Source organism: Phodopus roborovskii, unplaced genomic scaffold (assembly GCF_943737965.1).
Source record: "Phodopus roborovskii unplaced genomic scaffold, PHOROB, whole genome shotgun sequence".
In the NCBI taxonomy this organism is placed as follows: domain Eukaryota; kingdom Metazoa; phylum Chordata; class Mammalia; order Rodentia; family Cricetidae; genus Phodopus; species Phodopus roborovskii.
The window spans coordinates 36,151,196-36,222,372 of NW_026126517.1; the positions used below are offsets into that span (position 1 = coordinate 36,151,196).

Below are 71,177 nucleotides of genomic sequence, written 5' to 3' on the forward strand. Positions count from 1 at the left end.
AGCATTTGCAACAATGTTCCATCCTGGGCACAACTGCCAATTCTGGATATGCATTTTTCCGGAAATGACTTTAGAAAATGTCATGGGGATGGAAATTAAAAGTTGTGGTCTAAGGCTCACAAAAAATTCTCTGGATCTGGGAAGATATCTCAGTGGATAGAAGTGCTTGCAGTACAAACATGAGGACCTGAGTTTGAATACCCAGCACTCATGTTTGTTTTAACAGCTAGTCATGATTATGCACCTGGATATAACCCTAGTACTGTTGAGAAAGTAGAGACAAGGGAATCACTGGACTTGCCTGCTAGCAGTGTAGGGTAAGAATCAATGAGAAACTTGTCTCAAAGTAGTAAGGATAGAGCAAGACAAATGACACTTCCATTGGCCTCTACATGCATATACAGGGGTGTACATGCCTGCATACACATGAGTGCACACACCACATACACACACACACACTCCTAAAAGACTCTCTACTCAGAAGTCCCAACCAAAGAGTGAGTTGGAAATTGCTCTGGTGTCTACAGCTCAGCTTTGAGTCATCTTAATCACTAAAATTAGTTTGATTATCTCAAACTGATAGAGACTCTGGATGCCTTCCAGAAACAAATTTAAGTTCATTCTGGAGAAGAAAATATTAACCTCCCCCAACCTCCAATTATTTCTAAAAATATTTTTCCAACACAATGCCTATCACATAATCAGAGGCATCCAGGCACATAAAGAGAATATTAATGAGGTAATAATGATAAAGAATTTCCCAAAATTAGTGACAGACAACAAATTGAAGATTCAGAAATCTCAACAAGGGCCCAACAGCACAAACCCTAGAACCCTTATCTAAGCATGTCATAGTCAAACTTCGGAAAATTAAAAACATGGAGAGTTGGGGTCAGGAGACAAGCCAGAGGAAATATCCCATCCACCTACAGAGGAACAAGGACTAGAATTGTGTGGCATATTTAAGAAAGAAAAAAAAATATACCCACCACTCTTGAATGAAGAAATGAAAAAAGAAGCAAATAAATGGAGATTTTTCATGTTTGTAAATAGAAAGAATATTGTTATAATAACATTTTTAAGCATTTAGTGTGTGTGTGTGTGTGTGTGTGTGTGTGTGTGTGTGTGTGTGTGACTGTGTATCTGTGTAGATGCTCAGGCAAGTGTGTGTACATGCACATTGCATGTATGTGGAGGACAGAGGGAGGACAACTGTGGGAGTTGGTTCTCTCCCTCCATCTTGTGGGTTCTGGGAACTAAATTCAGTCAGCCTTTATCCCCTAAGCTATCTCCTCTAAAGACCACAATATCAGTTTTGTTTCATTTTTTTTTTCCCTCCCAATGTGGTTGGTCTATATCAATGTAAACCCAGTCAGAGTTCCAGGAAGCTATTTTATGGGTTTAGTGATTGTTAACACAAACTAGAGTCACTTGGGAAGAGGTAACCTCACTTGAATTTCTGCCATCAGATTGGTCTCTGGCCATTTCTGTGAAGTGGGAGGGTCCAGCCCATTGTAAGAGGTATCTTCTTCCCTTGGAAGGTGTGGGATGCGTAAAAAGCTTGCTAAGCATGCCAGGCAGTGGTGGCCCCAGCCTTTAATGCCAGCACTTAAGAGGCAGAGGTAAGGGGATCTCTGTGAGTTGGAAACCAGCCTGATCTACAGAGCTAGCCCCATGACAGCCAGGCCTGTCACACAGAGAAATCCTGTGGGGGTGGGGGAAGCTTGCTAATTAAGTAGCTGGGAGCAAGCCAGTAAATAGAATTCTCCCAGGGTTCCTGCTCTTACTTCCTTCAGTGACGGATGGATTGTGACTTAGGAAATATAAGTTGAAATAAACCCTTTTCTTCTGAAGTTGTTTTGGATCATGGTGTTCATCTTGGCAACAGAAAGCAAACTAGCACAATGAGTATAGACAAGCTGACTCTTAAGTTTATATAGAAAGGGGGAAGTGTAGATAGCATGATATCAAAAGAGAACTATGTGGAGCATTGGCAATATTTAATTTTCAGTATGTCACAGAACAAATAGAACATTTTAAAACTAAAAGACCCAATTAATGCATTTTTAAACTTACCTGCTTTAAATGTAGCTATGGTATGGGGAGGTACACCTCAGTGGATGGGGTCTTGCCGCTCACAAGGATCAGGTCCGGCCTGGGCATGGTAGTATATGCCTGCACTCCCAGCACTGGGAAGAATGCAGCAGGAGAGAACCACGAGTTTGAGGCTAGCCTGGACTACACAACAAGATCCTGTCAAAAAAGAAAAATAACTGCTCCATCAAGAAGAAAACACATTTTGAAAAGCAGGTGTACCCCCAAACTACTAAACAGGTGATTTGTAAACTAATATATCTTAAGCCCAGCATGAGAGTGAATGTCTGTGACCTCAGTTCAAGGTCCTAATCCACTTGACAATGAATTAGTGGCCAGCCTGGACGACATGAGACTGGCTCAAAAAGCAATAACATGGAGCTGGGAAGATGACTCAGCCATTAAGAGTACTGGCTGCTCTAGCAAAGAACCCGGGTTCCATTTCCAGCACCCACAGATAGGTTTATACGAGTCCATAACTCCAGTTCCAGGGAATCTGACACCCTCTGGCCTCAATAGGCACCAGGCACACACATGCTGCACATTCATAAATGCATGCTGCCAAAACTCTCGTACACATAATAAAATGTTTACAAATTCTCTCCTCTCTCTCTCTCTCTCTCTCTCTCTCTCTCTCTCTCTCTCTCTCTCTCTCTCTGTGTGTGTGTGTGTGTGTGTGTGTGTGTAGGAGAACAAACGTGTGGTGGCATGCTTGTTGAAATCAAAGGACAACTTTAAGTAATGGGTTCTCTCATTTCATGTTGTTGAGGATCTCTCTTGTTTCTATCCCTCTGCTACCTGGCGCTCGTGATTCTAGTTTTCGCCTCCCATCTTGCCACAAAAGTGCTGGGATTACAGATGTGAGGCTCTGTGTCTGATTTTTTCATGTAGGTTCTGGGTATCCAACCAACTCGGGTTATCCATTAAGAGCCTTTACATGCTTGTTGTTCATTAAGAGCCTTTACATGCTGGATTATCTCGCTGTCCCTTCGTCTTTATGAATGTGCGCTTGTGAGAAAGGAAATAAACACTTTAGCATTGTGATTTGACAGATAGCTTTTAGATACTAACACACACGATGTATCAATTTCCGTTTCTTCTTTTGCCCTCGGCTCTGCAAATGCTAGGTGCACCTACGCCCTAACTTGTTTGATCCATAGCATCCTTTTCAGGAAAAGGAGAAAACACTCCTGAGTGACAGAATAGGGAGGAACCAGGCACGAGCGCTGAGTAAATATGGCTACATAAGTTCTTTCGCTCTCCTGAGGAAAAAAATCAGTGCTTGGGGGCATGTATTAGGATGCAAGAGACGAGAGTGTGAGACTCAGGAGCAAGGAAGTGGTGGAAGATACGAAAGAGGTGTGTGGTAGAGCCCGGGTAGGATGGGTTCCGCGGGACTGGCTTCGGTAATAGTGATGGAAAGGTGGAAGCCTCATCTGCCCCACAGAAAATAGTCTCTCAGTTGGAGGTGTGCTGGAAGGGATCGGCTCTGACTCTCGCAGACATCGCCACGCATGACGAAGCTACTTCCCATCCATCCACTGCCACGCCCGCACACCCTCCACACACAGGGCAGCTGAGGGTCCGGTTGCCATGGAGAGCTGGAGCGCGTGAGCCCAGCCGCTCCCCCCTCCCTCCGCCCCAGCTCAGTCAACTCCCGCTCTGATTGGCCACCGCTATCTTATTATGCAAATCACTTGCGTAGACTGGCCCGGCTAGCTATCTGACGTCACTAAGCTGGGGGGGGGCTGGGGCTCAGGGCTGGGCTTGGCGCGCTAGGGAGGGAGCCCAAAGAGCTCCGAGGGGTACTCTAGCTGCACCCAGGCGCCCCGCCCTCGACCACGCCCCTTTCCAGCCCGCCCCGCCCCTCGCTCTCTGCCGGGCCCCGCCCCCTGGGTAGCCCCCCGCCCTCGCAGCCGGCCCCGCCCCCTCCCCCAGGCCCTCGCCAGCAGTCCAGGGAAGGGACGGCGGGACGGACAAGCGGGACGCGAGGGAGGGCGGACGGGGCGGGGACATGGCCGCGGCGCCCGGAGGGTCTGCGCCGCCCGCCGGCCCCGGCCCGCGCCTGGCTTTCAGCACCGCGGACAGCGGCGTCGGCATGAGCGGGCTGAACCCAGGTCCCGCTGTGCCCATGAAGGACCACGACGCCATCAAGCTCTTCGTGGGGCAGATCCCGCGGGGCTTGGACGAGCAGGACCTCAAGCCGCTGTTCGAGGAGTTCGGCCGCATCTACGAGCTGACGGTGCTGAAGGACCGGCTCACCGGCCTCCACAAAGGTGCGCGGGGTCAGCCCAGCCCAGCCCAGCCCCAATCCAATTAGAATGCAGCCCAACCCAACCCCGGCCCCAAAAGCAGGCCCAACCCAGCCCTACCTAGAGGCAACCCGACTCCAGTTCAGTACCTACCCCACCTCAGCTCTGTCTCCTCCCCAGGTCACAGACCCCCAGACCCAGAATTTTCTCTGTGACATCCTCCTTCTGAGCATCACTTCCCTAACAGGTTCTTCACTCTAACCTCCAAATCCCCTGTCACTTCTCACATCCCAACCACCCCATCTCCCAGCTGGACCTCACCACCATCCCTCCCATCAGACACCCCAAACCCTGGAATTTGGAAACTTATTCTACCTTCTAGCTCTGGAGTATGCGATCTCCTGACCCCTGAACCCACTGTTTCCAGAGTCGTCTGGTGCCACCCTACTCAGGCCTAACCACTCACACACTTCTTGGATTTGCACCCCTCTTTCTGGCCTCCAACCCTAGCCAACCCTCGACGCTTCCATTAACTCTTGTGTCTGACAGCTTTAAACATGGCTTGTGCCCAAATTTTCTTTTCCTTCAGAGTTCAAACCTGTCTAATGTACACAGCCAAATTCACCTCCCAGGAGACTCTCAGAGACAAATGCCCTCTCACATTTGATATTGCATACATTTTCCAGAATCCAACATTCTTTGCCTCTTCTGATCTGAATCCAGAATCCCAACCTCAGCTGGGAACATCCACCTGCCCCCTTCATCTTGGGCTTTCCCTTACATGAATACACTTTTTCTTCCCTCATCCCCCACTGCTATGCTTCTCTGCTCCTCTCAATCCTCCTGATGGCCTCCTGTTTCCCTTTCTTTGCTGACTGGTCCCAGACCAGAGCACTCTTTGGGTGGGGTCAAACTAGTGAGGAAGATGGAGATGGGGACCCTTCTCACTGCCCTTCTTAGGGCAACAGAGGCACCATGGTCCTGTCCAGCCACACCCCTTTCTTCCTGTAGAGAAGGGAGGAGACTTGTTTACATGCAGAAAAGTCTGTCCAGGCTGAGCTGGAATAACAGAGTCAGAATCATATAATAATTTGAGAAGCAACATCCTTATTTCCCCACTGTGAAATAATGTGGCTTCAGGATTTTGGTGGGGGAAGGGTCACCAACTATCCTCCATAGTTTACCTATAAGAAAAATTACAGGTCTTGCAGGGCAGGCTCATTCTGAAGGCTAGTGAGCTAGGATCAGACTACTACCTCTTTCCAACCAGAGATCCTAGAGCATTCCTTGGCATGCTAAGATAGGGGGCTTTGATAAAACACCCATGAAAGACCTGGGTTATTTGAGTAGGAGTACATTTTCCACCCTTGGGTGAGGTTATTTTAAAGTGCAACAAGAACAAGTTCACATCATCCAGACTCCTTATAATGCAGTCCAATTGCCTATCTATCTTCCTTCCCATTACTTATAGCACCTTTTTCTAGACATTGTATTCAGTGGGTAAGCACAAAACTAATCTTTTTGGTGATCTGTAGAATAAAGAAAGTGTGTGGAATAGCTGCAATTCTCATTTAAACACTCAAATGCTCAAGCTCTCTGAACTGTTCCTCATTCTCTGTTCCTCCCCATACTCATCTGTCCTTTATGTCATGCTTCTCTGTATTTACATCCTTCCATTCTTCCACCTTCTAACCCAAGCAATTTACATGGTTCTTTGTGGTAGCACCTGGGCTCCTAAGCCTTTCATTAAGTCCCTTCCAGTCTGAGGTCTGATGTTACTGGCAGGACCAGTAAGTGTGAGACCAAGGGTTAAGTGATTTAGTTCCCCCAAACAGTCTACACCTTTCCAAGGAAAGGTGACCTTATGAGATATAGAGGCAACTTGGAGGGTCTCTAAATCAACAACCCAACTCTCTTCCCAGCAACCATGATGTCTAAATGCTAGAATGACTCATTTCCATTTTGATGGCTGAGTATTGAGGGAGACAGTTACCATGCTTTGAAAACAATCATAGCATGGGAATTCAAAGATCCCAAACCCTGGCCTGTGACTGACACAAACTCTAGCGTCAGTTACTTTACTGATATGAGAAGACTGTATCTAAGAGTTCCCATTAAACAGTAGGCAATCCATCCATCTTAAGGAGGCATCTCCATAAAAGATGCCACAAAAAAAGGAAGGAAGGAAAGGAGGAAGGAAGGAAGAAAACATTTCCCTTTGCTTTTCTAGTCATCCCTTTGAGTGGAGACCTAAAGCCAGCTCCTAATGGGCTTCCCATATGCATGTTCCCTTCCTTTGGTCCTTCTCCTTCCTCTGCTCAAAAGGCTTGTTTTGAAAATCTAGTGAAAATCCTTTAGTGGCTCTCCAATGCTCTTAGGAAAGAATAAAAATTTACTGAGGTCTCTAAGGCTATATGTAACCCAATCCCTGCATACCTCATTAGTCACTCTGCTTGAACTCCCATACATACTAGCTTTCTGTCCATTTCTCCAACACACCACATTTTGGCTCAGTTTTTTTTCTCCCACCTGAAATATCACACCCTTCTTATCACCTGGTTCTAAAGGACTCACTATTTCTGTTCTTGAAAACTCAATGTCTTCTATTTTATCGTCATTGCTATATGCTGGGGTTTGAACCTAAAGTCTCATATATGCTAGACAAGAACTCTGCCACTGAGTTACATCCCTGCCCTCAGTGTCTTCTTGGAGACAGTCCTCAACCCTTGGAGACAGACTCAGGTGCTCCTCATGACATCCAATCTCCAAGAACTCCTCTCCATCTCTAACCCATCATAATGCCCATCCAAATAAGTAAGTATTGGATATTTTCTGGCTGAATGAGTTTTCAGTGAATATTAGAAAAGAAGATACTTACTTTAGTGTTTTCTAGAAGAGCAGATTTTGAATCTGAACACAGTTGGATAGTAGGCCATGTTGTTTAGCTCACCTAGATTCATTCCTTGCCCCAGTAACTAGGCTTCTTTTAGAGGAGTCCAAGTTGACTTACAAATAACCCTTTAAGGGCCCTGTGTTGACAGACAAAGGTCTGTGGATAGGATTAGGGAGTTTCTGGAATCTCCTACTTACAGAAAGCCCTTAACCTGAACCAAGCCTCAAATCAAATCCATTACCCAACTTCAGACTTAGGAAGGGAAATGTTGGGAAGTAGTTGGCCTTCAACCCTTAATCTTCCTCTTTTTCTTTCTGCCACTTGGAACTGGATTGGGAAGGAATTGAGGCCGACCTTTGGAGAACATGAGTCTATGTCTAAAACAGATGTGTGTTATGGGGGGCAGAGTACTGCATTGAAGAAGGCAAAGCCACTTAGGGAGGTTTAACCCTGACGGGACTTATGGATGGACTGGGGAGGGAAGCTGTGGAATTGGATGAGCACTTGACTGGATGTATGGGTACAGATGTTTCTTGGATAGAAGATCCTGGAGAAAATGAGAGGAAACCAGAGATTGGGATATAGGTCTCAAGCATGTGAAGCCTCTCCCATCACAGAACACTTCCCAGGGCAGTATTCATGTTTACAGAATAGTGAGCCTGAGCTTGTTGACTTATTTGGATCTTACCAAGAAGAATATTAAGGGGTTTCAGAAAACTCCCTGAGCCCAGCTCTTCCTCCTCAGGCTGTGCCTTCCTCACCTACTGCGCCCGGGACTCTGCCCTCAAGGCCCAGAGTGCATTGCATGAGCAGAAGACCCTGCCAGGGGTAAGTCAACCAAGGTTGAGGGCGGGTTGGGTGGGAATCATCTCAAGCTTGAGACAATGCTCTACATGCCTGCCTAAGCAGCAGGGTCATCTACCCTGGAAAGGGTTTATGTGTTCCTTGAACAACAATAAATTCCATGGTACACTCAGTCTTTTGGCCAAGTGTTCCAACCTATTTTTTAGAAGAGACATCAGTGATGTGAGATAAGTAGACTTTTTCCACTTTGACTAAAATCATGGTTACAGGTGTTACTTGTCACTACATGTGAGCATATATGTAGTAATATAGGGAAGAGGCTGTGCTGAGTCAGTATCCTGTCTTCAATCTTGTGGTCCTAGATGGTGCTTTCCTGTAGTTGTCTTCCTGTAATACGTTTTAGGTACCTTGACTCACCAAAATTCATCTTCTTTCCATGTTACAAAACATAGCTGAAGTTAAAAGAGACTTCTTGGTTTTATAGATTCCCAGGATTAAATGATCTGGTCTTAACTAATGATGGCCACAAGCAAAAGAAAATTGGAACCTACCATCCGTGTGATAGTGACAATTAAGATCTAACATGGGTTGCCAAGAGGAAAACATACTTCCAGGCTTCATTTTCTCCTATCTGAAGAGTGTTGTGTCTTGTTCAAATATCATGGGTAGGCAAAGTCTGGTACAATGTCCATTTTATAATTAAGAAGGTCGTTGACCTACCAGAAAGAGACCAGGATAGAATAAAGGCACATGACACTAAATATGTCATGAGATATGTTCAAAGGATTTGCATATATATGTATGTGTGTGTGTGTGTGTGGAGAGAGAGAGAACAGAGACAGAGAAAGAGAATATATATGGAGATATATATATGTGTGTGTGTGTGTGTGTGTGGAGAGAGAGAGAACAGAGACAGAGAAAGAGAATATATATGGAGATATATATGTGTGTGTGTGTGTGTGTGTGTGTGGAGAGAGAGAGAACAGAGACAGAGAAAGAGAATATATATGGAGACATATATATGTATATATAATATGTGTGTGTGTGTATGTGGAGAGAGAGAGAGAACAGAGAAAGAGAATATATATGGAGACATATATATATTTATATATAGAGAGAGAAAGAGAGAGAAAAGAATTTAATGGGATTTTAGTATGAACACATCATAACATGATAATTAAAAATACTTTGTTTCACATCTTTCAGACTTAGATTTGAGTCTCACCTTTGTCACTTACCAGTTCTGTTTTCTTCCATTCAAGCTTTAGTTGTCTCATCTGCAGGGCATGGGTTGCACTAACAATGTAGCTCCTTGGTCTGTAGAAAGGAAGTCTCAGTAAATATGACTGTTGCCTTAAGATCCCGGCAAAGGACTAGATTATCTGTAGATGGTCCCAGATGATAAGAGCAAGATCAATGAGAGTAAGAAACAGGTACCTATTTCAGCTTTGTTCTATGAATTGGAGCTGTCCAGTCACTCACCTATTTTGTGACCCTGGGTAGGTTAAAACCTGAGTTATTCTGAGCATATTTTCAATCCCAAAACTTCAAAGGCAGAGGCAGGCAGAGCTCTGATTTAAGACATATATATCGAGTTCCAGGACATCCAGGGCTATATAGTGAGACCCTTTCTCAAAAAATATGATAAAACCTGAGTTTCTTCATCTATAAGACTAAATTCAAGCCGGGCAGTGGTGGTGCATGCCTTTAGTCCCAGCACTCAGGAGGCAGAGATAGACAGATCTCCGTGAGTTCAAAGCCAGCTTGGACTACAGAGTGAGTGCCAGGACACAGAGCTACACAGAGAGACCCTATCTCAAACAAACAAACAAAAAAAACAAGCAAACAAAACAAAAAACTGAATTCGTGGGCAAATGGGCTAGGTCACGTGAGGTACAGAGCATGGCAGAAAGTAAGCCTGCAGCCTGGCTTAGCTGATGGTAGTAGTAATAGCAGCAATTGAAACAGTAACATTGGTAGAAGCAGTTGTAGAAAGCTTCATTCATCCAACCGTGGGAGCAAACCATTCCTGCTGCTAGCACAGGCACCAGCACAGGCACGGAGACAAGCTGGAACACCCATGCAGGGAACTGTGGTAAAAAAAAAAAAAAAGAAAAGAAAAGAAAAGAAAGAAACAGGTGGGTGTGAATCGGATGGGCCCATGGGAGGGGGGCAGAGGGGTGGGGGCTGGGCAAGAGAGTCTGGGCCAGTCTAAGGGCAGGATCCTACAGAGGGCTGCAGTTGAAGGGGAAATAAGTGGGAGATTTGGACTTTAGCTGGAAAGCCCTGGGAAAATTAAGATGGGCTTGGGAGAAAAAGCTTCTGAAGAAGTGATGAACAGTACCTGTGGGGTTTGATAAGAATGGGTACTCCTTGGAAAAGGACAGTGAAGACCTAGACCTGGAAGGATTCTAAGGGAGAAAAGCAAAATAGTAATAACCACCGACAGTTATCAACACCAATATTCATGGCATTTTATGTGTCCCAAGTCATTTAATCCTTCTTGTGAAGAAGGTATTGTTATTGGGTCCCCTTTCCCCATCTTACAGATGAGGAGACTGAGTCCTACATCGAGCTGTCCACATATGAGAAATTCTAGTCATTGAGCTCAGTTAGTCTATTCACTCAATTGCTCCACTATTACATGAGCTAACTTGGTAGCAGATGGGGTTTAGTTTCTTTCTTAGTTTCTGAAGAGTATGGCAATTGAGGACTGTGCCTTCTTCCACCCTCTCATCTGTAGGCCTCCAGTGTGGCCTGGCTTCCTCTGTTACTGCCAGGATTGGCTTTACTCACTCTTCTCAACTTAACAAAGTGAAAATTAATATTTAATTATCCTCTTAAATGAAAATCAATGGCACTGTTGGCTAGCCCCGGTAACATCCCTGCCATCAATCTTTCTCTGAGCTTGCCAGGGGTAGCAGCAACTTTCACCAGAGAGGAGCAGGCGCCGAGCCTTCTGTAGGCACTGGGTCCTGGGTGCAGCTGCCATCTGCTGGAGAAACGGGGATAAGACTTGTGTCTGCATTTTTGCTAGCAGGACCGTAAAAGAAATGAAGCCTATAAAGGCTGGATGACCCCCCAAAAGAAAGCCTGAAACTTGATGGGAAATAGCACAATTTGTTCTGGAGCGAAGCCTTCTCTCAGATTCTCTCCACTTATCCACTGCCAGTCTCTGTCACACATTTGAAGTTCAGAACTCCCTTCAAATTGCAGCCATCTGCTGCCTGACTTCCAATTCCTGAAGCCTCTTCCTGAGGAAGCTACTGCTGTTTCTTTGAGCCTCATTCTAGTTCTAGAATCTACCTGAAGAGAATGAGGCCAACTGCATCCCCACTTCTGAGATTAGAAGGGTGTCTCTTATTGCTCAATCTCCCTGTCCATTCCCTTCTTTGGAGGAACCTAACCCTTCAGACACTATGAAGGAAGGCAGATACAACAAAGTAGAGGCATGTATTTACTTGCACAAATTGTATCCTGTGCAAAACAGCTTGGGAGGAGAGAGAAAAATAGAAGTTCAATCCTACTACATTCTACAAACCAAGTAGTTGTAGTAATTAAATCCTACTACAGTCTATAGATCAAGCCATGTCTTCAAGAAGCACCCAGCTCAGAGGTAACTCATTGTACTCTGTTGGAGTTACATCTGGGCATGTAAAAGAGGCCACAGGAGTGGGGAGAAAGGAAGTGCTACCAGATGCTTTCTTCATATCACTTCTGAAATTCTGAGGATAATATGAGAACTGACAGGAAGATGTCTCCCAGCAGAGATGGCCATGGCTGTGAGTGGGTGGGGAGTACTGTGCCTGTTTGGTAGAGGAGACAGGGTACATGAGTGCTGGCAGCCAGTCATGGGTGGATTAAAGAGGAGATATGGATGAAGTTTTGAAGATTACTTTGGCTACAGTATGAAGACTGGACTGAAGAGGGGACAATAGTGGAGGCAAGATGGCCCTATAGGACAATGTCACGTCTGAGTAAGCCAGTGACACAGCAGGCTGCTCTGGACCTGGGGTGGAGTGGAAATGGAAAGGAAACAATGGGCTTGTGGCATGCATATGGACTCTGGAGCTCATGGGACTTGATAGTAAGCTGGGTTAGAAGAAGTATGGTAAACCGAGCAGCACTTGGGAGGCAGAGACAGGTGGATGTCTGTGAGTTCAGGGCCAGCCTGGTCTACAGAGTGAGTTCCAGGACAGCCAGAGCTGCATAGAGAAACCCTGTCTTGGAAACAAAAAGAAGGAGGAGGAGGAGAAAAGTGTTAGAGCCGAGTCCTGAAAACTGATGTGGATGTTTGTCATACTCTCCAGTGACCCTCACAACACCTCTCCTAGACTCAGCAACAGCCTGTCTCAGGGGAGCACTGGTAAAACCCCTTCCTGTGGGAAGGGGATGCTGCTTGAGGGATAGAAGTCAGGGTAGGGTGATGAATAGCCCAAATACAGGCGTTTTAGACAAGTCTGGGAAGTGGGATAGACTTTGCTTCCCTTCTGCTTACTAAATCAAGAGAACAGGGCCTTGTACAGATCTGGTTGCCTCTAACCTTCCACACCCCACTTCCTGGAGTAGGTTATTCTCCTCTCTCTAATATTCACCTTGGTTTTTTTCCTTCAGGGCCCTGACACAGACATGGGCTTGGGAAACTCTTGGGGGAACAGGTGATCAGTCAAGGCAAAGTCTCACCTGAAATCTCACAAGTTTGTGGTTCAAGAGTCAATGCCCTCATTTCCTTAGTGTACCTCAGACCCTTCCCCTGCTTATGGCAGGACTGAAGCAAGCAGGGTTGCCCAATAGCCCTCATGAGCAGCTTTCTCCTCCAACCACGAGTAGCATTCCTAAACCTCAAATGTTCCTCATAATCCCTGCCTGAGGGGTTGAGTCTCAGAGCCTGGGAAGCAATGCTCTCTCAATTCCTGAGCTGTAAGCCCGAGTAGGCCCCCATGCCCTCCTTTCCCTCTGCCCCATCCTCGACAGAACTATAGTTTAGTTCATTTGTCCTGAACATCTTTTGGGTCTGCCCATTTCCTCCTACAATGGTCACAGTCACTCACTCCCCACTTGCATCACCGACCTTCCTGCCTCTTCTCACTCCCTACCCAATCCTCTCTCTGCACTGTGACAACTTATGAGATCCTTTCTAAGACTAAACAGGCCAGATCAGCACCTGTCCTTTTAAAGTCCCTCTCTGGATCTTTATAGCATTTGAAATATATCCATGTCAAAATCCTTGACATGTTTTTTTACAGCCTGCCCTGATCTGGCCCCTGCCTGCCTTTCAGTTTCACCCCCTCTTACCAAAAGAAAAAAACAAAAGCAAGCATGTAAAAAGTCAAAAAGATACAGAGAGGCACACAAAAAAGACAAACTTAGTGTACCTACTAAGATTTAGCTTTTGTTGTTTTCACCATAGACCCTCAAGCATAGGACCACGATTCCTTCCCCCTTTTATGGGTGGGGATACTGAGGCTCAGAGGCAGTGATGGAACCAGGATTGAAGTTTGTCTTCAGGAGTTGGAGCCTTTGCTTTTTCGGGCTTGATGATCTGTCTCTACTCTAGTCATCTAGAATGCTCAGCTACCTGCCTTGCCTCTCCCATTATCTCTATCCACTCTGACCTACAAGGTTAAACACTGTTACTTCATGGATTGTTTCCTGTGTCAGCCTCTCCAGCTGTAGCTAGCCTCACTATAGCTCTTCACCTTGCATTATCTCCAAGGCCCTGGTACCTCTGTGTCTCCTTATTTGCGTTCATGTCTTAAGAATGGAATTGAAGGCTGGAGATATGGGTCAGTCAGTAAAGTGCTTGCTGTGAAAGCATGGAGACCCGAGTTTGCCCCACCCCCACCCCAGAATCCACATGCAAAGCCAATGGCAATGATACATTCCCATGATTGTAGGAAATCCCCAGGGTTTACTGGCCAGCCAGCCAGTCTAGCTGAATCACAGAACTCCGGGTTCAGTAAGAGACCCAGTCTGAAAAATGAGAGGGTATTTTTGATTAAGAGCACTGGATGTTCTTCCAGAGGACCCAGACTTGATTCCCCACACCAACATAGAAGTTTACAGTCAACCTGAACTACAGTTTCAGGGGATCCAATACCCTCTTCTAGTTTCTGTGTACACCATTGCATACATGTGATGCACAGATATACATGCAGACAAAACACCCATACACATAAAATAAAAATAATCCTTTTTATAAGGTGAGAAAGAGACCTGATATTATCTTATTATCTGTGACCACACACACACACACACACACACACACACACACAGTGGACTTGTGCTGAGGAGGCTGAGGCAAGAAGAACATGAGTTTATGGCTAGCTTGGGCTATCAGCAAGTTCTAGGACAACCTGAGCTACATAGTGAAACTCTCTTAAAAGCAAAACCACAAACAAATAAAAAAGAACAAAGAGTTGAGCAGTAGGATGCAAAAATCAGGAGCCATACCATCAGGCAGACCTGCAGTGAGTCTATGGGTACCCACAACATGCTCCTAGACTAACTTCTCTCCCTGAAAAAGCCTCAGCTTTCTCATCCATAATATGGAGACATTGGACCCCCTGAAGTGGTTAGAAAGATTTAGAAACAAACAGATAGTCCCAGGGGAAGGCTTAGCATCTGGTAAGCTCTCAGAAAATGGGGACCTCATCTTCTCTGTGAACCTATGAGGGGAGTCTACATCTAAGCATCGCATCACTGGGGTTCATCCCAGAGTTCAAGAAATACTAACAGCATGCCTGACTGGCAGAAGGTGTAGACCTTGAGCCTCTGAGGACTGGACCCTGGCAGGCTTTCATATGTACCACCCAATATCCACTCTCCATTAAAAGGTCAGGTGGTTGGGAGGAGGGAAAGGATCATCCCCCCAGAGCACCAATGAGCACCATCTCCCAGGAAACCCAGCCAGGAGCTACCATGGAAACTGCTGCTGTCACATGCGTCCGTCACTCTTGGCTCCAGAAAAAAATTCTCAGAATCTATTTAAGAACTAATAAAATAATGATGATTTTGCTCACTCTCACTGGCCCCCTAGCTCAGGCTTCTGCCCCTCTCCTTCTTTCTACCAGGCTCTCCTTACTTCCCTAAACCTGCTTTCTGCTCCCCCACCCCCTCCTTTCCTTCCCATCCCCACCAATAATTCTCTTTCTTTGCCGTTTTCTAGGTCTGTCTCTTACTTTCTCCCATAATTTCTTGCTGTGTTTCTCCATCACTCTCCATGTCTCTGCTCTCCATAGCTCTGTCTCTTGGTTTCTCCTCCACACTCACAGGTGGCCATGCCTAGGGACTGGTCCTGTCCTCCTGGTCCCTGGTCCAGGCCAGTCCAGACCTGTCCAGCTCGCCCTGATCTGCTTGGATTGATCTGTCATCCCCTCTAGACTACAACCTGAGTCCTGTCGGTGTCTCGGCCCCCACCCACAGCCTGGTACACTGCAGGTGCTCTACTACCAGAGGGTGGGTGTGTCAGGGCCTTGGGTGGGAGGGAGGATTACAATGGTTCAGGCTTGGCCTGTTTTCTTTTCCTTTTTTTTTTTTTAAATGAGTCTCCCTCACCCCTCCCACCCCAAAATTTGATCCAAAGAAATTGCTCAGCTGTGACTGCCAGGGTGTTACCATGGTTACTGGGTAGCACTTGTGGCTATGGTAACAGGAAGCTGCCTGTTGTCTCGGCAACGAGCACATTGGAAAAAATGGAGTGGCCCCTGATTGGTGCAGAAGCAGTACATTTCCTGAGGGGAGGGGGTCAGATCATCACCTTCTCAGGCCAGATGGGCATCAGTTACCCCTTCCTTCAGGAACAGGAAGGCCGCTGTTCCTTTCTCCCGGCACTCAGCTGTCTGCCCCAACATCAATCCCTCACATCCCACGCACCCAGCTCTTGGCAGTTTACCAAGACCTTCTGCACCCCCATTACCTCATGTGATTCCCCACAACACCTATGAGAGGAAGGTGAGATGGGGATTCAATCATGAATTCACTTAGGGTGGTTGGGGGATGGGAAGGTGGGGGGTGTATATTGAATCACCTAGGAGTTCTTTCTGGTTATACAGTCCCCCACCTGAATAATCTAATATGGTTCCCGGGTAATTTTTTTTTAAAAAGCCACATCTGATCAGTAAACCCCTGAATTAAAAGGTGAAGCTGGCTGGAGGAGGGAAGGGTTGGAGGGAAAAGTGAAGTTGCTTTCTAGGTTTATAACCTGAGTGATAGAAGATCGAATTTGGGTGAACAGATGAGCTCCGATTCTGGTGTGTTGAGTGGGAAGTGCCAGTGGGCCTTTCTTGCCAGGATGCCCAGCGAGCAGCTGGAAACCTGGGTCTGAGGCTCAGGAGAGAGTGTGGGCTGGAGACGCAGAGGTCTGAGTCATCCCTGTGTGGAGAGCTGCTGGGGCTGTGGGTGTGGGTGAAGTGATCCAAGAAGAATTGGAACACAGAGATGAACAGGAAGAAAAATGGTGCCTAGAGAACCCTAATGCTGTCAGGGAAGGAGGGATGGTGGTGTGAGTGCAGAGACTATCATGGCACAGACAGTTGGGAGTGTTTTCCCTGATTAGTAAAATGAATTTGAGAGATAGTAGCTTACTTAAAATTATAAGACCAAGAATTGGCAGAGTTAGGGGTATATAGCACCAAGTCTGAGTCCCAGACTGTTTAATCTAAATAACCTACAGCTATATTCACAGTTTTAGACATAAACCACAAGCGTGCTAGAGCAATTACACCCTCCCACCCAATTCCTCTCACTCAAAGCCTTTCTTTATGCAAGTCCAGGAGCCTGAGAAACAGGCACCACATGGAGTTACCCTGGGTCCAAGGCAGAAGAATTTCTTTGGCCACTGCTTCTACTCTGTTTACCACTGAGTTTCCTACCAGCCACTCCTTCAGGTTCCAGTACTTTCTAAACACCTGGGTTTAAGGAAGCAATCTTGGAGAGAATCTATAATCCCAGTGGGATTGGAGGGGTGAAGTGTAAAGGGGGCTGGGACTCAGAGTCTGAGGAGCTCAGTGGGAAGAATGAGGCCTTTGGACGAGACAATCATTGCTAAATGGGTGTGTTGGTCCCATGTCTTTCAGATGAATCGTCCGATCCAAGTGAAGCCGGCTGCCAGTGAGGGCCGAGGAGGTAACTTCCCTGTCTGACAAACCTCAGCATGGTACCTGAGTAGAAGATGGATGGGCCCACTCCTGGAGTTAGTCCTCTGCCAGGGCTTATGACTAGACCCAGTCCAGATCAGTGAAGTCTGGAATTGTGCATCTCAAGAAATAGCTCAGCCATCCTAACTCAAACTGAGAAGGGATGGGTTCTAGAGAGCTCAGACCCAAAAAGGGCAGAAAAGGCAGAAGCAAGGAAGGGAGCTCTCACTATCTTACTCCTGGAGAATGGCCATTACTGCCTTGCCATGTAGAATTTGCAGGAGCACATAAAAAAGCAAGCTGGGGTTGTTCTTTTTCAGATTCCTCTGGGTCCACAGAAGGGGCCACTCATTCCTTTCCTGTCATGGCCTGATTAATCACCATAAAAGATGAGTTGACACAACAGGTATTGTGAGCTGTAGTAAGGACCTTAGCTGTGTGCTGAGGCTCACAGAAGTCTTTAGACATCCTTAGCTGCACTGTCTCCTGGTAGAGAGACTGAGGCTTCTTAAGAGTGGTGAGGAGTTCTCATAGCCATGCTCTAGCCAGCTTCCCTGCTAGAAAGACAGTGCTTTCTTCTTGAATTGGTACTTGGTATCTTTCTTGCCTTTGGGTTTTAGATTATCCCAGGGTATCTGCCTGCAGCCCTTCTTGATGCTACTAACTCTCCCACTCTGATAAGATAGACTTTCCTTGTCCATCTGACCCAAGATCAGCCATTACTTTGTTATGTGAGAGTCTAAGATTTAGGAGAGAATGGAGCTCAGTTGATAGAGACATGTATTGACACCCCACTAATTCCTTCATACTCTCTATTGATTTCCTGTCTGCATTCACTGGGAGCTTTGGTGGCATCAGGGTTCTGTTTGGTCCCAACGAATATTCCTTTCTCCCTTTAGATTCTCTGACATTTGTCTTTGATTCATAATCTCTAGTCAAGATATTATCAGTCCTACATTGCCTTGGAGAAATATGCCTAGGTTATTTTTTCTTCCCATGAATGTCCTTTTTCATCTCAGTCTTTCCAGACAGGCTTTTCTGATGTTCCAGTTGCATACAAAACATGTTCAAGAATCTCTTCTCATTGGGAAGGTCTGTTAGGGATCAAGGCCATTGTTGGCCATATTCTAAACTCTACCCAGCCCAGGTACATGACATAGTCCCTCAAAGAAGTTACCTATGAGTACATGAGTGAGCCGAGTTAAAAATAGAGTGAGCTGTGTAGTTCTTCAACTATGCAATCTATATGTTCTAGAAATACCAAAACCTGGTAGACCTGGTCCCATGGAGTCCCCAGATTATGAGGGGTCAGGTGGGAATACAAACAAGGGCTCACTATTCAATGTGAATGGTGTTTCTCAAGGAAAAGCCTAGGATGTGACTATCCCCATACAAATGAGGGGTATGCTAGGAGAACAAAGTGAGCTCCCAAAGCGACCACAAAATGTAACAGAAAGTAGTCAGACAGAAAAAGGAGGAGAGAGAGGAAGTATACTCCTCAGGCAGAGGGACTGACATGTTCTGAGGCCTCAGAGCTCAGCAGGACATGGTACAACTTGGAATCTTTCTCAGCAATTGGTCCATGTGCTGAGGTACTCAGAGTACATATGGTCCTGCACATCCTGTCAGAACTCAGCAGGTGGCTGCTCAGAAGGTGCCTCCATGCCAGTAACACTTCTGCTGGCCTTGTAACATCAGCTTGAGTATTAACATTTTCTTTCTCCTTTTTGGCTGTGCAAATTTTGCAAGTGTCATGTCACTGACAAATTCTATACATGAAGCCTCTCCCTTGTCCACCCATTCATGTTCAGAGTAGTTCAGGGGCAGGACAAGAAGTCTGGCTGAAAGGAAGGCTGCCTACCAGCCAAATTTATTGCTTCAGGAATGTTATGTTATACAGATTTTTCTTGACAAGTGATGGTTTCAAGGACTAGGCATTCTGAGCACATCCTTGAATAATCTTTGCAAATATGCACGACCACATCTCTCAGTGCCTCTTTGCTACATATTCAGGAGAGGAATAAAGATAGGAACTCTTGCAAAACAATTGGGCCTTTGTCATTTATAAATATCTTATTTACTGACTGACCTGTGTTCTATAATCATGTGACTAATCAAAATAAGTTGCTTTTCTTCAGGGCTATCACATATTTCTTCTAGATTAAAGAATTTGTGTGTGTGTGTGTGTGTGTGTGTGTGTGTGTGTGTGTGTGTGTGTGTGTCTGTGTACATATTATGTATGGGTGCCTACAGAGGCCAGAAGTGGGCATCAGATCCCTTGGAGCTAGAGTTGTAGGTGTTTGTAAGTTGCCCAGGATGGGTGCTAGGACCTGCCTTCTGGGTCTCTGATAAGCAATAAGCCCTGGTAATAGCTGAGCCATCTTCTCAGCAAGCCCCCCTTCTTTATACAGTTTGATTGCTGAATTTCAATGCTCTCTAACATGTGAGAAGCTCGATTTTGTGGTTTTTGTTTGTTTTTGAGACTGGCTGTGTTTGTACTCACTGATCTACCTGCTTCTACTCCCAAGTGCTGGTATTAAAGGTGTACACCACCACACTTGTCTGAGAAGTTCACTGTTTTTAAAGATGATTTTTAATGCCTCACCTCTGAAATGTAGTAAACAACACACACACGGGACAATTAGTCCCATTAAAGTCTTATTTCAGTGACCTCAAACATTTTGTAAGCCTGATTGTACCTGTTCTTGTATTCCAAGCTGGTGAACCTGTATATTTTTACTATTGCTTGTGTTGAAGCCTTTAGTTTTCAGCTAATTACTAATAGTTTCTGTGTCTGAAAAGAACATTTGTGTCAATGAAACCTTAATTTAAAGGATATCAAGGCTGCTGATGTCTGTAATCCCAGAATTTGGGAGGCTGGAGTAGGAGGCCACCATGGGCTACATAGTAAGTTCAGGCCAGCTTGGGCTATGACATGAGCCTGTTTCAAAACCAAAACAAAATCTTTTTTGTTTGTTTTTTAAAGATGTTGCTGTAGGTGTGGTAATTCAACAATTAAAAACCCTTGTTAAACCTGATGCCCTGAGATCAATCCCTGGTACCTTCATGGCAGAAAAGACAAATGACTGTTACAAATTGTCCTCCTCCACATCCATGCCATGGCATGTGAGCACCCATACACATGCAAAGAAATCCTTATAGTATGTAACTTACAAGAGATATCAAGGCAAATGTAAACTAAAAGTTTCCAGTTTATTATCTGGAAGGAATCATTATATGATTTTTTTCTCCTAAAACAGGAATCAGAAACCAACCTCAGGAATCTAGGAAGGTAACCCTGCATCTTAATACAAAATTTGCATCTTAATTATTAAAGTAGAAGTTACTTCAGCCTTTTGTTAAGTGCACTGTGAGAGCACAGATAAACCCATCAGGTCGACTTCTTTGAGACCTGAACCAAAGTCCTCTTATCATCCATACAGAAATATAAAATGATCCTTTTAGCAAAAGCAATGAACACACTAATGCCATTTTAGATGTTACTGGTAGCACTGGACATTTCATGCTTGTGTGTGTGTGTGTGTGCGCGCGCGCACGCGTGTGTGTGTGTTGGTGCATCTGCTTGTGGAATTCAGAGGTCAATCTCATGTCATTTCTCAGGAACTGTCTATCTTGTTTCTTTGAGACAGGTCTCTCTGGGACTTGGGATTCACCCCAATGGGCTAGCTGGCTGGCTAGTGAGTCCCAGGGATTCTTCTATCTCTGCTTCCCCAGTACAGGAATTATAAGTACACATCACCATGCCCAGCTTTTTACATGGGTCTGAGGATTGAACTTGGGTCTTCATCCTTGCAAAGCAAGCACTATACTGTCTGAGCCATTTCCTCAACCCCAGAACTTGGGATTTCAATATCCATAGCACAATAATGATAGCAGTACAGCAGGATCTGCCTAATGAAGGTGCTAGGACTCCTCTTCTTCCATGGCTGTCCCTTGCAAACTCGGGAGCACTTTTCTCAAAGATAGGCATCCACACCTTCATAGACTACATTATTTTAATGTATCTGATTCTATGAATTCTGCAGCTAAGTTCCATGGTGTTCATAGAGTCCATACCTTGCAGGCCTTGTAGCCAGTAGCAGTTATATATTGAACAGTATACTATTAAAGAAAAATGAATTGAATTTCCTAGAATGAAGCCATCATCTACCAAATGAATAATATTTATTTCTGTGTTGGTCATACATGGCATAAAAATGCCTCCAGCATTAGATTTATTTTAATATGAACACTTATTTATTTTAATATGAGCACCAGGTGTAATAAGACATGTGACTGGTCCCAGATACTTGAGATGCTGAGGTAAGGAGATCTCTTGAGCTCAAGAGATTGAGGCTGGCCTTGTCAACATAGTAAGAGTCTATCTCAATAAATAAGTGGAGAAAGTTTCCTGGGATAAAATCTCAAGGTTCATGTGCTTCAAAATGGAAAATATTAATCTCAAATTATCTAAAATCAGAGGTAAGAATCCTAAGTTGATTAAACAATGATTACTACATAAATGAGCATTATTTGTCATTCATCATGAGGACCACTATGGTTTTTCTTACCTATATTGCCTCTACTTTGAGAACCCTAATAGTAAGTTAAACTGTAAGAATAATCTTATAGGAAAATAATTTTTTAGTCACGATGAAATCAGTGAACCTTCAAAATCAGTGGACCACAGTCAAGAAATTAATAAATCACCATAGTGATTATTCTGTTTGTTCTACTTCCCAACTGGGCTGAATTTCTTTTAGCTACACAAATCTTTACACATTCAAGATGCCTGAGGTACAGAAATAGATTAAGGAATCAATACACCCAATCAATACACTCTTTCCACTTTTTAATTAAGTAATTAATTAATTCAAAACTTGAACTTTTAATCTTCCTGCTTCAGACTCAGTGCTAGAATTACAGGTGTGCACCACAACCCTCTGGTTTAATTTTAAAAAAAAATGTTTATATGTGTACCTACTTGGCATGTTTTCCATGAGTATGCAGTTTCTGCAGAGGCTAGAAAAGAGTGTTGGATCCCCTGGAACTGGAGTAACAGATGGTTGTAAGATGCCATGTGGCTGCTGGGAATCAAACTGGGTCCTCTGGAAGAGTAGCCAGTGCTTTTAGACATTGAGCTATCTCTCCAGCTTCTTAATATTTTTAAAAATATTTGTTTATTTTTCGAGATTAAAATATAATTACATCATTTTCCTTCCTTTTTCTTTCCCTAACTTTCCCCAAACTCTCCCATATATCCCTCCTTTTCTTTTCTTTCTTTTTTTTTTAACTTTTGTTTTTTTGAAACAAAGTTTTTCTTTGTAGCTTGGAACTTGCTCTATAGTCCAGGCAGGCCTTGAACTCAGAGAATCACCTTCCTCTGCTTTCTGAGTGCTGGGATTATAGGTGTGCACTAATACAACTGGCTGTGTATTATTACTTTAAATCAGACACTTACTTTAGCAACAACTGTTGTAATAAATACAGTCAATTGACAGTCATTTCTATCTTTGGTTCATAGGCTTCTTAATTCTAGAAAACTACTCCCAACCTTCCCTACAAGTCTACCTTGCTTTGTTTTACAGAGAGCACTTGAGAGTTAACTCTTTGCTTCTTGCAATGTGTTCTGCCTCTGAAGGAAAAGAAAGCTAATTGTCTGCACCTTGGCTGAGAGCAGATCATGCTAATTGAATGTTGTAACACTCTAGGGCCTTGGCTGCAGTGGATCTTAGACAAGCCCCCATCACAAATAATACCTTCCAGATGTGGATGTGCAACCCACAAAGGAAAATGTATCCCTGAAGTGTCTTCTCTCTAGGGGACTAGTTTATCTTTCTAACTTAGCCCTGCCTCTCTTGGATCATGATGAAGGGTCAGTAGCTTCTTGTTTTCATTTCCTGCTCTAAGTCTTTTTGTTTCCATTAAAGCTTTCATTTATGTTTTAATGGTAAAATACAAAGAATAGGGTACTGATAGATGGATAAGTAGTTAAGAATACTAGAGGACCTGGGCTTGATTCCATGCACCTAGATGGCACTTTAAAACCATCTGTAACCCCAGTTCCGGGCAATCTGATGCCCTCTTCTGGCCTTTGAGACACCAACAACATATATGGTGCACATATACACATGTAGGCAAAACACCTATACACACAAAACAAGAATTCTTTTTATGTATCATTCCAACCATTTTAGTGTTATACTTACTAGTGTTAAGTATATTCATGTGTTTGTGCAACCAAACCCTAGATTTTAATCTTCAAAATGTAAATAGCCTTGGGAGAGGACTCAGCAAATTATTTGCCATGCAAGCCTGAGGACCTGAATTCCATCCCAGCTCCTATGTAAAAAGCCTTCCCACCTGTATGTCTTCCAGTACTAGGAAAGTAGAGACAGAAAGATTACTAGATTTTTTTTTTTTTTTTTTGGCCAACTAGTCTTTCTGGCCAGCTGGTCTAGTGAGCACCAGAATCAGTGACAGACCTTGTATCAAAAAATAGAATGGAAAGTGATTAAGGAAGACACCAAGTGTCCACCTCTGGCTTCCACATCCACTCCTATACATGTGCACGTGCACTCCCCCCCAACATGTACACAGAAATGTGTGCACATGTGTGTTCACGCACACACAAAACCAGGCCCCTGAAACTTGACACCATTAAACTTTTCCCCTTCTCTGTAGCCTCCAGCAAACACCACTCTGCTTTCTGTTTCTAACAGTCAGATTACTCCTGATAACTCATATAGGCAGCATTTGTCTTTTGGTGACTGTCCTTCTTTGCTCAGCATAATATCTTAAAGGTTTATCCCTCCAGGTGGGAAATGTCAGAATTCCTTTTCTTTTTAAGACTGAATAGCATCCTACTGGATACAAAAGCTGCATTTTATTTACCCATTGATTATTAGTGAGTGTTTGGGTTACTTTTACCTTTGGGCCGTGGTGATTACTAACATTATAACTAAGTATGTAGACAAGTCCTTATCCTGCTTTCTCAGAGGGCAAATGTCACATGATATCACTCCAGTAAAATATAAAGAGGAACTCTTTATAGAATAGTGGCTGACAAGAGAAGGGAATGGAGACAGGAGAGATGTTAGCTCAAGGATCCAGGTTTCTGTTAAGTGAAGGAACATGTTTTAGAGGGTTGTTACAGAGCATGGCAACTATAGTTAATAATAATTTGTGAAAATGACTCAGTTCACATACTGCTCCTGCAGCATCCTTATCAGGTGGTTTCCAGTCACCCATAACTCCAGCTCAAGGGAATCCAATGCCTTACTGTGGGACTGGAGAGTGGGCTCTGCAGTTAAGAGCACTTGCTGCTCTTGGAGAGAGCCCAAGTTCAGTTCCCAGGACCATTATCCCATATGATGCCCTCTTCTGGATTCCAATGATTCTGCAAGTACATGATGCACATACTTAAAGAAAGCAGGCACATGTATGTACATAAATTAAAAATGAATAACCAAAAAATCCATAAATCTAGGGATGGTGGCACACACCTTTACTCCTAGCACTCTGGAAGCAGAGTCAAGTGAATGTCTATGAATTAGAAGCCAGACTCATCTATATAGTGAGTTCCAGAATAGTTAGGACTATATAGAGACACCTTGTTTCAAAAATAAATAAATAAACAAATAAATGAAATTTTAAGAAATGAAATAAATCTTTAAAAAAACAAATTTAAGAATTTACCCTGAACCAGGCAGTGGTAGTGCACGTCTTTAATCCCAGCACTTGGAAGGCAGAGGCAGGCAGATCTCTGTGAGTTTGAGGTCTAACTGATCTACAGAGTGAGTTCCAGGACAGCAAGGGCTGTTACACAGAGAAACCCTGTCTCAAACACCCCCCACCAAAAAAATAATTTACCATGAAAATCCAAATAGGGTGATGGATATGTTAATTAGCTTTAGCCCTTCCACATTATATACATATATAAAAACATGAAATTGTATCCCATGAATAGATACACTTATTAATGCTAAATTAAAATAAAAATAATTTTGGAAAAACGTACAACAAAGCTTTTAATACTTTGGCATAAATACTTCAAAAGAGGTATTGTTGGATCATATGGCAATTCTGTTTTATTTTCTTGGGGACTGCTATTACATCTTTTGAGGAAGGGCAGTGAGACAGGGTCTTGCTGTGTGGTCCTTACTGGCTTGGAACTCCTTATGTAGACAGGCTTGCCTTGATCTCACAGAGATCCATCGGCTTCTGCTTCCCAGGTACTGGAGTTAAGGGCATGCACCACCAAACCAGATATTATTTGGATATTATTTGTACTATAGCAGCTGTGTCTTTCTAACCTTCCTCCCTGGCGCCAATGTTCCAGTCTCTCCATATCCTCAGTAACATCTGTTATTTGTGTGTGTGTGTATGGTGTGTGTGTGTGTGTGTGTGTGGTATATGGGAGAGAATGAATGGGTGGGTGTGTATGCCTGTGGGTTTTTGATAGCAGTCATTTTAGAAGGTTGGAGGTGATGTCTCCTCTTAGTTTTGACTTCCACTTTCCTAATGATGACTAATATTAATTTTTTTCAAATGCTTCTTTGCCCATTGGTATATCTTTGTAGAAATACCAAATTAAGATATTCGACCATTGTTTGGTTTTATTTGTGTCTTCGGTTGATTTTTGAGACAGTGTCTCATTATGTAACCTAGGCTGGCATCCAGGTGACCATTCTGTCCCCATCTACCAAAGCACCATCAAGCTCTTTGCTCACTGAAGTCAAAACTTCTTTGACAGAGTCTCACTATGTAGCCCAGGCTGGCCTGGAACTCACTATGTAAACCAGGCTGACCTTAAATTCACAGAGAGAGATCATCCTCCTGCCTCTGCCTTCTGAGTGCAGATTAAAGGTGAGCACCACAACTGGTTAAGTCCTTTGACTTTTGACACAGAGTTTCATGTAGCCTAAGCTGAACTTTATGTAGCTAAAGATGACCTCGAATGTCTGATTCTTCTGCCTTAGCCTCCTGAGTACTGAGATTACAAGTGTGTGCCCCAATGCCCGACTTACGAAGTACTACAGATTGAACCCATACTAGGCAAGTATTCTGCCAAGTAAGCTACATCCCAGGCCTTTAAAATGCCGTGATAATTGTCTAGCCAGGAGATTTTGCTTACTTGTTCGGTCTTCCTTGGCTTCCTATGCTGTAGCAGGACACCATGGGAAAGAGGATTTGCTACAGCCACTGCCTCAAGCAGGACTTTCTGGGGTTGTCTTTGGACTGAAAGGCGAATTAAATGTTTTCAGAATGGGCTTGGTGGTGGGTTCCCAGAAGTTGCAACTTTTACTCATCATCATGGCATTCCACCAATGTGAAGGAGAGTGGATATGAATGTCCTAAATGCCAGAAATGTGCACACCTCAGGCAAGGCCTTCTGGTTTTTTTTTTTTTTTTTTTTTTTTTTTTTTTTTTTTTCCAGCATCCTGGTCTGTTCTTTCTTCAGGGGACAGACTAGACTGATTCTTGGCTCTCAAACCTATCATTGGTTACATTAGAATTCTTGACCTATATGACCAGATACACAAAGTAGCTTCATGGAGATGAACATGTGAGGGCCTAAGCCACTTGCTTGGCGTTAAAAAACATTTAGTAGAATAACAAGGCATATCCATTAGGCACCAATAGGAAAATGCAATCAAAACATTGAACTACGTGGCTTTCCAACTATGACTCAACTCCCCATTGATGATGTCTTCCAGTTTCTTCCACTCCAAGAAGGTAGAACTCCACAGCTGATTTTCTGTCTGTAGGGACCTACCTACCTTCCACAGCATACTGTTGATGTTATTTTATTTATTTTATTATTTTTTGTGTGTAGGCATTCTGTCTGCATATATGTTTATGCCTTATGTGTGCCTGGGGCCTACAGAGACCAGAGGAAGATAATGAATCCCCTGGACCGGTGGTTGGATGGTTGTGAATCACCCACCATGCGGATGCTGGGAATCAAACTCAGGTCTTCTGGAAGAGCAGTTGATGCCCTTAATTGTTTAGTGATCTCTCCAGCCCCCATTAGATACTCTTACTTAGATGGTTACTCCAAGCTTTGTTATGCTATACCAGTGCTCTACTATTGAACTATATCCCCAGCCCTCACTCAGATATTTATTCCTATCTCTTGTAGCAACCTTCTTTAAACAAACTTGGAGAGCTTGATTTAGAGGAAATTGATGTATCTGGGCTATTAGCACCATCATTTCTATCTGAAGGGGAATCATTAAGCCTTAGAATTTTAGTGTTAGTCTGGGGGCTACACTAAATGGCCCAGGCTTGTCTTTGATCAAGACTCTTAAAATTATCCCACCATTTCTGGATTACCTGAAGGTCATGGTCACTGTGACTCAGCCCATTGCTCTGTGAAACATTAAGTTCTTGTAATGTAGCAAAGAAAGTTTCAAGATTCAAGTGATATGTCAGGAACCTAGCCCATAATGATTGCTTTTTTCAAAGATGACTTTTTTGTGGGTGAGGAGGTTCGCTGTATTGCTTTGGAGCCTGTCCTGGAACTCGATTTGAAGACCAGGCTGGCCTCGAACTCCCAGAGATTTGACTGCCTCTGCCTCCCAAGTGCTTGGATTAAAGGCATGTGCCACCAACGTCCAGCCAAAGATGACTTTTTTACATTCCAGTATTCCAGAACCATAGACACAATACCCTAATGGAAATTACTAAATCGAGAGGTTCTTACTGAGACAGGAGTATCAGAGGTGAACTGTGATAGCTAGACTGAGGCCACCTTTGTCCCATACTTCATCATGGACAGAAAAGGGCAACATGAAGTTTAAATGAAGGACTGGAAGGTCACTGTCCACACAAACCTCTTTGCTATGTTGGGGGCTTCATCTAACCTTGTGTTCTCTCTTCTCACATAGGGCCACCTGGATGCTGGCCTAGGAATGACAGTTTAGAGACCCTATCTATATACTATAAATCACTGTGGAGGTCCTGGGATCTTCTCCAGACACTTCCAGGCCTTTTGCAAACATGGGCATATTTTAATGTCAAAGTTTGGAACAATAGCACAGACTTCTCTTTTCTTTTATTTTTCCAGTCAGTGTTTCTCTGTGTCTAGGCTCTGTAGACTAGGCTGGCCTAGAACTCACAGAGATCCACCTGCCTCTGCCTCCCAAGTGCTGGGATTACATGTGTGTGCCACCACTGCCTGGTTCAAACAGATTTCTTGATGTTTGGTGTTGGACATTTCCCTGACCACTTGAGGCCTGTTCTTCAATGTTATGGCAAAGCCATGAATTTCATGATATTTATGCAAGACTCAAATCTACACTGATGTTGCCTTCCAACTCCTTCTATTCCTGGAAGGCTGAGCTCCATCTTTGATATTACCATCTCTCAGTGGCCTACATATCCCCTTGTTCTTTTCTGTCTTCTTGAGTTATCTAGAACTCTACCCTCATCTTTTACTTATTTCAAAGGACTTTCCTTAGATTGAACAGGGAAGGTTTCAATCCCCTTTTCTAGCTTCAGTCCTGACATTTCTTGTTTTCTCTTACAACTTTACTTTCACCCTAATATTTTATTACATTCATGGATTGATTGATTGATGTGCCACAGCATACTTGTAGAGTTCAGAAACAACTTGTGGGAGTCAGTACTCTCCTTTCATTATATGTGTTCCAGGGATAGAACTCAGGTTCATCAGATGATAGATAGATGACAGACATAGATAGACACACAGGCAGATAGATAATAGATGATAGAGATAGATGAGATAGATAGATCAGACTCATCATTGACAGCAAGTGCTTGTACCTACAGAGTCATCTCACCAGCACACCTTAATATTGCTGAAAAAAATATATCTCACTTTTTAACATAAATTTTACTTATGTATTTTTTTTAATGTGTGAGTGTTCTGCCTGCATGTATGCCTACATGCCAGAAGAGGGCATCTGGTCCCATTATAGATGGTTGTGAGCCATCATGTGGTTGCTGGGAATTGAACTCAGGATCTATGGAAGAACAGCTAGTGTTCTTAAATGCTGAGCTATCTCTAGCCCAAAAATTGGTATGGCATATATTTCACTTTTTTCAGAGTTTGGAAAACCACAGATCTGTTCCATTGGCTCCCACTAACACCTTTAGAAGAAAAAAATAAAAAACAAAAAACCCCACAGGATTGAACGCTTACCCCAAGCTTGTGAGGTAGTAAAGGGGTTTAGGTGCTGGGTTTTTCTGAGCTCTGGTGTCTTAAAGATGAAACCTGAAGCCTGATGCCCTACCAACTCTCCTTTCCCAGTGTGCATTGTGCCACACACTGACAAGCCCCACCCCTAATTCAGAGGTAACACTGATACAGAAAGAACCCAGACTGTAACAGTAGGTCTACTCTACCCCCTCAATCCCAGCTTCCTAGATAGCACTGCAGAGGTTTGGCTTGAAAAACCAGGTCTGGCTAATTTGTGGTTCAAATCCAAGCCCTCTAACATGGGTCAGAGGCTCAGTTTACAATCCCACAGGAAATGGGGCTGCATGGAGAGATCACTTGTTTTCAGATGACCACCTAGGTTACAGACAGAATGTTTTCTTTCAAGGCATAACCACAATAGAGGGATCAGGGCACCAGAACATGAGAAGTCAGAGAGAAGGTCACAGGGCTCAGGGAAGGCCCTGGAAGGTAGGCAAGGAGATGCAGAAGGGGAGAGGGGTGTGTCGGGGAGATCTGGGAATTAGGAAATGGGTTCAGGGGCTCAGGAGGCACATGGGGAAAATGCTAATGTTAGAAGCTCAGAAAGCCAAACTTTCTCTGTAAATCTTTGGTTAGATTTGGTTCTGGGAGTAAGGATTCCAGTGCTGAGTGTCTGAGGCTAAGACAGCAGAATAAGACCGTTCTGTGTTTGTTTTGTGTTTGTTTATTTGTTTGTTTGATAGAGCCCTCTTTAATTTGAACAAGAAAGGGCATTGCCACCAGGCTGACCAGTAAGGTCATAGTCAAGCATCCTTCCCTCCAGCATGCTGAGTCTCCAATAGCATTGCCCAAGTCTAACAACAAAAAAGGTCAAAATATAACATGATGTGTGTAATGCTCTGCCCCCAAAAGTCATCAAGACTGGATCACTTCCCACAAGGCAGCAATGAGTCTCTGTGAGCCTCTGCAGGACTCAGTTTTCATGAGTTTTTTTTTCCCTCTGAATCTACCTGTAGGTCACTCTGCCCCTCAAAGAGACCCAGATTTAGGGTCCTATGACTTCTCTCCCTACATATCTTCCTAGAACTAGACTGGTGAGCCACATTTCCAAGCACTGCAGGCAACTCTGGGGAGTCTAGGAACACTTGGGGTCCCCAGGTCATTCCTGGCTTTGTCCCCAGAGGACCGGAAGCTGTTTGTGGGGATGTTGGGCAAGCAGCAGGGTGAGGAGGATGTCAGACGTCTGTTCCAGCCCTTCGGCCATATCGAGGAGTGCACTGTCCTGCGGAGTCCTGATGGTACCAGTAAAGGTGACCTGAACTGCCCCCTGGGTTTTCCCGGTGACCTTTTCTTACCCTCTGACTACTGTGGCCTGAATCATCCCATTCTTCTTTCCTGCACCAGGCTGTGCCTTTGTGAAATTTGGGAGTCAAGGGGAAGCTCAAGCTGCCATCCAGGGACTGCACGGTAGCCGGACAATGACGGTAAGAGCAGGATCCAAGGCTGAGGGTGAGGCCAGTGGGGTGGGGACCTCGTCCTTTTACTGTACAGACTCCAGGGCAAGGCCTTTCAGGCCTGCTGGATAAGGTGCTGGACTCAGAGCTCAGTAAGGGTCGGTACAGGTTACTTTGCCTTTCCTCTGCCCAGGGCGCCTCATCCAGCCTGGTGGTGAAGCTGGCAGACACCGACAGGGAGCGCGCACTGCGGAGGATGCAGCAAATGGCTGGCCAGCTGGGCGCCTTCCATCCAGCGCCACTGCCTCTCGGGGCCTGTGGCGCTTACACCACTGCGGTAGGTGCCTGCCTCTGGCCGCAAGTGGGTAAGACCTGGCTCCCGGTCGGGAGATGAGGTAATTGCCAGCCACTGAGGCCTCTACAGACGCCCCTCTTCTTTCCCCAAGATCCTGCAACACCAGGCAGCATTGCTGGCGGCAGCACAGGGTCCCGGGTTAGGCCAGGTGGCTGCGGTGGCCGCTCAGATGCAGCATGTAGCAGCCTTCAGCCTGGTGGCTGCACCACTGCTGCCTACAGCAGGTAAGGGACCCAAGAGACTGAAGCCATGATGGGGAGGACTCATAAAGTGCCACTCCCTGACTCTCTTACCTCTACCTACAGCCAACACATCACCTGGTGGCGGTGGCCCTGGTGCACTTCCTGGCCTTTCAGCTCCCATGGGGGTCAATGGATTTGGATCCTTGAGTCCCCAGACCAACGGACAGCCAGGCTCCGATACGCTCTATAACAATGGGCTTTCTCCTTATCCAGGTGGGTCACTCTACCCTGTTGACCAAACCTCCTGGAAATCGAGTGGGAAGCGAGGCTTCTTCCAGGCAAGGCCCTGCTTGGGGGGGAAGGGATTCCTCAGTCTTCCCTGCTGCCTTTCATAGAGGCCCTCCATGTCCCACACTCCCATTCAGGGACTCTCCCCTGGCCCCTGCCCACCCGCTTTCATCGTGGGCCTTGGGCCCCCTCTCTCTCCAGTCCAGAGCCCCGGTGTGGCTGACCCCCTGCAGCAGGTCTACGCTGGGAGACACCACTATGCAGGTTTCACATGGCGCTGCCCAGCCTGGGGGAGTGTGGGTGTGGGGTGTTGAATGGCCTCAGAAAGGAATAGGGAGATTTGTGGGAGGGTTAGGCTCTGTTCCAAGGAGTCAACTCTTCATCCTGTAGAGTCCCCAGCCCCTAGCAACTTGCCTTGGGACAAGGGTTATGGTGAACTGGTTGAATCTGCCAGAGCTGGTCAGGCAGATGGAGATCCATTTGGGAAATGGCTCCTGGGGGTCACTGCCCACTCCCACCTCTGTCTCCAGCAGCCTATCCCTCGGCTTATGCCCCAGTGAGCACAGCTTTTCCCCAGCAGCCTTCAGCTCTGCCTCAACAACAAAGAGAAGGTGAGGGACCAGGGGCTGGAGAGCAGGGGTTTTGTGGGTGTGCCCCTTGGGGTCCTTCACCTGAACAAGCTTGCTACTGTTTCTGCAGGCCCAGAAGGCTGTAACCTCTTCATCTATCACCTGCCTCAGGAGTTTGGGGACGCAGAACTCATACAGACATTCCTGCCCTTTGGAGCTGTTGTCTCTGCCAAAGTCTTTGTGGATCGTGCCACCAACCAGAGCAAGTGTTTTGGTGAGCTGATCTGTCCCTGTGCTTCAGGATTCCCTAGGAACCATACAAAAGACTTCCAGAGACCGAGTGTTACAGGACAAAGTGTGGGCACAGCAAGCCTTATTTCAGATCACCTGAGAATCTTGGGTAACTAGAATGTGTGAGATCAGGAAGGCTTCAGCTTTAGAGTTTGTCCAGAGCTGGTTAGGTCTAGGTTTGGAATCAAGAGTTGCCTTCAGACCCCAGCTGCAGATCTGAAGCCAGATTGGGAGGAGTGGAATAAAGCAGCCAACCCAAACCAGGAAAATACTCTGAATAACACACTGTCCCTTCCCCTCACCAGGCTTACTTCCCATCTTTCTGGAAATCACACCTTTAGGAAAGATTTGCCTCTACTAAGCATGTGTCTATGCTTATTTATGTATGTATCATACATGCTCACATAGTTAAGCAATGGAAGGGTACATATGTGATGGACCAAGTCTGGGAATTAGAGAAGGGAGATCCTGATAAGCTGAATTCCCAGCTAACCTGTCTGCCCACACCCTCCAGGCTTTGTTAGTTTTGACAATCCAACCAGTGCTCAGACTGCCATCCAGGCCATGAATGGCTTTCAGATCGGCATGAAGAGGCTCAAGGTCCAGCTAAAGAGACCTAAGGATGCCAACAGGCCTTACTGATCAGCACTCACTGATCAGTAGCAGATAGGTGAGTCTTTGATGGATGTCAGGCAAATGGGGCCCAGGTCACAAGACCCTGCCAGCTTTGGGGTGCTGCCCTCTGAGAGATTCAGGCATAAAGAGAAGAGCCAGAGACAAGGATGCCAGAGACTGGGATTTTCTTTCAACCCAAAGTTCAAGATGAATTAGACATCCTTGGTGCTTCCAGTCTTGGAGAGGTGATTTCTAGGAACATTCAGCCCATTCTAGTCTAGTGACCCCTGCAGGAAGCCATAGGAGCAGTGAGCTCATATAGGAGGGGGGTAAAGGGAGTTTGGTTCAGTTCATGAGGATCTCACAGGCTGTAAGTCCTGACTTTATAGTGAAGGGGATAGAATCACTGGGCAGTTTGGATGCAGAAGAGAGCAGCTAATGTGGAAATGGAGAGAAGTCAAGATCCTCAAGAGCTAGACCTGCAGGGCTTAATGGACAATGAGCGTTGTAGTGACAAGGTCCATGTTTCTGGAGGGGCCACAGGAGGCTGCCTGCAACTTGGAGAGCTGTGCTGTCCTTGCAGGTCCCCCTGGCCTCAACTCACTCAAGCTGCCCCAGAAACTCTCTGTAGAGCATTGACTACAATGATCTGCCTGTGATCTAGGCAAGAGCTGGCTGCTGTGGCCAGGATGCTGCCAGGAAGAGAGACCCTGACACTTAGCTGAGATGTCATAGAGGAGACAGGCAGCTCTTATCTTACTCTCAGTGACCTTTGCCTCCTCCTGCCCCTGTCTCCTTATCAATTAATACCCAACAACAGAAACTGAAGAGTGAGAAGAAAGGAAAAAGAAAAGCACAGAAATGCTGGAGTGGCCCTACCGGAAGGAGCGGCAGCAGACGCAGGTGGACCGGACCCAGGGCTGGCGCCTGGGGCTCAGGCCACTCATCATGTGGGTTGTTCCACGGAGTGCTCAAGCTGGCAGGGCAACCAGTGCTGGCTGAGGATCGACTGATCTAAGGGAACCAGCAGAGGGCCTCGGGGGTGCCAAGGGCTTCTCAGCAAGGGAAGCCCAGATTTACTTCGTTCAAAATCATATCATTCCTTAGTGTTTAGGGACCAAAGGACTATTGCTTTTTTTAAGAATATATATATATATATATCTATATAAATTAAAACAAAGAAAAAAAGCAGGAGAGATAAAAAGAGAGAGAGAAAGAAAGAAAGAAAGAAAGAAAGAAAGAAAGAAAGGAAGGAAGGAAAAAAGGAAGGAAGGAAGAAAGAAAGGACATAGAGTCTCATAAAAGCTGCCTTTAACTATCCCTAGGAGACAGGGTGAAGGAGACCCTTGATAGCCCCAGCCTAGGCAGAGGAGGCTGTGAAGAGATTGTCCTGTGTCTCATTCCTTTTGAAGCTACTTCCTTACCCTGCCCCCCCCCCTCAAAAAGGATAAAGGATGTGAAGTCTAGGCTCATAGTCCAGCAACAAGAGGGTTATGGAATGGAAGCAGTGAACCCACAGTCCCCAAACCCAGACAGTATCCCCGAAGAGGCCTCAGGAGGAGCTCAGGCCTGCTCTGCTCTTTGCTGTCCAGGGAGAGCCCCAGCCATCAGAGGTGGGACCCTGCCTTTCCTTCCTGATGCCCTTTCTTGTGGAGCTACAGCCCCTGCAGGCTGAAAGAAAGAGGGAGCCTTTTTCTTCCCAGTCCAGATAGACCAAGGCCAAGCTTTTGGCTGAGCTGAGACACCTCCTGTTTACCCTCCCCTTGCGACTGCCCCAGTGTCCCCTTCCTTGCTCCAGGCTACCTTCTGTCTCTTAGTCTAAGTTTGCCCACCTGTATAGTAGACTCAAGATATATGTAGAGGGCTGTGACAACAGACATGGAAGGCTTGCTGCTGTAAATACTGCCTTTGAGAAGGGGATAATCTTCACTTTGTAGAAGCTTCAGAATTAGAGGTCCCTCTTTACCCAGGACCCAGGAGGGAAGTAGATGTTTTGCCAAAATACTAATTCATTCCTTTAAAAGTACATCTTTCCTATGCAAGCGTGTCTCACATGTGCTTTACCCAAGGTGCTTTTAGATGGTGAGCAGTGTTCAGCTTAGAAGTGGTGTGTGCTCTGTCTGTCTGTCCTTGTCTGTCTGTTGTATACAGTGGGTGCCGTATAAAGCTGATCAACGGTGGTGCTTCCTGCTTGCTTCTGTGAGATGGGCAAAAATATTCATCTTAGAACACCACAATTCACCTTGCCTTGGTCAGCCCTTCCTGGGCCTGAGGGGCCTTGAACACATTTTTTTCCTACTGAAATAATTTACACTCTCACACCTAAGTTATGGATCAACCTAGTTTGAAGCTCCACAGGGTGGGGCATACTCTGGTCAAACACTGGAGACCTGCCATCTGATAACACTGGGACAGTGAAGGATATGGGTGGGAAAGAGAATAATCTTTCCGGGTCCTTTCTAAGAAAACATGTTCCCATCTGTTCCTCTGTCTTTGACCGGTTTTTGGAAGTAATGAGAATTAAAACTAGATTTGTCAGCAACATTACCAGGTTAGCTGTGGCTTACATCTACAATAATTGCCGGCTGGGAGGGGAACTGGTGCTCAGGCACACATACACCAGCATAGTGCTAACCCATAGATGAGCACCTCAGGGACAGGTAGAATATGCAACATCTGCCCATTCAAACAAAAAGATATTCACAGGCCATAGCTCAGATAGTACCGTGTTTACCTTGTGAGCCCAAGGACATTCAGACAAACAAACAAAACAGGCGTGCACCTGTAAACTCAGCACTAGGGCAACAGAGACAAGTAATCTGTGAGGCCACTGGCCAGCCATCCCGGCCAAATTGGTGAGTTAGAGGACACTGAGTGACCCTATCTCAAAAAATTAGGTGATGGCACCTGAGGAATGACAGCTGAGTCGTACTCTGGTCTCTGCTTATATGTACACACAAACTGGCACACACAGAAACAACGTTAGGCATTCGCCTAAAAGCACACAATTCTCTCTGTGCTAGATGTTAAGCATTGTTCTAGGGCTCAAGCTACTACCAAGTACCAGGAGTCAAGGGGAAACACCGAGTATTAAAGCACAGACAATGGAAGGACATATGTGGTCTATAGCAGGAAGAAATCTACTAACTGCTCTAATATGGGGAGAGGCCCAAGAAAGTCTTCCTTGAAGGAACTGGGATATTCAAACAAAGTCTTTGAGCAACTGCATAATTTTGAAAAGGACGTTATAGCCAAGAAATGATAATCACTTACTTCAGATTCTATTACATTACAGACATGTCAAGACCTTTTACTATTCCTAAACTTACTCCAAACCTTAACTCAGTAGTGAGTCGTGTCATGGCATCTGAAACAATATGGAACTGTTTTACTTCATACTGTAGGGTATGAGTGAGGGCCTGGCAGCCTCTAGATCCCTAAGCTGCAGGGGTTGGTGCAATTTAGATCAAGGGTTGGCAAACTATGGTCTGTCAGCCAAACCTGACCTATGACATATTTTTGTATGACATACAAATTAAGAATGATTTTTTAAAGAATGATTTTAAAAATTTTTGCAAGGATTTTGTTATATTTTTAAACTATGAGTATGCATACAAGTCTGTCTGTGGGGCAATGCCCATGACCGCAGTTGACCATAGAGGCCAGAAGAAGGCATTGGAGTTCATGGAACTGGAGTTCTGGGTGTTTGTCACCTACCTGATGAGGTTGCTACACACTGAACTTGGGCCTCTGAAAGACGAATGCACTCTTAACTACTGAGCCATATCTCTAGTCCCCATTTTATATTTTCTAGAGAGCTATCAAAACAAAATGATGACACAGAGCCCTATGTGACTCACAAAGCATAACACATTCAGCTGGTCCCTTAGGCAAGTTTACTGATGGAAGTTTGTAGAATGTCTGAGTTTGAGCAACCCTGTGCTGTGTCTTTGTGTGTGCATGTAATAATCTGGCCCTTTTCAATTGCAAGTATCAAAACCTAAACACAAACATCTTTAAGTCATTAGGAAATTAAATAGGTCAAAGGATAAATCCTGCCTCCAGGCATTGCTGAACCTAGGGGTTTAAATGATGATGTTTCTACCTCTTGATTCCACTTCCTTTTATATGTTGATCTCACTACTTCTAGCTCTAAAATCCTAGGGAAGACTTTCCTCAGCCTTGAGCACATGCATGCCTCTAAGATGGGAAACTGGGCCTCTTTTCCAGGTCTGTGAGGAAGGGGAGAAATAGCTTCAAAAAGGGAAAGATAATCAACAGATATGGATTATCCACCTAGCAAATTTTAGCATTTATTGCATCCATCTATACTTTTATTGACAAACATACAATTCCAAAACTGTGTCTGCTTAACAGTATGATAATCCTGGGCCCACCAAAGCATACACAGCCACTGTCTGGTGAGAGACAAAACAGTTACAGACATGATTGCTTTACCCAGTCCTGGTGCCTTAGTGATGTGCGTGCCATTCTTGATCAGGTCTAGATGTCCTAAGATTTTGCAATATGTGGCCAAAAGGCTGATTTTTCACCCCTACATAACCAATATAAAGTAGTGGAGGGAGATTAGAGCATAAGTTTTTAGAACTCTTCCATTCAGAATAAGACAGAAGAGAAAACCATGGACACCAATCTATAGCACTTCCTTCCAGATAGCACAATGATTGCTCCCAATTCTCTCCACTGGGAAATAGCTTTTTTATTACCCATTACCCTTTTGTGGACATACCTGAGAAGACAGCTTTAATAAAATCAAAGCATCCCTCACCCAGTTTTTCATGGACTGGGCTCTAAGAATTGCAGCTATATGTATTAACTCATCCCTGGGCTCTCTGTAGGCTAGTAACTCAAATGGTTTCCAGACCCCTGATGAATGAATCACCCTTGAGTCTTGATCTGGCCCTCTGAAATTATGCCTCTCAGCAACTGTTCTAGGTTTATTTCTGTTGTGATAAAATCCTTTGACAAAAAGGATAGGGACTTATTTCATTTTACAATTCCAAGGCATAGTCCATCATTGTGGGAAAGTGAAACAGGAGCTTCAGAGCTCTAGCCACATTACATCCACAGCCAAGAGCAGAGAGAACTGGATGCAGACCTGCTCAATGACTTGCTTGCTCACATTCAGCTTGGTTTCTCTACTTTTACACAGCTCAGGATCCTCTGCCTAGGGACTGGTGCAAAGACTCACAGTGGACTGCTTCTTGCATCAGTTAATACAATCCCTCACAGACATGCTCACAGGCCAATTCAATAATATAGACAATTCCTCATTAAGACCCTTCTTCTGTTGGGCAGTGGTGGTGTTCCCCTTTACTCCCAGCACTTGGGAGGCAGAGGTAGGTGGATCTCGGTGAGTTCAAGGCAAGCCTGGCCTACAAAGCAAGTTCCAGGATACCCAGGCCTGTTACATAGAAACCCTGTTGGGTGGCGGGGTGAGACTTCTCCCATGTGATTCTGGGTTGTGTCAAATTGACAGAGATAACCATAATGGCAATAGGTCACAAATGAACATTCTTCTGCTCCTCAGCTTCATGGTTTCTTTAACAGTACATCTATTTTGGTGCCCCTACAGAGACAACTCCCATTCCATTCTTGTATGGTAGTCAAATTATCTGACTTCTAGGCCTCAGGCTCAAGAAGATGCTTAGTGTAGGATTGGGGCAACCATACATGTACTTATCCGGCCATCAGTCTACAGCTTCCTGCATGCCACCCACTCCAGCCATAGCCAGTTTTTACATGGAGGCTGCATCAATAAAGGACTCCTGAGGAGACTGTCAGTTAATCCTGAACCTTGAACCCAAATAGCTTGGAGATTGTGGGCAGAGTCTTCAGCCCTTAAATGGACCTCTGGGGTTGATTTCCTTCCCTAGAAGCAACCCAGGTAGGTATCCTGAATACAAAGGAAAAAGGCATATGATCTAAGATGAGCATGATTACTGTGACTTCAGAAACAGCTCTGGGGACTGGAAAAATGACTCAGAAGTTAAGAGCAGTAGCTATTCTTCCAGAGGTCCTGAGTTCAATTTCAGCAACCACATATGGTGGCTCACAAACATCTGTAATAGGATCTGATGCCCTCTTCTGGCCTGTATATAATTATTGAGCCAGAAATAACTCTGGCTGTACTGCTATGTGCTCTGCTCATATCTGGAGGTTCACCCCTCAGTGTAGCGGAGCACACATGGGATATTCTCCAAAAGAAAGCATTAGAGTCATAAAGACTCTAGAATCTCCTTGTTCCCTTCTAGCTTCAGTCATAGACTTTGGGTACCCCATTGTCCTAATGCTGTAGCATCCATCATGACAAAGCCAAGCTAAGTAGGAACTCTGCTTGTGGCCTCTGGTCCTCCCCCATGACCAGTATGTTTGTATATGACACAGCCTAGTGTTCCTTGGGCTTAATAAACCCAGAGCCAGTGCAGGCCAGGTAGCTCGTTCTCAGCCTGCATCAAGGATAGGGTCTGTACATCCAGCTTTCTCTTCTGCCCTTCTGAGTTGACACTTGGCACATATGTGGTCACATTTTTACAGACTTTATTTACCCAGCTAATCATGAAAGATTGAAAACTGAGTCTGGCTTTCCCAAGTAATACCTTTGGTGCTCAGGAGGAAATTCAGGGACTTAAGAATAAAACCTGCAGAATGAGCCTCTTCCAGGTATGTGGTCCACAAATGGCCCGACTTAGCCACCTTGGCTCTGGGCCCCTGACAGAAAGCCATACATCCAGGCTAAATCAATTGTAGTTGAATAGGAAAATCAGCGAGCCATTGTGAGGACCCAATGCTGACATGAGATCTTTATTATATCTCTATATCTTAAGTCCTCCAGAAGGCAGATTCTAGGGCAGAGATTAAAATGATGACTCAAGTGTGGAAACCCAGGATGGTGGGGTAGGAGGTGGAAAGAAATAGGAGGCAATTGAAGGATGATGTAGCACTGTGTTGGCAATTGCTTTACATAAACAGTGAAGAACGGGCATAGGACAGTGCCAGGCTTGTTTATAAGCTTTCAGTATTTTCAAGGAGAAGTTAAATTTTGGAGCATTTCACCATAGGGATTTCAAAAGAGATTATCCATTTACACCCCGCCTCATCTCTTATTTTTCACTGGCCAAGGTACACCCCAGAAAGCAACAGTCAAGTATTTCTCAGGTATGTCATTTGCTCCCTGGTTATTGGGAAGGCCAATATACATCTCTATCAAAGATGTGGAAGCAGAGAAGCCTCCACACAGAGAGAGAAGGAGGTAGAATATGGAATCCAAGAAGCACATGAAGTTTGGGCCCAGTGTATTATTACACAGGGTTGACAGCCAAGCACCAGAACCCTAGCATTGAGTTCCAAGCCAAATGCATCTTGGATGAGGAAAGAAGTACTTAAGTGTAGTTTTCATGATAAGGATTACCTCCTTTTTTTTCCTGGATATTCCTAAGTCCTAAATTCCAGTATTTCCTTATTTCCTGCATATCTCATTTCAGTCCTTTTTTTTTTTCCCTCACCCACTTTAGATTTGGGGAAAGAAGGCTGGGGAGATGGCTCAGTAGTTAAAGTACACAGACACAGGCATGAAGACCATAGCTAAGATCCCCAGAACCTACCCTAAAAAGCTAGATAGTGGACTGCTGGATAAAGATAGATCACTCAAGCAAGCTGCCCGGGGAAACTGCCTATGCTGTCAAGATTTAAGTTTTATTGAGAGATGCTGCCTCAATGAATAAGGTGGAAGGTGGAAGATGAGTGAAACGAGGACTTGACCACCTCAAGGTGTGGCTGAGGAGAAGGGTTTTATTATAGCTATGAGGGTGAGTCCAGCCAGAAGCATCTGGAAGAGTCCAGAGCAGGGAGAAAAAGTAGTAGACTAAATATGACCATAAACTATGAGAGATGGGGTGGGGGTGGGGGGAACCAAGAGAGAAGAGCAAGAGAGCCAAGAGGAGAGACAGCAAAAGAGGGCACATAGCTAAAATGGCATCATTATATAGGAATGAAAAGCAGGGGAGTGGAGAGAGCCTGTGAACTAGAGAAGTCTAGGACAGGAGGTGGGACAAGATGAACTGGAGGAGCCAGGATGCCGGGAACAGGTACTTGCTGAGAGAGCCTGGAAGCTAGCATGTGCTTTGGTGCTAACAGGCACCACTGTTAGCCATTTGTCCCAGGTTTATTTTAGACCTGCCAGAAGAGATAAGGGATAATTCACAGCATTAACCTCTGACCACCTCATACATGTGTGTCCCTACACTTACAAGTATTCATATATACATATTAATAGCACATATGAAAATGAAAAAAGATTAGGAAAGAGAATTTGACTTTCATAATTAATAACATGCACAATTATTTTAGTCAGTCTGGATCAATGACCTCAGGCAGCAAAATTGTACTGTTCAGGCTCTGTTGAAAACTTCAGGGTTTTCATACTTCTGCATCCAGACATCTTCCTTTCTAGTTCAGCAAAAACCAAGAGCATACAGGATTAAAACTGGATTCCAATTCATTATTTTTTTATTGTTTATATTTTTGAGACAGGGCCTTATTCTATAGGCCAGACTCTCCTCAAACTCATGGTGATTTTTCTGCCTCTGTTTCCAAGTGTTGAGATTATAGGTTACAAGCACCTGGTAAAAATTGAATTTTTAAAAAAGACTGAATTAAGGAGCCGGTGATGGCGCAGTAGTTAAGAGCACTGGCTGCTCTTTCAGGGGAAACATCCATGTCAAGTGGCTCACAACCATTCATAACTAGCTCTAGGCATTTTATACTCTCTTCTGGTATTCATGAACACACTTGCGTTCTCACATGCGCCCCCCCCCCACATACACACACACACACACTTTAAAAAAAAAACATTGAGCTAGACTATGCTATTTGTGTGCTGAGGTCAAAGAATGGGAAAGAAGAGAATTGAATTTACATAAAGGGGGAGGAATAAGTGATGGAGCAAAGTTCCTGATGTAGTAAAAGCTAGTGAAATACAGGACATGGCGAAAGGATAGCCTTGAATTATAAGAGAGTCTTTGCCCTATCTCAAATAGAAAGGCTAGGAAGCAGACCTGGGGTAGGTGGGAAATGCTGATAGGTAGAGAGACAGTGGATCTACAAAAGATTCTATGAAAAGACTATGGATGGCAGGGGTTGTAGCTCATTTGTTAGAGTGCTTGCTTTAGTATGCCCAGAGCCTTTGGGTCTGGTCCCTAGCACTGCAGAAAGCAGGTGTGATGATATATGCCTGTAATCCCAGAACTCAGATAGTAGAGATAGAAAGATCAGAACTTCTTGTGCTATGTTGGGAGTTCAAGGCCAGCTGGGGCTACATGATACCCTATCTTAAAAGAGGGGGTGTCTGTGAATTTGTTGTAAGTGTTTTGTGTATAAGTTAAGTAAGCATAAGAAATTTAGATAGAGTGACTCATAGGCACCCCCCTCCAGGTCAGAGTTCAGATGTTTTCAGAAAGAGCTAGGAAGCTACCTGGAACTTGAGAAGTCTCCCCATTTCTCTGCCTCTCTTTCTTCATTCATTTCGGCAGTTTGTCTTTCTCCATTCTCATACCTCAGAATAGATCAAATGATGTCCAATTAGAATCTTAAGGGCCAATAGCTAGGCAGAGAGAATAAATAGGAGAAATCTAGGTTCAAGTAAAGGGGAATGGATGATAGAAGGAGGAGGAGAGAACGAGGGAGATAACCAGGACCAGGAGCCAGGCTGACAGAGACAGCAAGCAAGTAAGAAAGGTAAAAAGCCCGAGGCAAAGGGTAGATAGAAAATTAAAATTAGAAGAGCTACCCAGAAATGTGCCTAAGCTAGACTGAGCATTCAAAACTAATAAGTCTCTGTGTCATGATTTGGGAGATGGTTGGTGGACCAAAAGAAAAAAGCCTTGTACACAGCTTGGATTAGGAATCCACTCACAGTTCAATTAATTACAACCTATGCACCAGACACCTCAGGAAACAGGTGGGGAGCCTATGGATCTTGGGCTCCCCACCTGTTTGGAAAACAGTTATGGAAAACACAATTCCCAAAGAGTGGGCTCAGGAACTGGACTAACCCAAAATGATGTCAACCCACAAGCTTAAGTCTGAGAACTGGGTGATTTCCTTCACCCTGTATTACCCGCTTTTCTTGATACTATGATAAAATACCTGACAGGAACAACCTATGGAAGAAAAGGTTTATGTCTGGCTCATGATTCCAGAGACATTTTGGTCCACTGTGACTGAGAAGGCATGGGGCTGGAGGGAGGCACAAAGGGAAATGTCTGAGATCTCAAGTGAGAGTCTAATGGTTCTCCTTACTCCTTCTTTCTATGAAGGGACATCAACAGACCCAGTCTTGTGAAGGTCACTTGTGGTAATTACTGCTTCTCTGATGAATGGTAATGGCTATTAGGGTCAGAGGAGAGTGTCCCACAACACATACAAACAAAACTGTGATTATGATGACTGATTTGGTCCTGGGGAGATGGCCCCATCAGTAAAAGATTGCCATGAAAGCATGAAGATTCAATTTCAGATCTTCAGTGCCCCAGTACCCACATAAAAGTTGAGGTGCAGTTGTACCACCTGTAATCCTAGCACTGATGAGGCAGAGACAGAATCCCTGGGGCTCACTGGCCAACCAGTCTATCCAACCAAAGAGCTTCACTTTCAACAAGAGATTCTGTCTCAAAAAAATAAGATAGAGTGCATGTGTGTACACAACACATGCATGGATGCACACACATGCACATGGGTGGGGAGGTTAACTGACAAGGATATGTGTGCATAGGAAAATGAACAAAGCTAGGGAGATCATAATAATTTATAAAATGGTTGAGTATTGAGCATGAGAGGGAAGGAGTTAGAAGGAATCCTGGGAAGTTGTAGGATTCTGGAGTTTGACATTTTATTTGTTTAGGGTTAGGGTTCAGGGTTTCAGGGTTAGGGAACAAAACCCTTGCGTTTTCTTAAGAACTCTATGTTGAGCACATTCCCCAGTGCATGGCTCTCAGAAGACTGTTACCCTTGGTCATAAGTAGGCAAACCCCTTTCTGAACTACTGAAAAAGCTTGCACTCTAAGACTGAAGTACAGCCCTCATTTTTTCCCAGTTATTACAATGTAACAACTATTGAAGCTTGTTAGTAGTCAGCTACAAAGTAATCTTTTACTATATCCAGATGGGAATCATGAGTAGGCAAGGAGAAAATCTAGAACCCAGCGAAAAATCCCAAGTGTTCAAACCAAGCTTTGATCTCACATAAAGATTTATTTTATTTTATATGAATGAGTGTTTTCTGCATGTATATGTATGCACCACATTGGTTCCCAGTGCCCATAGTGGCCAAAAGAGGATGCCAGATCCTCCGGAATTGGAGTTACAGATTATGGCGAGCTGCCATGTGGGTGCTGAGCTCCAAACCCAGGTCCTCGGCAAGTGCAACCATGGTTCTTTTAATTGCTGAGCCATCTTTTCCACCCCAACTAAAATCTTTTATTTAGTTAACTTTTGAGATGGTCTTATATATCCAGGCTGGCCTTGAATTTGCTGTGTAGCTGAGGATAACTTTCAATTTTTCTGCCCTAACTTCCTGAATGCTGAGGTTACAGGCCTACCGTAACACACAGAATTTACACAGGTATGCATAAACCAAGGCTCTGTGAATGCTAGGCAAGCTCTCTATGTAAGCTATGTCCCCAGACCCCAAAAGTTGTTTATTCTGAAGGCCAGGCAGATTCCAGCACAATGAAACAAGTGTGCACTGGGGCGAGTCAGATTTAAGAAACTTAATTTTTGATTCCTTTTTTTTCGCCTAGCTTCAACCCGCACCAAGCGGACACCACAGTATCTATACAGACAATCTAGATTGACTTCCTTCCGCAGTCCTCCCAACCACATGAGGCGACAAAGAAAAATATTATTTTTTGGCGAACCGTGAGCGACTCTTGCTCACTGGCTCTCAGGGACCCAGGGAACAGGCGCCACCCACTCGCTCCCTCACGCCTTCATAGATCAATCACTGAGCACGCGCGCCCAGCCGGCATCCTGCGACGGGGACTCGCCCAGATTCAGCTTGCACGGCGATTGGTCGTAGGTGTGGCACGTGACCATAGAGTCGTCATCCGAGCACGCGCAGAGTAGCCCAGCGTGCCCGGGACGGCACGCTGTGGCGTGGGGTGCGCGACCTCGTCCGTCCGCCTCGGTCCCCGCCCCTTGGCCTGCCGCTCCGCCCCCGCGGGGCGTCCCGGGCCGCTCGTCCCCTCCGCGGCGGCCGCGCGCGGCCCGGGGTCGCCGTGAGTACTCGTAGGCTGGTGTGTGGGGAGGCCAGCGCGGGATGGGGCGGGGCGGCCAGCGGCGGGTGGGGTCCGCCTTGCCTGCGGGACCAAGTGAGGGGCGATGACAGGCTGCACTCGGCCGGTCGGCTGGTGGCGGTGAGCCGCAGATGGCTTCTTAATGGGGAAGGCCGGGGCTGGGGACATACGGGGGGCACCTGGAGAAGAGGCCTCAGGCCCTGCCCGGCAAGCGCAGGTGTCCTCGCGAGCATCCCGGTCCTCTCCCTCCGCAGGTGCCCGGGTCATTACTGGCCGGCAGGAATCGCCCCTCCGCGCCCCGCTTCTTCCTTTGTTTAGTAGCTTAGTCCTTCTGACACTCCTGTTGGAGTGGAGTTTTCTCTGCTAGCACCCAGAGGTGGGAGTCAAGCTTAGGCTGTTGACGTTGAGATTAGAGGCTTCTATGACTATGTAGATGTCAAATGGTCACTCTGAAAAGTGCCTATGAACCTAGAGAAAAAGAGTGAGTCGTCCTAAGGCATATTTACCTTTGGCATAATATCATAGAAATAGATCAAGCATGTTATGCGAGCTACCATCACCCAAAATAAACAAACGCTGAGCGTAACAGCACTCTTCTCTAATCGCTGATAGTCTCTATTTGATCCAGCTCCTTTTTTCCCCCCTTCTATTCATTTACCGCTGCATTACCTGCTTCATCGCATAATAAGGGGATATATTTAGGACCTATTAAATGTTCAAGTTCTTTATACAAGTTATGTGACCTTCCTAGGTTGGAGTATTAAATATATAACATGAAAACTTTGAACTAGGGCATCTTTCAGCTCCCCCCCCCTTTTTTTTTAATGTCTGAATTCTATGATCCACCACCTGCCTCTTTCTACTCTCCAGCTTTTAAATCTGCTCTCCATCCCCGAGGGAAGAGCATTTAGTGTTGAGGGTTCAAGTCTTTTTCACTAAAACATCCTGGTTTGAAAAGTTGGTCATTTCATAAAACTCTGATTTCTTTTTTTCTCCTTTTAATAGCAGAAGCCAAGCAGCAAACCTTGAAGAGATGCTCAGTTTTTCTTGACTTCTGTGGTGAAAGACCTTGAAAAAGTTGGCACTTCTAGCCTAGGCTGCCATCAGTCTACTGCTCACCCCAAGACTACCCAGGCTGAACAGTAGTGCTTCCCTCTTTACTCCTCCATGGTCATGCATATCAGCACGTGACTGTTTATTTTCAAATCTCCAAACTCCAGTCCCCAGAACTTCATAGTTTACTTCTCGGCTGCTCATGAAGGTGAATGAAGTTTGAATTTTAAAAAGCATTTTGTGTGATCGTTTTTGATGTATAGAAGTGTTAAAGTTCTTTTTATGATTTTTTTTAAAATTGAAACAAGTTTGTTATACATGTCAATCCCAGTTCCCTCACTCTCCCCTCATCCCCTGTCCCCCCCCCCCCCAATCCCTATCCCAATTAAGTTCTTAATCTATCTCCTATTTTGCTTAGGTCCATAGCTAAGTGATCATTCACTAATTCAGTAAATGTGTGAAAACAGTAAAAATCTTTGCTTGTAGAGCTTACAATATGGTGAGAAAGAAATGTATGTTACGGTGGTCAGAGTGTGGGGAAGTAATTGGAGAGGGATAGGGAATGCTGGTGTAGGTATTATTTATACTGTTTTTATTTTTTAGTGTAGATATTTTATGTAGGGTAGTTAAGTAACCTTTGACCAGAGTGTGGATATCTAAAATGGAATCATAAAAGGGGAGAGCAGTAGAGACAAGGCTGTGTAGTAGGACTTTGCTTGCTGTGTTTGAAGAACAGCAGGGAAACAAGGGGAATCTTCCTATTAACATACAGCATTGACTTTTTAGGGAGAGCCTTTGATTTTATAATTGCAGAGTTTTCCAACTATATATCAAAAAGCAGGGAGTATAAGAAATCCTTGTATACATTCCTCAGCAGTTACCAAAATGTTTTTTTTTTTTTTTTTTTTTTTTTTTTTTTTTTCTTTTGACACAAAGCACCTGGCTGTACTGGAATTCATTATATAGACCAGGCTGACTGAGAACTCAAAGAGATCCATTTATCTCTGCCTCTGGAATGCTAGTATTAATGATATGTGCCACGATGTCTGACTCACAGTTATGAACCTGTTGCAAAATTTATTACATCTCTTTTCCTACTTATTTTATTTGGAACCAGGATACTACTTAATTTGTAAAATTAAAAATAAAATTCTAGTTGACCTACAAAACAATGAGTTTTTTATTATTATTATTATTATTATTATTTTGGTTTTTTTCAAGACAGGGTTTGGAGCCTGTCCTGGACTAGCTCTGTAGACTAGGCTGGCCTTGATATCACAGAGATCTGCCTGCCTCTGCCTCCCGAATACTGGGACTAAAGGCATGTAACACCAACACCAGGCAACAATGAGTTTTTTCATACATATAATTTCATATAATACAAATGAATACTTTGCTCATACTCATACCCCTCCCTATAGTATTTTAAAGCAATTATCAAATATCAGGTTATCTCATCTCTAAGAATTTCAGTTGTAATTGACTTTTGCATATTGTTTTTGATCAATGAGGTAGTACTATCAGATCAAGAACTGCTATGTAGAATTTGCTTTGGTGTTGTGTTTTATAGCCCCGTACTGGACTAATTACCAGATTTAACTTGGGGTCTAAGAAGAAACGCTAGATGCTTGGAAGATGCAATGGCCTAGTGCGATGGTTCTCAAATTTTATCATGCAGCATAACAGCTTTAGGGCTTGTTGAAACATTAATGAGTTCCAGCCTGGTTTTTCTACTTCACTGAATCTCGGGTGTTAAGGGTTAAGAACTGGCATTTTAACAAGTTCCCAGGTAATACTGATGCTGTAGGCACACCAGCCCACTTAGAACCAATGATGTAGAAAAGTAAGGTTTGGTAGAATCACATTAGGGACCAAGAACACCCCTGAGTAGTTTGGAGTGGGTTAGATTGGAGTGCATGTGGAACCAGGAAGGACTAGAATAGTGATTCCTAGTTTTGGCTTAATAGTAGAGAACTTTTGCCAGGTGGTGGTGGTGCACACCTTTAATCCTAGCACTTGGAAGACAGGACAGCCAGGGCTGTTACATAGAGAAACCCTGTCTCTCAAAAAAAAAAAACAGTAGAGAGCTTTTAACTGATTTAACATGAATTTCCTGTGAAATTGTACTAATTGGTTATGGGATAGGGCTGTGTGTTGGTGTAAGTTGATTGAAATCTCCCTAGGTGATTGCAATTTGTCGATAATGTTTGTGACCTACTGATCTAGAGAGCAGAAGAAAGCTTTAAAAGCCTACTGTCATGGTGACTCTGACATTCTTTACTATTCAAGCCTTCATAATCTCTAGCTGAGTGTTTTTTCCTGACATGATGCAAGTGAAGGCTTCAGTGGGGCTAAAAATAGCCTGTTATAGAATGGAGGTCTTCTAGAATTAGAAGTGGGGGAGGAGGTTAGTGCTTTTCTGAGTGCCTGTTGGGTCTTTACAGTAACTATGTGGAGATTAGCTTTTAGCCATGACAACTCAGTGTTTACCAGAACATTGTCAGTATTAGTGAGAACTCTGTAAATTGGATAGTTGTCATAGGATGGCTTCTAGTAATATTGCTTTTAATTTCTTAAAGATTTATTTTTATGAATATGAATATGTATGTTGGATCCCCTAGAGCTAGAGTTACATAGGCAGTTATGAGCTGCCTGGTGTGGGTACTGGGAACCCAACTCATGGCCTCTGTTAAGAGCACTATTAACCACTAAACCATCTTTCCAGCCCCCTTGAGTTAATTTATTTTTGAGACAGAGTCCTCAAAGTAACCCAGGCTGGCCTCAAACATGTTGTCTAGATCCCCCTCCTTATACCTGGGACTATGGGTGTGCACCACCAACTCAACTAAAGCTGATGTTTTAAAAGCAGTAATGAGGTGTTAGGGATATGCCTTATTGGTTAAAATGCCTGCCATGCAAATGTGAAGACTAGAGTTTGGATCTCCAAAACCTACATAAATGTCTGGTAGACATGGTGGCTACGTGTAATTCCAGCTCTGGGAATGTGGGGATAGGATCTCAGCAAGCTGGCTAGGTGGCTGGGTGAGAGATCTTGTCTTAGCTAGGCAGAGAATGAATAAGAAAGACTCCAAGAGTCAGCCTTGAGGACAGACACACACATACACCCCTGCATACACATACACATGCAAAGAAAAAAGTGATAATGGTCCAGTGTGGGAAATAGGAGCAAAGAGTTTAGAAAGAATCTGGTTCATAAGGCTGGTGAGGACTGGTATTATGAGAGCTGTTCATAAATGAACTGATTGGACACAAGCATAAGCAGTTGGTCCTGCCGCTGTTACTTTTGGCTTTAAAGTTATTGTAACCTTATAGACTAGAGCAAATACTTACCTACTCAAGTCCATACTTTCAACTTTGAGTAGAATAGACAGGTATATAGTCTACTTGTGCTTTCAGCTAGGTTAAAGAACTATTAAAATACCTAGGGCAGTGGTGGTACATGTCTTTAATCCCAGCACTTGGGAGGCAGAGGCAGGTAGATCTCTGTAAGTTTAAGGCCAGCCTGGTCTACAAAGCCAGTTCCAGGACAGCTAGGACTGTTATACCAAGAAACCCTGTCTCAAAAAACAAAAATACAAAAACACCCCAAAACAAAAAAAGTACTAAAGTGTGTGTGTTTGTATGTATTAGCCTCTTTACATGTGTCTATAGATGGATAAAATATACCTTTGTATATACTGCCCAGCTATTAAGTGGTGAACTCAATTGTTACCTACTTTCCACAGGACAGTGACTTATTACTACAACAGCAAAGCCTGCCATTCCCAGCAGATCACCAGTACCTATGACATCATCACCTCCTTTGTGTCATTCTGTGATCTCCTAAATGCTCATCTTTTTGGCCTGGGTTCAATTGGTGGTATGGAGGGGTGCTGCCTAGCACTGACCTGAGAGTGTGTGTGAGACCCACTGACCCAATGGTGAGGACTAACTAACTCCTTATGTGTCCTAACTAATCATCTAAGGGGCAGACAAGACAAAAAATTGACTTGACCTTTTCCTAGTATTTTCTCCCTCTAGCCCTTTTGGAAGTGGCTATTTGAAGTTGAAGGAAGGAAGAGGAGTGTGGAAACAGTGTTACTTGAGCTGTGTAGGGCTGTTCTCTTTGAAAGGAAAGGGAGAGGTAAACACTAGGCAGTAGAAGAGTAGTGTAAGCATTGGCTGTGGTAACTTGACCTGTAATCCCAGCATTTAGGAAGGTGAGACAGGTGAATGCTGCAAGGTCCAGGCTAGCCAGTGCTACAGAGTGAGACCCTGTCTCAAAGACAACACATAAAATAAGAGAGACGGGGGAGCGATGATGAAGAACTTAGGTATCCTTAGGTTTCCTCTGTCCCACCCGGTCAGAGCTAGACTATAGATAATATTGTACTCAATAAGATTGAAGTGAAAGGTGTAAAGGAGTAAGTTTTCAGTTATTCTATCCCAAGAAATGTGAGGATCTGTTTCCTATCATTTTGCCCTACCTAGTCCATTTAATAACAAGGACCTAACAAAGGATGGTGCTTCATTTTGTTTATCTCCAGGACATCAAAGGCCAGTTCTGGAATGATGATGATTCAGAAGGAGATAATGAATCAGAGGAATTTCTGTATGGAGTTCAGGTGAGGTTGCATTTACCCCCATTGTTGGATGATTTAGACTTTATATGTCGGGTACATCATGAAGGAAAGAAGTTCTGCTGAACAGAGATGAATGGGATAAAATGTCAGAGGGATCTTATAGAAATCTTTCAGAACTGGTTCTGTCCTTACTCATGCCTAGGACTTGTCATTATCCCATAGTGCATGCTCTACATGAAGGTGACCCTTACGTTAGAAATAATTTTCTTCTCTCATTAGCCAGAGAGGGTCATTTCATCATTACAATCAAGTCTTAAATGGCTCCCAGAGAGTGCTCATTATGATTGCAACCCAGAAAAATGCAGTGGCTACCCATTGCAATCCTAAGCAAAACTGCTCAGACTCAGGATGTTCTTCAGAAAGAATTTGTCTGAATTTCCATAGAAGGCAAAATTCGGGAGGAAAAGCTAGAGCTTGATAATATGAACTTTTTTTTAGCAAAGCCTGCCTGTTGACCTGCTGAAACTTTCTTATACCGGGGTAGAGAGAGACTTGTTCCCTGAAATTTGTGCTAGGGTTACCACCGAGAGCCTATATGCTGCACTTTGCTTTTTTCTGTTCCTGGGGTATCTTCATGTTGTCTTTATTCTTTTTTTCTTCCTTTTTGTTACTCTCTTTTTACCCTTGCTACCATCAATATTTTAATGCTATATCAGGGGAGCTGTGCAGCTGACCTGTATAGACACCCACAGCTTGATGCAGACATTGAAGCAGTGAAGGAGATCTACAGTGAGAACTCTGTGTCCATCAGGTGGGACTCCACTTTCGGATGACAAGGATCTTTAAAAGGCTAGAGTTTCTTTTTGATGGTGTGATGTATGAGTTTAGCAATAGAAGGTTGCTCAGAGTATTTAAACATGGTTGGCCATAGGGTATAGGAGTTAAAACTATTTTATTAGCTATTCCTTCTCATTCTAAATACCTCTGTACCACTAAATTCCTTTGAGGTAAGAAGGGCTGTGGGCATAAGTGGTCTAATATGTAGCTAAGATCTTAAGTATGGAGCTACCTTCCACCCTTTCTCCTGTTTCCAGGGTTAGTTCTTCTATCCTTTTTTTACCTCTCTATTCCTTTCTCTCTTAACGAGCCTCACCTGTGGTTGCCTGTGTCTCTGTAGAGAATATGGAACTATTGATGATGTGGACATTGACCTCCATATCAACATCAGCTTCCTCGATGTAAGTGGTGCCAACAGCATGTGTAGCTTGCCTTATAGGTTTTTTTCATGTAGGCCTTGTGTCTTGTACTTGAGCATTTGGAGCATATAGTCTTCATCTCTGTCTTTCCTAGACCATCAACAGACAGTGGTGTGTACTATTATGTGCATATGCATGTGTGTCATATAGAAGAAACTTCTAGTCCATTTCTCTCTGTTGTAAACCAGAAGCAATTCCTTTTACTCTCTTAGGAGGAAGTATCTACAGCTTGGAAGGTCCTTCGAACAGAACCTATTGTGTTGAGGCTACGGTTTTCTCTTTCCCAGTACCTCGATGGACCAGGTAAAGGCAGTTACTTTGGGCAAGTGGGTAATCTGAGTATGGTCTGATTCAAAGTCCTAAGTTAACTGAAGTAGAAATAAAACTGTAAAAAAGACCTTTGTGCTCACCTTTTATTTTCTGTTTCTTGTCATTAGTGTGCTCATCATAGCCTTCTTCTGATTTGTGAAATTTTTTTCTCTGACTTAAAGATATTTATTCTTATCCAAACCTCTCAACTTCCTACTAAAAGTATTTGAAAATTGTCAAGTAGCTTCTAGAATTTACTGTTGTTTTCTTTTACCACTGTGCGGGCATGTCCAGCTTGTTGACATTCCAACACATGGTTCTCTTCAAAATCTACACTTAAGAACTGAGCAATTGAGTTACCAAAAAAAAAAAAAAATTGCAAAATTCTCATGATGTTTTAAGTAAATTACAATTTATATTCACCACATTCATGGCTGTCCTTAAGTGCCTGATATGCCTGAGAGTATCTAATAGCTACTGTGTCTAGAATCTGAGGAAGCTATCATACTGAACTGTGACTTTGGACTTTGTGGAGATCAGAGGTATGTACGTTATTGGAAACTTTCTTTTCTCTTTTCAGAACCATCAATTGAGGTTTTCCAGCCATCGAATAAGGAAGGGTTTGGGTTAGGTCTTCAGTTAAAAAAGTAAGAACTTTGTTTTGTTGTTCGTGGATATGTGAAGGAAAAGTATTGAAATATATGTATCTTAGTCAACTTTCCATTTCTGTTACAAAATACCTGAACTATTCAACATAGAAGAAAGAAAATTTTATTTTAGCTCACAATTTGTAGGTTTCAGCCCACAGTAGTTTGACCCTATTTATGTGTTTGACAGTCGGTATGTCATTATGGAAGCATGTGGTAGAAGGGGCCTGTTCACCTTACATTGTGGCTGGCAAACACAGACATACAAAAAGACAGACAGGCAGACAGACACATGAGGGTTCTGAGTACCAATATCCTCTGCAAGGGCATGCCTTCAGTGACTTAACCTCCTTACACCAAGTCTACTTCGTAAACATTGCACCACTTCCCAATAGTGTTGCAAGGCTTCATCAACATATTAACCTTTGGGAGACAGTCATAATCCAGACTATACTAACAAATGTGTGAAAGCTTTGAACATCATGTTTTCTTCCAAAAATGTCCTTCTCAAATATTGCTAGAAAAGTTAAAATAAATTTGGGAAGCCGGGCCAGACAATGGTAATACACACACCTTTAATTGCAGCACTTGGGAGGCAGAGGAAGGCAGATCCCTGTGAATTCAAGTACAGCTTGGTCTACAGAGCAAGTTCCAGGACAGCCAGAACTACATAGAGAAACCATGTCTCAAAAAGCCAATAACAACACAAATATGAGTAGCCAAATTTATGGTTGTGGAGGGGAAGCCTATGTTTTTGGGCGCTTGATATGACATTTTCTAGAAATTCAAAGAAAAGCTCATCATTACCTAACATTTAAAGAAAAGTGGAATCAACAGCCTGGAGTCACAGTATTCTTGTCTTCTCTTGTGTAGATTAGTTTCCTCTCTTTGTCCTTTTCTCCCTGATCTTTTCTAATACTCTTGATTTCCTAGGATCCTGGGTATGTTTACATCCCAACAATGGAAACATCTGAGCAATGATTTCCTGAAGACCCAGCAGGAAAAGAGGCACAGTTGGTTCAAAGCAAGTGGTACCATCAAGAAGTTCCGAGCTGGCCTCAGCATCTTCTCACCCATTCCTAAGTAAATATTTCCCTAGAGTTGATCATTTCCAAATATATGTCTTGTCACCTTGAATACCTAAATTAATTTCTTCTGTCTTTTCTCCGAGTTCACTAAATTCTGTACCTTTTACTACTAATAATAACACATGGTCCTGGTCCTCTTTGTATCCTTACCTTCCTGCTTAGATTCAATATTTATAACTCATCCCTTTTGTAAAAGGACAGTGCCTAGCTTTTGGAGGCATGTGTATTATTTTTCCATCATTTTAGAAAACTCTTTATGCTTATAGGTATTTTTCTTGCAATATATGTGTGTGTGTTGCCCTCAGAGGCCAGAGGAGGTTGTTGAATCCTTTGGAATTTTAGTAACAGATGGCTGTAAGCTGCCTTGTGGATGCTTGGAATCAAACCCAGATCCTCTGCAAGAACTACTGAGCCAACTTTCCAGCCCTTTATTTTTCCATCTTATCTTCAGCTTTCATTCTTGTTTCTTGTCATAAAGAAGCAGAGTAATAGACACTAACTTCTTGCTTTTATGTAGGATGTACTGATACCTGGGCTCTGGAAATAAACATTGCTCCATTCTTTGACCTGGCTCTACATTTCTATACTTTGGTGTCTTCTGATTCTCCAAAGGTGAACACAAAGTTAGATTTATTGTGTCTCACAGACTACTATTGATGGTTGGAGAGTCAATATTAGGCAAGGTTTAGGATGCAAGTACTTGCCTAGCATGGTGTTGAATGATTAGTCCTTTTCTCTCACAAAAAAAAAAAAAAAAAAAAAAAAAAAAAAGATCATATCAGGCTGGAGAGATGGCTCAGTGGTTAAGAGCACTGACTACTCTTCCAGAGGTCCTGAGTTCAAATTCCAGTAACCACACAGTGGCTCACAATCATCTATAATGAGATCTGGTGCCCTCTTCTGGCACTCATATGTACATGCAGACAGAGCACTTATAAATAAATAAATAAATAAATAAATAAATAAATAAATAAATAAATCTTTTAAAAAAATTATCATATCATTTTTAAGGAATATACTTAGTCATATTTAGTCTTAGTGACATAGTGCCCTAGGCTCCACCTCTGCCTTTTCTGTGCCACAACCTGAAGAACATACAGATAATGATATGAAGAACATACAGATAATGTGATTTATTATTCTCTTTCGCCATTATTTAAGATAACAATAGACTATTCCCTTGAATTTATGACCATTTCTGGCCTATGATGTTCTTTTCTCTAATTCTCTTCTATAACTCAATGAATTCCCAGTTTCATTACCTTTTCTTTGCTCTTTTTCTGCAGGTCTCCCAGTTTTCCTGTCATACAGGACTCCATGCTAAAAGGCAAACTGGGTGTACCAGAACTTCGAGTTGGACGCCTTATGAATCGTTCCATTTCTTGCACCATGAAGAACCCCAAAGTAGAGGTGTTTGGCTATCCCCCCAGCCCCCAGGCAGGTCTCCTGTGCCCCCAGCACGTGGGCCTCCCTCCCCCAGCACGGACTTCTCCTTTGGTACATGGGCTGGGTATGGTGTGATGGGGCATCAGGAGGGTGGGGATGGAAATATAGGGGAATAACTTTTCAAAGGGGTTGGGGGTAGAGCTATCCAGTCAAGTCCAGAAATATATCATGAATGTATAGAATGGAATAGTTTTTAATTCCATCTAAATATAATTTAATTATATCTAAATATATGTAATTAAATATGTAATTTATCATGTCTGATAGTTGTTTAAAAAGCAGAGTCTGAAGATTGGCATGCCAAGAAGTCATGTATAATATAGTTAGGTTATGGTTACAACTTGGTAGTCATCTGTTGTTTTAACCTATTCTAACTTTGAAGTGGGTTAAAGACAGATGAATTTTTCCAGAATCTTTGACAAAAACTTCTAAAAATCTCTCCAGCTTTGTGATTACTTAGGCTGATCTAAATTAAGGCTTAGGCATTTTAGGGGAATCCTAGATGAGGGTGTGAAAGAGGTGTTTGGGACCCACTTTATATAAAGAAAACTCATAGACTCTGTCTTGAATTCTTACTAGGTCAGTGGTCACTGCAAGAACATCCCCACTCTGGAGTATGGATTCCTTGTCCAGGTAATCAAGTTCAGAGCTTTTCCAAGGCTCTTCCCTGTTGCTCACCTGTCAAACTGCCTAACCCCTAGCTCTGAAGCCAGTTATTTACTGCATTGATTTGTCCCCAGAACTATACTGATTATTGATTGAATTGACAAAAGCGAAGGCATAGATTAGGGTCACTGCATTACCAGGAACACTTACGACAATGGTTCTCAACCTTCCTAATGCTGTGACCTCTTAATACAGTTTTTTCTCATGTTGTGGTGATTCCAACCATAAAATTATTATTGTTGCTCCTTCATAACTATAATTTTGCTACTGTTATGAACTATAATGTAAATATCTGATATGTAAGATATGTGATCTGCTGTCCCTGTAAAAGTATCATTTGATCCCCTCCCCCCAGGCTTAGAACCACTGACTTACAGGCTTAAAAACCAGCCCATAAACATGTTTACAGCTTGATTTATACACAAGAACAAGTTAAGTGAGTGTTAAGTAAATAAAAATTTAAAACCAAATAGTTTAAGATACTATTGCAAGAGCTCTGGATTTGTGCCATCTTTATTCCACAGAGCATGTATGCATGTGTGTGTGTTTGACTAGGAGATAGCTTCATTGTCCTAGGTGGTAGAAATGACTTAAACCCTGCCCTCCAGCATCCAATCTTGGATTGAATACTCACATGCCACAAATAGAAAGTCTGTAACAACTACAGCCATTGTATCTGACTAATTAGTACCTAGTTATAAACTACTTTTATGAGAACCTGTGAAATGACTTAGCTGGTTAAAGCACTTGCTATGTAAGTCTGACAACTTGAGTTCACACCCCAGAATGCCTGTAAAGGCGCAAGAGGAGAACTAACTCCACAAAGTTGTCCTGTGACCTCCACATTTGTCTTGTGATCCATGTCCCCACCTCTCATTACATAAAGATGAAGACTAACAGAAAAATTTTATTTTTCAAATTTAATTAATTAGAGGGGGAGTGAAAGGGAGAGAGAGAGAATGTGTGTGTGTGTGTGTGTGTGTATGTGCGCACACGCGCACGCTCTCGTATGCATGCACACATGTGTACCACAGCACTTGTGTGGAGGTCAGAAGATAGCTTGTGGTAGTTTGTTCTCTCTTTCTACATATTTGTCCCAGGAACTCCGGTTGAGAGGCTTGATGTCACCTCCCAAATTTAAATACTTTCATGGGCAGATTTCATTTTTTGTAGTATACTTATAAAGGTGCATAGTGTCCTACTTTATAAATGAAGAAACAAGGCTAAACATCTGACTTGCCTAGTTACATTTAAAAGTAAATAGTAGATGTGGAATGTTAACTCAAGACTTCTATGTCAAAGATCATTCTGGTCTACTTGTTTGGTATCATAAAGGATTAGCAGTGTAGTAGGGCAGTGTAAGTTTAGAATCTAAGCTAGAAAAGATTCAATTATTTCCATTATCTCCAAAACAACATGAAAAACTTCTGTACTTCCAAAAGATGTGGACTCTTTTCTCTCTCCAGATCATGAAGTATGCAGAGCAGAGGATTCCAACATTGAATGAGTACTGTGTGGTGTGTGATGAGCAGCATGTCTTCCAGAATGGGTCCATGCTTAAGGTATAGGCCTCTGCTCTGACCCTCTTACTTGGCCAAGGCCTTTTGCTTCCTATCTCTCCTTTCTTCCTAGGGCTGTAGTAAAGGAAAGTCCTGTTGACTTCTAGAAATAATTGTTTCCTCAGAAAATAAATTTCAGTAATCCTCTCCGGAGAGATAAGGGTATAAAAATAATTTTGAGGACACTATTCACACCTACATTTATATACAGGGATCTAGTAATGGCAAGGGTGTAATTGACTGTTCCCAAATCTGGGTGGGTAGCCAGAACACTTAGCTATAGAATATAATCTATTTGTATATATTTACCAGCAAGGAACAGTGCTCTGGAAACTCAGAAGAGAGAACATCTACTACCTTAATGACCACAGAGAATTTTATAGGTAGAAAGATCACTCAGCCTTACCAGTAAGGCATTTAAATTTTGATTGATAGTCCCCTTCAATACACACACATTTCTTCTCAACACACAACTCACTTCTTATGTCTTCTCCATACACAACCCATACTCATCCTGTCTGTTTAATATGTTCCTTCAGCCAGCTGTCTGTACCCGTGAACTATGTGTCTTCTCCTTCTACACACTGGGAGTCATGTCTGGAGCTGCAGAGGAGGTGGCTACTGGAGCAGAGGTATGAGGGACGAAAAGGACACTGGGGAATTGGGATCAAGAAAAGTAAAAGAGGCCAGGTATGATGTCAGTGCCTTTAATCTGGGCACTTAGGAGACAGAGGCAAAAGGATCTCTTGAGTTCGAGGTCAGCCAGAACTACATAGTAAGACCCTATCTCAAAGCAAAACAAACAAAAGGAAGCCAGCAATTTCACTCCTTAGAATTTAATCTCCAAATATGCTTTCATGTTTAATGATGCTTACTAAAGTATAAAGCTCATAATAAAACTAAAATGAATAAATGGACTCTGTAGGAGGTTCATCCAAATGATGGCATATGCTTACATTGAAAGTACTGAGCCGGTCGTTGGTGGTGCATGCCTCTAATCCCAGCACTCAGGAGGCAAAGGCAGGTGGATCTCTGTGAGTTCGAGTCTAGTCTGGTCTACAGAACTTGTTCCAGGACAGGCTCGAAAGCAATACAGAGAAACCCTGTCTTCAAAAAACAAAACAAAAAAGAAAAGAAAGAAAGTACTGAACAGCTACTATCTATACACATAAATTAATATACAGTTATGTCCAAAATCAAATACCAAGTCAGGTTGTGATGGCATGTTCCTTTAGCTTTCTAATTGCTTGGAGAGCGGAAGCAGGAGGATTACTTAAGTTCAAAAGATGCAAATGCTTAGCATAAGATGAATTCCACAGTTCATCCTCCCTCCATTCCCCCTGCCCTTTGCCCAAGAATGAAAGAACAGATAACTATTTGTATATCAAAGTATCTGGAAGGATATCCTTCAAATTTTGTAATTACGTGGGAGCAGATGAATTTGTTTGGATTGGAGATGGTATCTCTTTTCTTTAATCATTTTGCCAGTATTTAAACTTTAGGTAAAGACTTATTTTTATTTTTGTATATGTATGTGTACCATGTGGGTATCTGATGTCCATAGAGGTCAGAAAGTGTTTCAGGTTCTCTAGAATTGGAACTGCAGACTGTTTTGAATTGTCATGTGGATCCTGGGAACTGAACCCTGGTCTTCTGCAAGAGCATCAAGTATTCTTAGCCACCGAGTCATCTTTCTAGCCCTAGTATTTGAATGTTTATAATTTAGTATTTTCTATTTAGAAAAGCCATGAAAACATTTGCTTTAAAAGGGATGGTGGACAATCTGGAGACCACTTAACTCCCAGATTTGGGCAGTCGTTTAGTTCTCCCCCTTCCTTTTCTCCTAAGGTGGTAGATCTACTGGTGGCCATGTGCAGAGCTGCTTTGGAGTCCCCTAGAAAGAGCATCATCTTCGAGCCTTATCCTTCTGTGGTGGACCCCACTGATCCCAAGACTCTAGCCTTTAATCCTAAGGTATAGTTGCTTTCAAGGAAAGGGCTAAGGAACAGAAGTGGTAAACGGTGGGAAGTTGGGTTGTCATTCCAGTACACACAACAGATGAATTTAGGACAGAAGAAATGGAACACTTTTTTCTTGCATATTCTTGAACTCTGGGGTTAATCTGATGAAATAGCTGGGCTTGTCAAAAGAAGGGAAGGAAAATTACTACCTGTTAATATCCTGATGGAAAGAATATAGACTTGGCCTGGATGTGGTGGCTTATGCTTGGAATCCCAGCACTTGGAAGACTGAGGGAGGAGAATTGCTTGGTGTTTAAGGCTAGCCTGGACTACATAGTAAATTTCAGGCTATCTTACTCTAAAAATGAGGTTATGACTGGGAGGAAAGTAAAACAAAACAACAATGAAAGGAATAGGCTTGATGGGAGCCAGCCTGACCTGGATTCCACCAGAGGGTCTTTGGCTTCCTAGTAGATACAGTGCTAGGGAAGGTACTTAATGTTTTTCAGTTTCAACTGCCCTGTTTGTAAAAGGGGGTAGTAGTGAGAGATAATACATATAAAATATCCTATGGGGTTCTCTGGAGAAACAGCTAATAGGCTGTGGGTAACTATAAATATATTCCATTTATTTACATGTGAATTACAGAGGGAGGATTTTTTATGAAGAATGGTCCCACCTAATTAGGGAGACTGAGAAGTCTCCACATCTGCTGTCAGCAAGCTGGAAACCTTCTCTTGAGAGCCTATGATGAATGATGTTCCAGTTCCAGTTCAGAGGCCTGAACCATTTAGGTTTATGACCCACAGGGGTCAGTGTTGTAATTCATTCAAATCTAAAGCCAGAGAAAGGCTGATTCACCAACTTGTGAAGAATGCCTTTTTATTCAAGGACTAGGACTGAGAATAGTTCTTATTCTATTTAGGTCTTTATTTGGCTAGATGAGATCCTTATTAAGGAGAGCAATCAGCTTTGCCTAGTCTATTCATTAATCTTTTAAGCTGAACCCCCAAACACCTTCACAGACAAACCCAGAAACCTTCTTAGACCAAATAAGTAGGTACCCTGTAACCTATTCAATTTGACTTCTTTAGGGCAGCAGCAGGGGGATGGGGTTTCGAGTCAGGGTTTCTCTGTGTAGTCTTGGTTGTCCTAGAACTTACTCTGTAGACCAGGCTGGCCTTGACTTGAGATGCCTGCTTCTGCGTCCTGAGTGCTGGGGTTGAAGGTATGTACCACCAGTTTTCAAATTTACTTCTAAAATAATCCAATACTGTATATCACAGAGCCTCATTGTTATCTGTCAGCACTATATATTGGGCACAATATTAGATTTATATGTTTATTTAATTCTGAGGATGGCCACAGAAATACTATTTTTAGTTCAAATAGGGACTAGAGTATAGCTCAGTGTAGAACACTTAACATCAAGTATGAGATCATAGGTTCAGCCCCTAGCATCACCAGAATCCTGATATGTAAACATCAAACAAGCAGAACACCCCTGTCATTTGCAAATTGGGCTTTGTAATACTTGAAGGTGTTCAGTGACTTACCCATTAATTAGAACTTGTAAAAGGACTAGTATACAACTATTAAAAAGTTTCCTGATGAAGTTTGTTTTTCAATGGCACACTTGAGTCTAGACTTAAACTCATCTCTTTTTCTTTTTTTTTTTTAACCATTGTATCATTGTATCTGCTATTTTTCTTCTTCTAATTCTTTTCTTCCCATTCATTATCAACAGAAGAAGAATTATGAGCGGCTTCAGAAAGCTCTGGATAGCGTGATGTCCATTCGGGAGATGACCCAGGTATTTTGCCTTCTCTTTGCTTAGCTCAACACCCTTTCCTGCTTGTAATTCACAGGACTAGGGTGAAGATTTAGAGAAGCTACTCAAATTCATGTTTTCTTTATGTTCTGTTTGTAACCTTCCCAGTTCTTGTTCTCTCTCGTTAGCTTTCTTACCCTAATTTTCTTCACTCCTAGTGTCTCTCTCAACCTTTGTCTTTGCTGCAGATTCCTTCACAAGTTGTTCATGTTTTAACTTTTTTTCATAGTTCTTGGGTAATTAGAGAAGCTAGGGAAAGACCTCTGCCCAAGTTTGGGAGGATGAAGAGGTTGCTTGGAGATAAGGAGCTAGATCCAGGGACTGCATCTTCTGTCCTTCTAGGGGTGGGGCAGCCACATGGAGCAGTGATCATCCTTTGACTCAAGGCTGTCCCTCACCAGATTTCCCCACCCCTCGTCTGCAGTCTCTGCATGAATAGACATTCATTTGTACTCATATTTACAGGTGGGCCTCTTCTCAGCAAATCCTATATATCACAGTGCAGATTAACACAGAAGGTACACCTAGAAGGGGAGATTTACTATTTAAAAGGCTGTTTTATGTGAAGATTTTCCACAGGATTCTTTAGCCTAATCTTTGGGGGACATTGATTTTATTTATTTTTTGATTTATTAAGCAGCATTTTTAGAGCTGTAGGAGTTGCATAAAATGAGGGAGACCCACCTGCATGTTGTTTTGTAAGCATCTTCAGTCATTTTCATATTTATAAGTCTTGCAAACTTAGCTGGGCCTCCTTAAGGGTGGGAATCCCCTTGACTTAGTTCTTCCAATTATCTATCTTGCCTTGGGTCCCAGTAGTCTGTAGAGAGTGGGAGGGGTCCTTCCTCTCCTGGGAGATAATCTTAAGGTCATTGTCTTACAGGGCTCATATTTGGAAATCAAGAAACAGATGGACAAGCTGGATCCCTTGGCCCATCCTCTTCTGCAGTGGTATGGATAGAATGGCTCAGGCTTCATAGGGGGTTGGGAAGGAAAGAGTTATAGGGAATAGATCTATACCTTCTCCTAGAGGCATTTCAGCATTCTTTACAAGGTTCTAGATTATGACTACTTTTTCTTGTTTTGCTGACAAGCCTTGACTTGACAGTAACTACAAAGGTCACAAATTCTGACATGATTTCTCTGGTTCTCTTCAGGTATTCCATATTTCCCCAAATATTTGTTTTCTTACATCTTTTAATTATAAGATTTTTTTTTTTTTTTTTAAGTCTGTGTATTTGTCATGGTCAACATGCATTATGTAATGGCTCACGTTAGTTTTTGAGTGCTAGGATATTGCCCATGATGGCTCAGCAATTTTCAAAAATTTAATCTTATTAATTATAGTTGTCATTAGTAGGTTTTTAGGTTTTCTTACACTGTTCATTTCAGCTTAGTTTTCTGGGTGTCCAAAGAAATTCATCTCTACTTGCTCTTTCCTTCCCTGATGAAGAGTGGCTAGAGCCAGATGCACTGTTGTTTCCTCCTGCTAGCAAAGAATTGGACTGCTCCATCACTCCCCCTCCCACCTGCTGATTTCTCTTTTGTTACATGACAACATATCTTTCTAGTTTGCCTCCTTCCAAGTCAGCCCGACACTAAGAAGCCAGTGCAGTAGATTATCCCCTCATACATAGCATGAGTAATTACCAGACATAGGCTTTCTAAAGTACCATTGTAAGTTAGGTTGAGAGCCTGGGGAGATTGCTTAGTTGAGGACCTGAGTGTGATCCCTGGCATTCACAAAAAAGCCAGGCATGATGGTATACACTTGTAATCGCAGCACTGGGAAGCAAAGAGGCTGGTCTCTGGGGCTCACTAACCAGCCAGAGTAGTCTAATCAATGAGCCCCAGGTCCCAGTTAAAGACTTGTTTCTAAAAACAAGGTGAACATTTCCTAAAGAACAACACCTGAGGTTGACTGTGAACTCCATGGGCACACATGTATATGCACCACCTGCTCAATGCACACTTGCATATACATACACAAAAATTTAAACAACCTCACTGTATGCAGAAACACTGTATCCACTGTAGGATATAATGTTATTGCTGAACCCTCATTGTTTTATGCTTTTGTTCTCCTACCCTTTATGTTCAGCCTATATATAGCCTAATCTGTCCTTGACTCCTGAGGAAGTTAATTCTAATTCTTTGGGATTCTTCCCTCCAGTCTATATAGTGTTTGTTTTTCCATCACTAAGGTCCTTTAGGGTTCCTTTGAGCTTAAGCAGGTTGGCTCCTGAGCCTCAGTTTTGAGACTTTAAAACCCAGACACACATTTAACTATTTTTTTGATTCAGACCTCTGTCTCCAATTGGTAACTTCTGATACTGTTTGTTTGTTTGTGATTCTTTTTGTTTTGTTTTGTTTTGTTTAGTTTTCAAACCAGAGTTTCTTTGTGTAGCCCTGTATGTCCTGGAACTCAACTTTTTGTTCTATGCTTTTTTCTCCCTAGTTGTCAGCCTTCCCCCTGACTTTTTTTTTTTTTTTAAAAACATGTTAATCAGTTTCTTGATAACTAACTGGTCTGGTTGGTAGCTTCCCTTTCAAATCTATATAATAACATACATAATTTCTATATAAGCATTATCACTTCAAAGAAATATCAGCTATGGCCTGGAAATAATCACACAATTCAGACATTGGCATCTTATGTGCAGGAGCTAGATTAGAGGAAAGTTGCTTTTTCAGGATAACTTCACCACATACTTATTTTGTCCCTTCCCTTTTTCTGTTTCTTCCCCAGGATAATTTCTAGCAACAGGTCACATATTGTCAAACTACCTCTCAGCAGGGTAAGTAATTATTGTCCCACTGTAAGCTTCAAACTTCTAGTGAGAGGCAAAGAAGGGCCCTATGCCCACTGACTGTATTGGTCCCTTACTAGCTTGGTTGGTACTGTTTGTCCATCAGCATAGTTTTTTGTTTTTGTTTTTTGTTTTGTTTTCAAGACAGGGTTTCTCTGTATTGTTTTGGAACCTTTCCTGGAACTCACTCTGTAGACCAGGTTGGCCTCGAACTCATAGAGATCCACCTGCCTCTGCCTCCCAAGTGCTAGTAGGATTAAAGGCGTGCACCACCAACAGCCAGTTCATCAGCATAGTCTTTGAGCCTAAACATATTTCCCTTGTTTGGGGTTAGTGTAAATCTAATTTGTTTCTTGTTTCCAACCTTTCCCTCCCTGATCTCTATTTCTGTTCTGTTTTTTTTTTTTTTATCCTACCCCCACCCTGGGCAGCAGCTGAAGTTCATGCACACCTCACACCAATTCCTCCTGCTGAGCAGCCCTCCTGCCAAGGAGGCTCGGTTCCGGACCGCCAAGAAGCTGTACGGAAGCACCTTTGCCTTCCAGTAAGGATGGTGGAAACTGGGCCACAGTAGGTGGGATAGGATAATAGGTCCTTGTTTTATTAAATTGTGGGAGGGAAGAAAGAGAACAACCGTATTAAGGGTATTTCAGAGGGAGTCTTAGTGCTTCTTTAAAAAATACAATGTGACTTCTGGACCAGAAGCCATATTTGAGATCAGTGATAAATTTATTGAATTTGAGATGAATTTATTGAATTTGAAGCATCAGGAATATATGCAAATGAAAATACTGAGCCACTAGTTGAGGGTTTAGGATGTGGTTAGTTGAAAACAAGAGATGTAAGGTTTAACCACACATGCATACATACACACACACACACATACACACACACACATCTTGCTGCCTATATAGCTATATCTGTGAACATGTCAGTCATTAGGTGTGTGTCCCCATCTGCATGTACTGTGGGTAAGGGGGTGGTAATGAAAGGCTTGGAAGTAGTCCTAAGACTCTCATACCTTGAGGGGACATAGATTCTATCCTGCCTTACAGTGGGTCCCACATTGAGAACTGGCATTCAATCCTGCGCAATGGGCTGGTCAATGCATCCTACACCAAACTGCAGGTGAGGCTGTGTCCTTTTCTCCTTTCTTCCCATTCCCTACTTTGCTCAGCTTATGGTAGTCTGCTCTGAAGTGCTTGAGTATCTGTCTGTTCATGCCTCAGCATCATCATGCTTAACTTATCTTGAGTAAAATAGAGCCTGCCTACAGACAAAGTTGGCATTGTAAATATAGAATGAATATGACTGTTGTATACTTTAAGTTGAGCTGTGTTTTTTGGTTGTTTAGGGAATAGAAATTAACCTGTTATAATAGAGACCTTCCATTTTGTGGCTATTCAAGTTGTTACAAAGACTTATTTCATTCCCCTGAGAAACTACTGGGAGTGGTTTTCCTCTTCCTGCTACCTCTTCCATAGTTCCTTTGTTTGAGAATCTGAAAATGTATGAAGGCTTGAGGTCATAAATATAAATGCTGAGGCAGTGACTCAGTGGCTCTGCTACTCCCTGTTTTCCAAGGCATTAATCTTTAGTATTTTATAAGTATGCAGTTTAACTTAATCCACTTTTCAGCCAATCAGCTTTTCAAAAGTAGATGCCTAGAGTTATTTGAATGAGTGAGAAGGTAGATAAAAGGAGGGACAAAGGACTACATAGTGTTACAGATGCCTAATATACAGCCATGGGGGGCCCAGGCTCATATATTCATCCTGGTGTTTCCCTGCAAGCTGCATGGAGCAGCCTATGGCAAAGGCATCTACCTGAGCCCCATCTCCAGTATTTCCTTTGGATACTCAGGTAAGCAATTTTCTTTGGCTACCTTGACTCTTTAAATTGCATCCATTTGTGAATATATGATGTGTGCTGTCCTCTCCCATCATGGATACTTGGTTTTTGTCAGCACCCTCCCCAATCATGGATATATAGTCTGTCTTTCTATTTTCTCTCATTAGAAATTTAGATTATGAGGCCAGGGTAATTATTGTAAAAAAAAAAAAAAAAATGGTGGTTTTATACACGGTAGGAACTAGGCCCTGGGGATGGATTAACGAATAAATGGAAAGCAAAAAAGATTATCGTCTTTTTTCAAGACTGGCTTGTGTAGTTCATGCTGTCCTTGAACTCAGTGTGCATACAAAGATGACTTTGAACTCCTGATCCTCCTAACTACTGGAATTACAAACATGTGCCATCATGCCCATATAAGCTACATTTTTGATACGAGCAATTACAAATTATATGCATATATGTGAATTCATGTGTGACTATTCTTGAATGTTGGGGGGGGGTCTTAGAATGTGTTTATATTTTTGGAGATATTCTCTTCCTCAACTACCTTTTGAATTTTAAATGGTCTCTAAACACACTATTATAATAGTTTCTCTTTGATCTGCTTTTGTTCTTGTTCAATGGAGTCATACCAAGCAGTTGCATGTCCACTATAGGAAAGCAATTATACTAGTATTTTTTATAGATTATTGTTTAGTATTTTCAGTAATTACAGCCATTATAGAAATAAAATTAAAAAAAAAAACAAAAACCCTTTTATCTAGAATCACAGAACTAAAGACAGGCAGTAGTGGCACACAACTTTAATCCCAGTACTTGGGTGGCAGAGGCAGACAGATCTCTGAGAGATAAAGGCCAGCCTATTCTACTTAATGTATGCATTTCAGTATGGCCAAGGATGCACAGAGAAACCCTGTCTTGAAACTAATAATCTAGTTATGATGTTGTACGTGTGCTTTGTGCATGTGCGTGCGTGTGTGCGTACGTGTGTGTGTGTGTGTGTGTGTGTGTGTGTGTGTGTGTGTGTGTGTGTGTTTTCCCAGATATTCAGGAGGCTGACACAAGAGGATCATGAGTTTGGGGTCAGCTTGGGCAACTTATTGAGATCTTGTCTCAAAATAAATTCGTAAAATGCCTAGGGATGTAGGTCCGTGGTAGTGTTCTCTCTTTTAATTTTTCAAGACAGGGTTTGTCTGTGTAGCTTTGTAGAGCACGCTGGCCTTGAATTCACAGAGATCTGTCTGCCTCTGCCTCCCAAATGCTGGGACTAAAGGCATGTGCTACCCCCACCCAGCCAAGTGTTTCTTATCATACATGAAGCTTTAAGGTCAATCTCCAGTACTACCCAAAAAAAAAAAAGCAATGATATAACAAAGGAAAACCAGTGAGCTAATACAGACACTGTAGGACGGGACTGAAAAAGTCAAACGTTGGGTATGGTTATTCATTGCCTTTGATCCCAGCCCTCAAGAGGCAAACCGGAGGGTCCCTATGAGTTCAAGGGCAATCTGAGTTACATTGTAATTTCCAGGCCCTTATTGATTACACAATGAAACACTGTTTCAAAAAACAAACAAATTAACAAAATGAGGGACCAAGATGTAGCTTTAGTGGTACAGTCCTTGCCTAGCATATGCAGTGAGACAGCAAAACAAAAACAACTGGTAGATGTTGTTCTTTTGTTAGAGTTATAGGATAAAGCTGGAGACGTGAGGCGGTGTCCTGAGTGAGGGTCCCAAGGTAAGGGACCTCGTGGGAGAGCATAACAGGTTCCATAGTAGGTGAGGGTGTTCAAGGCAGAGGGCATAACACGCCAGGCAGACAGAGCTTAAGTGAGAAGTTTATTTAGAAGGGGGAATAAGGGAGAAGGGAAAAGAGACATAGAGGCATTGGGCACAGAAGAGAGGAGAGAGAGGTGAGGAGCAAGCGCAAAAGAGCAAAAAAAAAAAGCAAAGAGATTGTAAGTGGGCGGGGGTCTGTCTTTTAAAGGGGCCCTTTACACCTGCCTGCAGACTAGTACTCATGGAACCCTGGGCTGATCAGAGTACTGCCTGAGTGTGTTCTGCCAGGTGATAGGGGCAGGCCAGCATAATGCCTCAATCCTTACAGTAAGCAAATCAGGTTAGTTTAAGAATGGACACAGATGTGAACAAAAAGGCCAGCATAACTACAAGTGTACTTTTTTTTTTTTTTTTAAGCTTAGGAGAAAAATCTTTAAATGTTCTATCAATAAATTGAAACCTTTTGACAAAATGCTTAGAAAAGTTAGTTTACTTAGTTAACTTAGTTTAACTGACTTAAAGAAAATAAAAACATGGTAGACAACCAAGGCCAAATAGTATTTGGGGGTTTTGTTTGTTTTTTTGTCTGGCATGGAACCCTCTGAATTATTCCTCTCTCCCCATAGTGTTGTGAGTCTTAAACTATCAAGGAGCAGATTGTTTTAATCTTAAACAAAAATGTAGAGAAAGGAAAAGGGAAATAATAAAAAATTTGTCAGATCTGGTTGAAACTAAAGCATCCAATTCAAAAGAGTATATTGTAAAGGTAAAGTAATGACAGGGTAAAAACTTGGAGAAGATACTTGTAAAATGCATTAAAAAAAAGAGTAATCATAAAATATATTTAAATTTTGCTGGAGAGATGGCTCAGTAGTTAAGAGCTCTTATTGCTTTTCCAAAGAACCCAGGTGCAGTTCCCAGCACCCACACAACAGCTTACAACCTTATATAACTCTAGTTTCAGGTGATTCGACATCCTCTTCTGCTCTCTGAGGATATGCACATGGTACACAGTTATGTACATAATACTTTATGTACATATTAATAAAGTGTATCTTAAAATTTCTTATTCAGGTGTGGTGGCATACAGTTGTGTCTTAGGGAGCTGAAACAAAAAGATCACAAGTTAACAGCCTTCCTGGACTAAATAGCTACTTCAGGGATGGCATGGATAATTTAAGACCTTATCTCAGTTTTTTGTTGTTTTTGTTTTTTAGTTTGGGTTTGTTCTTTTGTTTTTTTTTTTTTTTTTTTAATTTGAGACAGGATTTTGAGACAGCTTTGGAGCCTGTCCTAGAACTCATTTTGTAGACTAGGTTGACCCCAAACTAACAGAGATCCACCTGTCTCTGCCTCTTGAGTGCTGGGACTAAAGGTATGGGCCACCACTGCCAGGCCTTATTGCAGTTTTTAAAGGAAAGACCAGGCTTGGTGGTGGTGGCACACATCTTTAATCTCAGCAGGTGGCAAAGGCAAAGGCAGGTGGATCTTTGTGAGTTCGAGGCCAGCCTGGTCTACAGAGCAAGGTTCAGAACATGCAGAGCTGTAACATGAGATACCCTGACTTGGGGGGAAAAAAGGTCTAGTATATGCTACATGGTAGAGCATACAAGTGCTATTAAAAAAAAAAAAAAAAAGTTTAAATCAAACACAACCTATTGATAAAGCAAGAAAATTCTATAAATGATGATTCCATTGAAGAAATGAACCCCTATCCCCATGTGAAAACTATGTAACCTCTAGAGGGAAATAAAATAAAAAACCAAAGTGACTTGTTATTTAGTACCCATTTGATCAATAAAAAGGTAAGAAATTTAATAATGCCTAATTATTCCAAAGGCTGTAGAAATCTATAGGATCCCTTTTACCCTCTATAGGAATATGAATTGATGTAGGAGACAGATTTCTCTCTTTCTCTGTGTAGCATTGGAGCCTGTCCCGGAACTCGCTCTGTAGACTAGGCTCGCCTTGAACTCACTGAGATCTGCCTGTCTCTGCCTTCCAAGTGCTAGGATTAAAGGCGAGTATCACCATCACCCATTCAGGAGATAGGTTTCTTAAACACTCATTTATTGTGCTGTGTGTGCACATGGGTATGTTTGTGTACACATACATATTTGTACTTTAGAGGTCAAAGGGACTACTTGCTGAAATTAGCCCTCTCATACTATGAGGGTTCTAGAGGTACAACTCAGGTCATGAAGCTTGGTTATAAGTAAGTGCCTTTATCCACTGAGCCATCTTGTCAGCCCAAGAAAAAAGTTTTTTGATTTTTCTTTATAAAGCTGCATAGTTTATCTCTTTGACCCAATATTTTCATTTCTGTATATGCAAACTCATGTACATGAATGCTCACAGTAAAACTGTTTGCAGCAGCAAGTCTTGGAAATAGCTCAGCTCATCATTGTGATAAGAGACAAATAGATTTTTATATAATCATACTAGGTTATTATTGAGCAATGAAAATGAAGGACAGCAAAGCAGTAGCATGCAACAATGTAGACAATCTTAGTAATATTGATTAAAAATAGGCAAGTCAGGCCGAGGAAATGGCTCAGTAGGTGAAAGTGCTAGGCATACCAGTCTGATGACCCAAGTTCAGTACCTAGAACCTCAGCACTCCTGTGGAGACATAGGTGACAGAAATAGGAGAATTGCCTGAGAACTTGACAGCCGCCCAGAGTAGAAACAATAAGAGAGACTCTGTCTCAACAAGATAGAAATGTCAAGAATTGACTTCTGAAAATTGTACTCTGGCCTCTACACATGAACTGTGGCATCTGTGCACTTGCATTCAAATACATAATAAATAAGTAAATACTAAAATGGTAGGTAAGTAGCAGAAGACTGTGTAAACAAAACTAGTTTTTGGGAGCTCTTCTGAGGTCAAGAACATATTGTCATTGCCCTACTGGTTTT

At 43.1% G+C, this 71,177-nt stretch overlaps 2 protein-coding genes across 10 annotated transcripts in view; both read left to right on the forward strand.

Annotated features, from left to right (window-relative positions):
* Positions 1–3,897: 3,897 nt before the first annotated feature.
* Celf6 (CUGBP Elav-like family member 6) lies at positions 3,898–34,268 on the forward strand. Of its 5 annotated transcripts, XM_051197633.1 has the most exons (13): positions 4,051–4,370; positions 7,985–8,067; positions 17,121–17,169; positions 30,528–30,656; positions 30,751–30,830; positions 30,994–31,137; positions 31,247–31,379; positions 31,461–31,610; positions 31,827–31,889; positions 32,156–32,236; positions 32,325–32,468; positions 33,000–33,155; positions 33,921–34,268. In XM_051197633.1, exons 1-12 carry the CDS (start codon positions 4,109–4,111, stop codon positions 33,125–33,127), a joined length of 1,446 nt encoding a protein of 481 aa, XP_051053590.1. In that variant the 5' UTR covers positions 4,051–4,108; the 3' UTR covers positions 33,128–33,155; positions 33,921–34,268. The 5 variants fall into 5 exon arrangements, with proteins under 5 accessions (XP_051053593.1, XP_051053590.1, XP_051053591.1 ...); XM_051197636.1 differs by lacking the exon at positions 30,528–30,656 and having other exon boundaries at positions 3,898–4,370; XM_051197634.1 differs by lacking the exon at positions 31,827–31,889 and having other exon boundaries at positions 4,052–4,370.
* A 12,156-nt stretch (positions 34,269–46,424) lies between these two features.
* Positions 46,425–71,177, forward strand: part of LOC127231838 (protein mono-ADP-ribosyltransferase PARP6) — a 57,495-nt gene continuing 32,742 nt past the window's right edge. The window contains exons 1-19 of one of the 5 annotated variants that reach the window (XM_051197640.1): positions 46,425–46,675; positions 50,214–50,408; positions 51,015–51,092; positions 51,767–51,861; positions 52,228–52,288; positions 52,519–52,609; positions 53,196–53,262; positions 54,196–54,345; positions 55,637–55,847; positions 56,376–56,429; positions 57,929–58,024; positions 58,561–58,653; positions 59,870–59,995; positions 61,730–61,795; positions 62,697–62,764; positions 64,563–64,611; positions 65,055–65,167; positions 65,679–65,751; positions 66,417–66,486. In XM_051197640.1, coding sequence (XP_051053597.1) covers positions 50,406–50,408; positions 51,015–51,092; positions 51,767–51,861; positions 52,228–52,288; positions 52,519–52,609; positions 53,196–53,262; positions 54,196–54,345; positions 55,637–55,847; positions 56,376–56,429; positions 57,929–58,024; positions 58,561–58,653; positions 59,870–59,995; positions 61,730–61,795; positions 62,697–62,764; positions 64,563–64,611; positions 65,055–65,167; positions 65,679–65,751; positions 66,417–66,486 — 1,564 coding nt within the window. In that variant the 5' untranslated portion in view covers positions 46,425–46,675; positions 50,214–50,405. The remainder of the gene's footprint in view (positions 46,676–50,213; positions 50,409–51,014; positions 51,093–51,766; positions 51,862–52,227; positions 52,289–52,518; positions 52,610–53,195; positions 53,263–54,195; positions 54,346–55,636; positions 55,848–56,375; positions 56,430–57,928; positions 58,025–58,560; positions 58,654–59,869; positions 59,996–61,729; positions 61,796–62,696; positions 62,765–64,562; positions 64,612–65,054; positions 65,168–65,678; positions 65,752–66,416; positions 66,487–71,177) is intronic. The other 4 variants (XM_051197639.1, XM_051197641.1, XM_051197642.1 and 1 more) reach the window with 4 other exon arrangements.

Bases quoted from the DNA above. Each gene is read 5' to 3' on its own strand.
- Celf6 (XM_051197633.1), top strand. From the start codon at position 4,109: ATGGCCGCGGCGCCCGGAGGGTCTGCGCCGCCCGCCGGCCCCGGCCCG. The intron at 32,237-32,324 runs GTGAGGGACCAG...CTGTTTCTGCAG, and splicing joins GCCTCAACAACAAAGAGAAG to GCCCAGAAGGCTGTAACCTC. The intron at 32,469-32,999 runs GTGAGCTGATCT...CACACCCTCCAG, and splicing joins CAACCAGAGCAAGTGTTTTG to GCTTTGTTAGTTTTGACAAT.